The sequence below is a fragment of the Phyllobates terribilis genome, unplaced genomic scaffold, assembly GCF_046119375.1.
Source record: "Phyllobates terribilis strain yellow unplaced genomic scaffold, ASM4611937v1 Scaffold_81__1_contigs__length_6697587, whole genome shotgun sequence".
NCBI lineage: Eukaryota > Metazoa > Chordata > Amphibia > Anura > Dendrobatidae > Phyllobates > Phyllobates terribilis.
Window position 1 is genome coordinate 4,773,110 of NW_027362841.1, and position 72,089 is coordinate 4,845,198.

Here is a 72,089-nt window from a genome sequence, read left to right on the forward strand (position 1 = left end):
TCTATGGTTCAGCAAGATGGCGGCTGCAGCCGGCTGTCGTTATGTTGAATATGCAATAAAACTTATATTCTGGAGAAAACGGAGTTTTGTACAATTCAAAATTCAATGAGAATTCCAGTCGAATAAATTTCATCATCTTTAATAGTTACATTACAGGAAAGCAATGATGGGGGGATAGTTATATTAGGAAACCCCGAGGTCCGTCACTGCTGTGAGTTATTATCTCTGAGGCCCCAGATAAGCGGAGAGTTCAGATAAACGATGGCCGTGATTTAGGGAAGTGCTGGGATCTGACGCTGGTTTCTCTCTTTTATAATCGGACATTATAGGGCAGAGTCGGACAGTCCACAGTGACGGCCTCCATTCCTCACCGGTCACAGACACTGCGGGAACTTACAGAAACTTTTAGGAAAACTCTGATTCCTGATATGGAGACTCCAACTGGAGCAAAAAGTGGTATAAATAGCGAGAGGGACGGGGATGGAAGGATCAGACAGGAGATCCACCGGAATATAGAGCGACCAGAAGAAGCAGGATGGTCCTTACAAGGACATCTCTCATCCTTGTGAGCAGGGGTGGATTAAGAGTAGCAAGGGCCCCGGGCAGTTTAGACGGCATGGCCCCCCCCACACACACACACCTGATGTATCACGTGACTTGTCACATGATCCCCCTTTGATAGATCATGTAATAGTTCATGTGAAATTAATTCTGCACAATATTAATATATTAACCCCTTAGCAAACCTTGGGTTTTGTCGTTTTTGCTTTTTCGTTTTTTGCTCCCCTTGTTCCCAGAGCCATAGCGTCTTTATTTTTTGGACAATATGGCCGTCTGAGGGCTTATTTTTTGCGGGACAAGTTGTACTTTTCAACGCCATTACTAGTTTTACCATAGCGTGTACGGGAAAACGGTAAAAAAATTCCAAGTGCGGTAAAATTGCAAAAAAAGTCCAATACCACAGTTGTTTTTTATTTATTTTTTTACCACTTTCACTGAATGCTAAAACTGACTTGCCATTCTTATTCTCCAGATCATTACAAATTCGTAGACACCAAACATGTATAGGTTATTTTATATTTAAGTGGTGAAAAAAAATTCAAAAATTTGGTAAATTTTTTTTTTAAAAAATAGCACCATTTTCCGAGACCTGTAGCGTCTCCATTTTTCGGGATCTGGGGCTGGGTGAGGGCTTATTTTTTGCGCGTCGGGCTTACGTTTTTATTGATAACATTTTGGGGTAGATCCGATGTTTTGATCGCCCGTTATTGCATTTTATTTCAATTTTGCGGCGACCAAAAAACGTAATTCTGGCGTTTAGAATTTTTTTCTCGTTACACCGTTTACCGATAGGATTAATTCTTTTTTTATATTGATAGATCGGGCGATTCTGAACGCGGCGATAACAAATATGTGTATGTGGTTTTTTTTTTTTTATATTTTATTTTGAATGGGGTGAAAGGGGGGTGATTTAAACTTTTATATTTTTAAAAACATTTTTTTTTCACTTACTGCATGCTTCAATAGTCTCCATAGGAGACTAGAAGCAGCAGTTGTCTGATCGTCTCTGCTAGATACAGGGGACCAGCAGATCCCCTGCATATAGCAGAAATGGTCCTGTGCTATGAGCGCCGACCACTAGGTGGCGCTCATAGCGACGAGATCATGACAACCACAGGCGTCTGCTGCAGACCCTGGGTTGTCATGCACGCCCATCGGTTACCCGCGATCACGTGACGGGGTCGCCGGTGGGCGGGGCTTATGACGCGCAACCCAGAAGAGCGCGTTTAATGTCGCTGTCGGAGATTGACAGCGGCATTTAACATGTTAACAGCCGCGGGTGGATCGCGATTCCACCCGCGGCTGTTGCGGGCACATGTCAGCTGTAAGAATCAGCTGACATGTGCTCGGTTCAGTGCGGGCTCAGCGCCGGAGACCTCACTGAACCGGGGGTACGCAAATGTGCGTACTAATGCGGCAAGGGTTGGAAAGGGGTTAATTATAATTTTTTTTTTATATTAATTGTATGACTTAATATTGAGCACAATTAAGTATGCTGACATCCCCCTATGTATGTAGGGTCTCATACTGTATAATATGAGCTTTCACATAATCCTCCTATACACAGCAGGAGGCCGCACGGCGCTCCCCCCCCAGATACAGCGGGAGGCCGCACGGCGCTCCCCCGATACAGCCGGAGGCTGCAAGGCGCCCATCGAGATACAGCCGGAGACCGCACGGCCCCCCCACCTCCCCAGATACAGCAGGAGGCCGCACGGCGCCCCCCCCAGATACAGCGGGAGGCCGCACGGCGCTCCCCCGATACAGCCGGAGGCTGCACGGCGCCCATCGAGATACAGCCGGAGACCGCACAGCCCCCCCCCCCTTCCCAGATACAGCAGGAGGCCGCCCGGCGCCCCCCCCAGATACAGCAGGAGGCCGCACGGCGCTCCCTCCCCCCAGATACAGCAGGAGGCCGCACGGCGCCCCCCCCCCAGATACAGCAGGAGGCCGCACGGCGCTCCCCCCCCAGATACAGCAGGAGGCCGCACGGCGCTCCCCCCCCAGATACAGCCGGAGGCCGCACGGCGCTCCTCCCCAGATACAGCCGGAGGCCGCACGGCGCTCCCCCCCCAGATACAGCCGGAGGCCGCACGGCGCTCCCCCCCCAGATACAGCCGGAGCCAGCACGGCGCTCCCCCCCCAGATACAGCAGGAGACCGCATGGCGCCCCCCCCAAATACAGCCGGAGTCAGCACGGCGCCCCCCCCAGATACAGCTGGAGGCCGCACGGCACCCCCCCCAGATACAGCCGGAGGCCGCACGGCGCCCCCCCCAGATACAGCCGGAGGCCGCACGGTGCCCCCCCCCCAGATACAGCAGGAGGCCGCACGGCACCCCCCCCAGATACAGCCGGAGGCTGCACGGCGCCCCCCCCAGATACAGCCGGAGTCCGCACGGCGCCCCCCCCTAGATACAGCAGGAGGCCGCACGGTGCCCCCCCCAGATACAGCAGGAGGCCGCACGGTGCCCCCCCCAGATACAGCTGGAGGCCGCACGGCACCCCCCCCAGATACAGCAGGAGGCCGCACGGTGCCCCCCCCCAGATACAGCAGGAGGCCGCACACACACAAACAAACATATACAGACATATACAAAGACAAATATATACACGCATAGGCTGCGTTCCCACTGTGCGTTTTTCAAGCGTTTTTGCCACGGAATTTCCGCAGCGAAAACGCTGAAAAAACTCTTGGTAATACGTGCCCCATGGTCCCTAATGATAATCCTAATCCTAATGATAATGCGGATTATCATTGCGGAAAATTCCGCAGCATGTCCATTCATTTTGCGGACATGCAGTGTAATTGCCGCCATTGACTTGCATTGAATCGCTTAATATCCGTATGACTACATGTGCACATGCGGATATTAAGCGACTCAATGTGCGGATGGTACCCGGGTTTTGAGAAGAGGAGACTCTCATCCAGACCCGGGTACCATAGAACCTGTAAAAAAAAGAATAAAATAAATAAAATAAAGATTATACTTACCTTCCGTTGGCCCCCGGTCTCCTCAGCGATACGTCCGGTCTGTTGTATGCGTCGCGGTGGTGTGAAAGGACCTGCCATGATGTCATTTAGTCATGTGACAGGTCACACGACAGCTGACATCGGCTGTCGCGTGACCTGTCACATGACTAAATGACATCATGAAAGGTCCTTTCACACCACCGTGATCCGCCGAAGACACCGGACGCATCGCTGAGGAGACCGGGGGCCATCGGAAGGTAACTATAATCTTTATTTTTTACCATTCTCATTCTTTTTTATAACTATTACTTGGTCACACTATATATGCCGGTTGCCGGTTGCATGGATTTATATAGTGTGACCAAGTTGTCAAGCACTTTTCCAAGTGATGCTGAAATCTCTAGGAAAGTGCTTGATAACCCGCATGCATGAATGCTGCAAAAACGCTTGACAAACGCTTCTACCTGGCGGGAAAAGCGCATGCACAATAAGCACGTACAATCCGCATGCGTTTTTCCTGCCAGGGAGAAGCGGAAAAAATCTGCAGCATTTCTGCATGGTGGGCACATAGCCATAAACACATTTGAAACAGAAAAATACATATAAAGAGACATATCACACAATGATATCGGCACACACTGACACATCACTCACCGTCCCCCTGCTCGGCTCCAGTCGTCCAGCTCCTCTCTGGTGGTAAGAAGCAGTGCAGGGCGCACTGCATGACGTCATGCTAGCAGACACTGCCGCGCACAGGGCCGTGTCTTCTAGCTGTGATGCGGCCGGGCCAGCACACGTGCGCACACACGATATGCAGATATGCGCACACATGCACATGGTACGCAGATATGCGCACAGACACATGCATACAGGCATACGTACATATCTTACAAACACATAAAACTGTCCTGTCCAGCAGCTCCTCAGGCATGTCTCAGTGCAGGGCCACCAGCGTGTCACAGACATGGCCCTGCTTTCAGAGGTGCCCACTCGCCGTTGGGGCCTGGGCTGCTTCTACAGCATCTGTGTAGGACCTCTAGCGCTGCTTGATTGTCAGCACTTCACCTGACATGGCCGTGCGCTGTGCGGTTGAGTCTGGTAGTAATGGCGCGGCAGGGGCAATACACAAGCACAATTATAGGCGCAGTGTCGCCCCAGCCGTGTCATTAATACCAGACACAGCCACACAGCTCACGGCCATGTCAGGTGACGTGCCAGCGGTCCTGCACGGGGGAAGCAGCCCGGGCCACAACAGAGAGTGAGCCCCCCTGATGGTCCACAAATACATACACATAGATACATACACACACACATATACATACATACACATATATATATATATATATATATATATATATATAACACACACACACTGCACATGGACTTACCCTTTCTGTACATTATGCAGGTTCTTTCATCTTCCCTGTGGGGCAGCCTCCCCTCCTCTTGGGGCCCGACTGCAGAGTTCTCGGTGTAATTGCTGGGCAGGAGGGGGAGAGCGGAGAGGTAACATTCAGACCCGGGTAGGGGGCAGGTAGAGCAGTGGCCATGCTGTAAGCTGTCTCTGTGCTCTGCTGGAGGCTGGAGCAGGTGGGCGGAGCCTCCTCTACTGCACTTACACAGTCAGCACCTGGTGAGTCATCCTCGCAGCGCCGCGGGACACAGCAGAGCAGATTCCATCTTCCGGCTCCCGGGCCCTCCTGTCACACATTATAATGAGGTCAATCCGGCCACAGGCCCCTGGGAGCCCCGGGCCCCATGGCAGCCCCGGGCGGTAGCCCGGATTGACCTCATTATAATCCGCCTATGCTTGTGAGTATTATAGGGACCATGTTATACTATTGTGTTCAGTAAGGGAGATGATATCCAGAATTCAAATGTTAATTCCAATAGTCTGGAAAAAGTTCCATGATTTATAGCACTTGCAAGTATTTGATAAAATAATAGTTAAAGGAATTTTTCTATGAAGAGGTAAGATTATATTGAATGCTTTTATGAAATCAGAAGAGGAGAAAGGCAGGACTCTGATCCTAAATAGTTATTTTAAAATGATTTTTCAGCTCGGGGTTAATAAAACAGTTTATAAATGAAAAGTTCTATATCTTTCTATTATACTTTGGAGCCGATTCTTTGCTGATTGTTTTTTTTGCCGAGTTTTTGGTGTTCGGCACCTTTTATTTTTGTTTGTGGCGTATTCATCTTAACATTTACACCTTTTGTTTCAGTCCCTTTTTTATGTTTTCGTCCTTTTTTTGTTTGTTCGCTTCTTTTTTTCGCTACATTGCGGAGTTTAGGGTTTCCAGATGTTTTCGTCTGATTTATCATTTGTGACTTTTCAAAAAATCTTGCCCATATTTTGCAACATTTTAGCAGAACATTCAACTTTTTAAGCTAAAAAGTTGCAAGACAGGTTAAAGTAAAAAGCATTTTTTGATTTTAGCGCAAAGTTGATGAAACGTTTGGGCCATTTTGATGACTTTGGCACATTGAAAACCAAAGGACAAAAAAAAGAAAAAAAATGCAAATGATAAACTGGACCCTTTATGTTTCAATTGCTCCCAATTTTAAGGCTATGTGCCCACGTTGCATTTATGAAGCAGAAAATTTCTGCTGCATAAATGCAAGTCCTCTCCCGGAAAAACGCATGCGGAATTCCGCACGCGTTTATCGCGCATTTTTCGCGCGTTTATCACGCGTTTTCCACATGCGGAATTGCCTTGCGTTTTTTATGCATTGGACAAAGGCAATTCCGCTTGCGGAAACGCAAAATTAAATGACATGCTGCGGATTTTTGAACGCGGCATAAACACTGCGGAAAAATCCGCAGCATGTGCATAGAACTTGCGGAATCCCATTGGGGACCATGGGGTGCGGATATACATGCGTTTTTCAAGCGTTTACGCTGCGGAAATTCCGCAGCATATACGCTTGAAAAATGCTACGTGGGCACACAGCCTAAAGATATTAGTTTGCTGTCAGTGAATGAGAACACTGCTGTTTCCATTCAGAGGCAGTAAACCTGTCTGTATCTAGTCGAGAAGCGGATACAATTGTATCCAGTGCAGACAATGCTCTGTGAGCAAAACCCCAGACTGATACATTGTAACAAGCTATTAGATTGTGGCTGATATATATTGTGCTCAGGAGCATTTTCTAGACTGGATACAATGTATCCGCTGAGAGCAGGAGCAGCAATGTGCAGGATTACGGCCTCCGAATGGAAACAGAACCGTCCTCATTCACTGACATCAAGCAGAGATCCTGAAGATGGTGAGAGATGAAACACAAAGGGTAATAACACAAAGATGGAGAAGATTTCATTTATTCACTGATTTACCGCTGCTCCCATCACTAGTGGTGACGTTACATTTCTTAAAGAGACAGGACACATAATATTTGTAATTCTCCCTCTAAAGGTAGATAATAGACTCAGCCTTGTTAAAGGGGTTATAAGAAACTGTTTTATATATATATAAAGAAAACAAACCAAGTATTGCTCACCCTCCCCAGGTCTAACTCCAGCTTTCCGACACTGCCTGGTCTGTGCTGATTGTCTGCAGTGCTGACATCAAGTTGACAGCATTGCAACCAATCAGTGAGCTGAACACAACCATGATTGGCTGCAGAGTTGTCGATGTGATGTCAGTGCTGCAGACAATCAGCAGAGATCCGGCAGCAGCGGAGAGCTGGAGTTAGACCCAGGGAGGGGGAGTAATACTCAGTTTGTTTTGTTACAGCCACTGTAGCCCATGATAGTCACTATTCTGAAAGGGGACAACCCCTTCAAGGCAAACGTCATCTGCACAAGACAAGTTTCCCCTCTTCTGTTTGCAATGATGTGAATCATTCTCCATGTTCTCCCCATCTTTCCCTATCTCTCAGGCGGCCGTCCTGGTCTCCTTCAGCTCGTCGGCCTTTCTACCAGAGGAGGATTTGCCCCATGATCAGGAAGGATCTAGGGGTGAAGAGCTCCCTCTAGAGGGCAGACAGAGATGTCCTGGAAGAAGGAACCGGCACCTGCCGACAAGTATGACAGTGGACACCAGTCTGATTGACAGCAGCTCTATGGACGGCTCGGTGCAGATGGAGGACGGTCCCACCCGCTCTCTGTCCCCCTGGGAATACAGGTAATATCACAACCTGTCACATTACAAGCAGCGCTGAATAGTGATACAGTCCGGTGGAGATTCCCGGAGTCTCCTATAGAAGGACGTCTAGTAAAGTATAGAAAGAAAATAATCTTTTCAGTAGAGTTACAATAGCAGGGAATAGCTTGTCGGGATGCTTTTATAACCCCTTTAGTGGAGAATAACGTCTTCCCACCTTCTAGCCGCCTCTCGTTCTTCTTTTCCTGCCTACAAGCTCCCAGTAACCGTTCAGAAATCTCCCCTGTCCCCAAATAGACTTCAGGGGAGGAGGGAGATGCAGCTGCAGTTATTAGGAATAAAACATGAAGGAGAGAAGCTGAGAGCGCGCGGCGCGGCTCTGACATCACCCAGAATAACCTTGTATGGAGGGAGAAACTGGAGATTTATAGAAGACTGAAGAAAAAGCCTCGAGAATCTGCAGGATGAGGACAAGGAGCGCGGACATGGACCAGGTGTTACACAGCTTCTCTCACTGTGTATTTTTATTCCCAGTCTCAGCACAGATCCCAACAGGTTCCCTGTCGTCATTGCCGAGGCCGATTGTCTGACTTTTGCTTGTGTAGACGCTGATGGCCATGAAAGTCCAGACCTGATCTCCTTCCCCATCCAGCAGGAGGTGATGGTCCTACGACGACGGGAGCAGAAAGGCTGCAGCTTCTCCTACAGACTGGAGGGCGAGGTGGTGACTCTGGGCTGCACATGTGTCACACCAACCATCAGCTATTACTGAATACGTGGAAATATGGATGGTGGACGCCTGATTGTCAACTTATAAGATTTCTTAAGAATTTTTTATTTAAATAATAAAATAAAAGCAACTTTAATTTTTTTATAGTGTTATCTCTGGTTACAATAGATTTTGGGGTTTGGTAGTAGCTACTTGTCCATTACACAGGTCCATGTTATGGTGGAAAATACTGCTATCATCAGAGGACACATGCCGTATATTCTCATTGTGTAGGGCCATGCTGCTCCTTCAGGTGTCCTCAAGTTCATATGGAGGCGTCTTTTCTTCTTTAGATTCCAATACAATGTTTCTAGGGAAAGTTCCTCCATAAAAAGAAATCTAATATGGCAGAACATCTGCTGCTCCGTAATATGAGGGAATCGGTGTGACGCTCTACAGGCGATGGGCAAATGGGCCTTCACCTTAAAGGTTTGGAACAAGATGGTGAGTTATCACTTATCCATAGGATAGGGGATAATTACTGATCGCTTGGGGCCCAATCACTAAAGACCCCACTAATCCCAAATGTGGGCTCCATAATGAATGGAGTGGAGGTCAAGTATGCGGACCCCTCATTATGTATGGGATTGTTGGATTGCCCAGACTAGCGCTCATTCTCAGGATTCCAAGACACGGACAAGATGGCGGATGAGACTATAAATTATCTTGAAAGTTTCTGACATGGCTGAAAATCAGTTTTTTGGCCATTATAAAATACTGTGAGGCCGATATATTAAGACTAAAGTTGTGCACGGACTGAAGTAGCATTACTGGCAGAAGAAACGCCAACGCTCTTGCAGAATTTGACAGGTGGACATAGCCATGTCCCATCCAGTCCCGGCTCCTCTCTAGCTCTGCCCAATTTGGCGGAGTTTCTTCAAACTGCCGAAAAAAAATTTAAAAGTCGGAATATTTCTGTACAACTCCTCTTTGCTCAATTTTTTTTAATACCTTTCAAAGCAGATTACGCCAGTTTTCTGACAAAAAAAGCTATGATGAAAGATTTTGGTAAGTCCATTACTACACACCACCAAAAACCCACCTCTCCCAGGGGCTTGCCTATAATAAGTGCAGGGTTTACTGTCTCCTTCATGCCCTAGAGACTAGGGGAGCCAAAAAGGTCCCTTTGTCCCATATATAAAGAGTCTAGATTATTACTACTAAAGACCTGTGTCAGTTGGAGGAACTGATGGAGATTTAGCATCTGGGCCCTCGAGCTTCTGGATACATCACTGATCACCCTTATACTAAAATAAGGATATGGCAGCATCATGTTCTGTCTCAGGCTCTGGAAGACGCGTGAAGGTAAGGAGTAAAATGGGTTCTGAGGAAAGCAGGGAAATCCTGGAGAAAACCTTCTGCAGGTGACGACTCGTGAGCAGATTTATCTTCCAGCAAAGCGAGAACTCAGACCGTAAAACCAAAACTACACAGAATGGACTGAAAAACAACAATGTGGTGGGGTCACTGACCAAATCAACCCATTAAAGGACGCGTGGATAAACCTGAAGCTTAAGTGAGGATTGGGGAACATGGCAGGGATTGTCCTGACCTATAGACTTATCCAGGACTCAAGACAATGACTGCCAAAAAGTCCACCAATGTCTTCACTTACGTGTGTCTATGTTATGACTCTTTTCAGGGTCATCTGTTTGGTCTCCGACATGTCTCCTGGTTCATGTATTGTCCGTATTGTGTTATTATATAAAACGCTGGGTCATTGAGAGGAAGAGGAGCCGGAGCTATAATGTGCACCAGGGCTAAGGGACATTTAGGCCACGTGAGCGCAACATGCAGCCCGGGCTCCACAGTATGTAGATGGCCGTGCCACACTCTCTGCCCTGAAGACCTTGTGAGATCCGGGTCAGCACCCGCTATCAACTGCTCCCATGTATCTTCTCTGGCTTGTGGCTTAAAGTGATGCCCAGAATGGACAAGACAGCGCTAATGGCACACAATGTGGCTAGCATGGCATAAACGGCAATGTTATGGAGGCACTGTGTGGCTGACACTGTTATGGGGGCATTGTGTATGAACTGGTCAGTCATCAACACTGGAGGTCCTATGTAAGTAGATCCCACCATTCACCAGGCACCTAAATCAGAGGAACGTACCGCCCCCTACTCCAGGTAGAAAAATGTAAAACCGTCCATGTTGTTAATATTGTGTAATATAAATGATTTTCCGGCATAAGTTGCTGAATATTCTTTATTATTTGCTGTTATAAATTTGTTATTAGTCATTATTACAGGTGGAGATTGTCTTACTGACCCCACAGCCCTAGTGAGAAGGGTGGTCTCAGAAGTGATCACTAGAATACAGAAGGTTATGTGACAGTGGGGATGTGACCCCTGGGCTCCCCAGGACGCCCAGCACCGAATCCAACTGGTCCCTGTGCATAACACTTTTGTAGAGCCATATTAGGTAAAAAGGTTCAAGTCTATGGATAAAATCTATAGATCAGAACATGTTTTTTCTACATTGACCGTCATTCTTAGGTGTAACAGAATCACTGGTCCTCGCCTACACTTTTGGTTGAGGTTTAGAGGATTAATGGGAGACATGTAACAGATATTCTCCTGTTTGGAGCCCACCCATCAAACATGTATAACGTATAGTACTGACGCCCCATAAATGTCTATTAAATCCAAAGGGACATTAATCAATTTGAAAGTTTTATTTTTAAATTAAGAATTGCATGGAAGGACGAGAAGATGTTCTTGGAGGAACCTCCTTCTTCAGCAGATGTTCTTTGCTGGTCAGGAGGCCACATGTAGATGGTGCCAGTCCTTCCATACAGGTACAGCATTGATGGTGGACGCGCTGTACTTTCCTCAGGGTGCTAAACGCAGCGGTTTTCTGCCCTCGCGATGTTTATGGAGCCGCGGTGACAGACACCAAATAAGCAGCTTTCTCGGATGGAGTGAGCAGCCCTGGATAGTCCACGCCGGCAGGATGAGATCACCCGGCGGAAGAGAGAACCTATGAGAAGAGACGTAACACTGATGTCAGTAACAGGACTCCATATCAGAGGACACGGCTGTGCGGTCACTGTGGCCGGACGGCAGAGGAATCATCCATACACAGGTGACCCTTATTAACATGACATTACTTGTAATGTGCCGCAGTGTTGCCTTATAATCAGTTATATAAACCTCAGCGTAACATTGAGGCCATAAAGGGGTCAGTATGGGCCATATGGGGCCGTGGGCGCAGGATTCGGGTCAGTTTGGCAGAAGACTAAAAGGCTCCTTATAACTTTTAATGAATAAAAGAATGAAGATTTTTACAGAATGAACTGCTCATTGTTTTATAGAGAGAAAAAAGTAGTAATTTTCTGATACTTTATGTGCACGTTCACATTACACGTTTTGATCATAGGCTGTAATAGGATGTCATATAGACCTGTACACACCTGACAATGGGGAGGACTCGCTGTCCTTAGCAGTAAAACACTGCTTGTCTCCATCAGGTTTGGAAGGGGAAGATTCTTGCTGCCTGTTTGGTAGAAGAAAAACATAAATTACAAGCGAAAACAATAAGAACACCCGTCTGCAAAACCGGTTAGGACATTTGGATAACATGGAGGAGGCACCCTGCTCAGAACCCACTTCTATCACTAAGAATGGAGAATCGCTAGTAATATTGGCCTGTAATGAGCTAGAAATGATTGACTGGTCGCAATGATCGGCTGTTATCGCCAGCGTTATCACAAGCCAGAACCACAGTGATCATCAATCATGGGGTGGTGGCGCTGGATATAGTGCTGAGTTACACTTATCTTACAGTTCATCTTCTGATATATCAGATCCAAACCCAATAATAATAATTTACTCACATTTCTGAGTGTTTTGCACTCTCTGGGGAATACACTGGAGGTGGCTTCAGTTCTTCATCGTTCATCACCCTGGTATTGGTGGAACAGAGCTAAAACATAGAGAAAAATAAAATAAATATATATTTAAACTTTATTTTAATTATAAGTTTTATAGATCTTACCGGTCACACTTACTTTAGAAAGCCTTTGAGACGATGATATAAAGTTCAGGCTTTCTGGCCAGTCATTGTCCTCGCTTGTGTCCCCCTCATCTGAATCAATAAGTTCGTAATTGCTACATTGAGCTGAAAAGCACAAGTGTTATTAGAGATTATTAGTATGAGACCGGATCACGGAAAGTTACCATTTGATCACTAATAATGATTAGGACTGATTGTCACAAAATATGAAAGACAAGACACACAAAAGCTTTCTGCAGATGACGTCTCCTTCTACTTACGGTCAAAGTAGCCGGTGTCCTCTTCTGACTCAAAGTTAGGAATGAAATGTGGCTCCTTACTTAGAAGACTGTCAAAGTGTATGCCACATAGGAATGGATGCATTTTGATCTCTTTAGCTCCTCCTGGGAAAGGAAGACAATAAAAAGTGATATAGACATTATCAGACAGACAGCTCCATATCTGAACAGTTTATGTTACTCTGAACTGAAGACGTAACAGAGCTGATGTGAAGAAAAGTTGCTGAAAGTCAGAGCATGAAGTAAGGGAATGGAAAAGCAGGTAAAGCAGAGAACCTCAGTGCTGATCCTCAGGGGCGTGATCATTTATCTGGTCACAGATGTGTAATAATTCATTATTAATACTATTATATACATTACCTGTCCCAAGTCTATGTGCTGGATCTTTTCTGAGCAGCTCAGTGATGATGTCCTGAGCATCAGGTGGAGGAGTGCGATTATCAAATGTCCAAGTTATGTCATCTGTTATATTAAAAGAAAATGTTACAGAAAATAAAACCTCCTCATTTACTTTATTAACACAAAAATCTTTTGTATTAACACAACAAGTAACTAAACCACAGAACCAATCTAAGCAAATAACAATGACACCACACCGCATTCAGATTATTTTACTTACCCCTTAATATACTGCAGTAAGTGTCATATTTGGAATCCCCATGAAATGGTGCACGGAATAGAAGGAATTCGTGTAGGATGATCCCTACCGACCACCAGTCCACAGGCCGCCCATAGCCTTCCTGTAAGATGACTTCAGGGGCGATGTATTCAGGGGAGCCAGCAATCTGGAAAGCAACAGAAGAAGGAGATGAGGAGCTGAGAAAATAATTGTGACGAATAACATCAGAGGAAAACGTTTTCTAGATGAGAAGATATCAGAGAAGAAGAAATAGATGAGAAGAGTAAAGAACAAGATCCTGTAAGTAAAGCCGACCTCATCATCACGGAACTCTCTGGTGACGTCCTCGGTTGGAGCCTTGTAGGTTTCTGATGTTGGTCTCATGAGGCCGAGTTTGGAAAGTCCGAAGTCCGTGACTTTAATATGACCAGATGCCGATACCAGGAGGCTGTGAAAAAACAGACGGTGTCAGCCCCAAGTAATAACCCATAGACTTTATGACAATCTCTAACTTTCTTCCTCCTAGAGGGGGCACTTACTTCTCAGGCTTCAGGTCTCGGTGCACCACACCAAAGCTGTGCAGGTATTCCACAGCCAGGACTGTTTCTGCAATGTACTTTCGGGCCAAGGGGACAGGTAAAGGTCCATAGATGTTCATAAGACTGCCACAGTCTCCTCCTACAGGAGAAAGCAAGTATGACAGGAGAGGGTTTGTTACAATGTAAATGACACATGATGCGTGTGAATGAGAAATAAGCGGAGACATTGGGGCAGGATGTCACACATAGAGATATACTGTGTAATAATGCAAAAGAAAAACAATGGAGCATACCGTAATAGTAACTAGGACTGAGCTGAATGTCTATGAAGCAAAACCACAAATGTGCAAAAGCTGCAGAAATAAGTGCAAGGAAACAACGTCCCATATAAAAATGTGAAGCTATACTATGTATATTACAATAAATAACCTAAATAAATCTATAATTGATAGAAGGTGTCAGCCGTCTCATAGTATGGTGTAATATAATCTGACGGAGTATGAAACGCTTGTTGCAGCGCGGTACTCATACTTTTTTTCTTAAATATAGCTATCCACTCTCCTTCATGGTGGGATATTACCATCAACAAGAATATATTATATATACTACCCCATCCTATGAGATTGCTGACATCTTCTATGATTTATAGATTTATCTCGCTTATTTATTGTAAGACACTATACTTTTTTGCCCGTATTAGTATCCCTTTTTTCTATGAGTTACCTTGTTAGTTTAAGTTATTTATTCCATGGGACTAATAAAGATTCATATTTTTATATAGGGGGTTGTTTTATTGCATTTATTTGTACAGCTTTTGCTCATTTGTGGCTTTGCTTTATGTACTGTACTATGTAGAGCGTATACTATATACTGCAGAGCGACCCTATACAAAAAGACAGAGCTGGGCTTCATCTACGAGCCTCTGGTTCATTTCTCTATGAAATGCTCATCTACCGTGGTTCCCCGAAAATAACACCTACCCCGAAAATAAGCTCTAGCAAGGTTTTACAGGATTTTTGGAGTATGCTTGAAATATAAGTCCTACTCCAAAAATAAGCCCTAGTTACAGTCAGGGCCAGCATTAGGAGGGGGGGGGGACACTTGGCAGTTGCCCAGGGCCCGCACTCTTTTAGGGGCTCCCAGCATTTTTATTCTGAGGTTAAGACTGCTTAAGGACTTTTGGTGACATCATGGTCATGTGACCATGATGTGACCATAGGTCCTTTAACTACAAGAGAGTCTAGATGAACTGAAGGGGAGGCAGGCTACTGTGTATCATTTATGCAGTGTGTGTATAGGCATGTGTATGTATGTGCTGTGTGCATGTACGTATCTATGTATGTGCTGTGTGTGTATAGGCATGTGTATGTATGTGCTGTGTGTGCATGTACATATCTATGTATGTGCTGTGTGTGTATATACATCTGTATGTGCAGTATATGTGTGTATAAACATGTGTATGTATGTGCTGTGTGTGCATGTACATATATATCTATGTATTTGCTGTGTGTGTATATACATGTGTATGTATGTGATGTGTGTATGTGCAGTGTTTCTGTGTATACAGTTGTGCTCAAAAGTTTACATACCCCGGCAGAATTTTTCTTTCTTGGTTTTGTTTCAGTGAGTATGAATGATAACAAAAAAAAATTTCTCCACTCATGGTTATTGGTTGGGCGAAGCCATTTATTGTTAAACTCAGCAAATACTGGAGGAAAATTTGCACTCATCAGCCCGGAAGCTGCGGATGGGACGTACTTGGACGTTCCAACATGAAAACGATCCAAAACACAAGGCCAAGTCGACCTGTCATTGGCTACAGCAGAACAAAGTGAAGGTTCTGGAGTGGCCATCTCAGTCTCCTGACCTCAATATCATTGAGCCACTCTGGGGAAATCTCAAGCGTGCAGTTCATGCAAGACAGCCCAGGAATTTACAGGAACTGGAGGCTTTTTGCCAAGAAGAATGGGCAGCTTTACCATCTGAGAAAATAGAGAACCTCATCCACAACTACCACAAAAGACTCCAAGCTGTCATTGATGTTAGAGGGGGCAATACACGGTATTAAGAACTGGGGTATGTGAACTTTTGATCAGGGTCATTTGGATGTTTTTGGTTGTCATTAAGATTTAAAAAGAGAAAACACAGGAGTTTGACAATAAATGGCTTCACCCAACCAATAACCGTGAGTGGAGAAAAAGTTATGATTCATATTCTCTGAAACAAGGCCAAGAAAGGAAAAATTCTGCCGGGGTATGTAAACTTTTGAGCACAACTGTACATGTGAATATGTAGTGTGTGTATGTGCAGTGTGTGTGTTTGATGACATAGTTATATTTGAAAAAATGTTTATTTTTTTCAAGAATAAATGTGGATTGTTGTGCATGAGGAAAACAATAAGACATCCCCTGAAAAACAACGAACCCATCTCTCACAGCAAAAAACTATAGACCCTGTGTTATTTTTGAGGAAACATGGTGCAAACTGTTAAAATTCAGTCAAATCCTCCTTTCTCCATAGTGGAGATTTCTGCCATGCTCAGTGAGGACATACCCTGAAGACCTTCACAGACAAATTCATTTTTCTGGCATGTTGCTAACAGATAACTTATAGTAAAAGCAGTGTGGACATGTAACCATCTATGTGGTCACATTCTGCTTATGGAGAAGGTCCTAGAGATGAGCAGACCAGCGCTGGATATAGATACGATGGAGATGTCCTACCTGGTACATACTCCATGACCATGCACAGATGACGTGTAGTTGGAAAGGAGCACAACATGGAGGCCACGAAGGGACAATCTGCGAATGTTAGGATGTCCCTCTCTAGAAAGGCCCGTTCAAGTCTTACTGGATCTTTCAGCTTCTGCTTGTCCAGTTTCTTCATGGCGTATAACTGTTTGGAGTCTTTTTGGCGCACTAAGTGGACGGTTCTGAAGAGGAAGAAAATCGGTGGTTTATAATGTATTCTTACTAACAGTCTGTCTATAGACCTCATCACATCTCCTGTACTAATGGTGAATACTAGATATGCTGCCATCGCTACATAGATGATCTCCACTGGGAGGTCCTCATCCATGCCCCATCGTAAATGAACTGAATAATGACAATTAGATGTGCACAGAAGAGATGAGAGAATTAATTACAGTGAAATAGAATTCTACTCATATTTTACAAAGATCTGTATTCACCAAAATGGCGATTTTATTTTGTAATTTGCTTCCTCATGGATTCAGCAAAATGATGAGCAAGTGAACACTATTTTCTAAACCTTAAAAGGCCTTCAAAATGTTAAAAAAACACATTCTTATCCTCACCTCTCCGGCCCCTCTGCCTCAACTGCCTGGTCCGCACTTTCAAATCTCTGCTGCCAGTGCAGAAGTCCAAACATGTCTAAGGCTGAGACAGGACTTCTGGCATTGAGGAGGTCTAGGAGGATTCTGCACAAACGCATGAAAGGTCACGGTGTCGTGGAGTTGGGAACCTTCATGAGCTTGCATAGAATCCTCCTGAAGCTCCTCAAAACTAGAAGTTCTGGCCCAGCGTGAGCAGCGGCAATCTGAAGATGTGGTGAGGACTGGACGGATGTTGTTAAAAAGCAGAGGGGTCGGAGAGGTGAACAGTGAGGTCAGTATAAGTCTATTGTCCACTTTTTACATCTTACATTTATTAGGCTCTGGGGTCTGGAGAGAACCCAGACCATAACAAAAGACATTCAATTCGTGAATCACATTTCCCAGGAAAGTCTGCATGAACAGGCGAATGTGAATTATGCCAGATCCGCTCTTCTCTAGAGAACAGGGATGTGGACCCCAATAATTCCTCTATGGTAACACTGTACGGGCACAGAGACAGAGGGATCGTCATAAGGAGCCCTAGAAAACATATATTATGCCGACATCAAGCTCACCCAAAAGCTCCACAGCTGAACTGTTTGATCTGTTCGTAGTCGCTCTTACAAGGATTTCTCCCTGGGTTCAATGATCCGATCAAGGCCTAGAAATAATAAGAAATGGCATTAAAGCATAAAATCTGCAGAAAGATAAAATCTGTGGATGCAGGAACTTCTCCTGTATATTATGTGGACGTGATACAAGCCAGACCCCCACAGACACCATTATATATAGGGGATATCCCCCATACACAGACATCACTGTACTGCAGGGGAGGAGACGGGAGATCACACAGCGGGGGCAGGAATAATAATGCCGCCATCACACACAATAGATCTGATCTACATGAAGAATAGGGATATCCCCTCGTCATATGGGGGATAATATTATATGTGTAATTCACCCCCGTTACCTGATGGTACACAGACATCTCCGCTGATACTTACACTGACAGATTCCTGGACCTCGGGGGTCTCACATATTCCACCGTCATTAATTGGTGGCACAGATATTCCTATAATAATGAGGAAACGTTTTGTATTAGACGATATCAGTACATAATATATAACATCCATATTAAGAAGGAGATGAGACGGGCTCTGTACACGGTGTAATACTGGTATATGGGATTCTGCACACAACGTATATATTTATGGCTCCTCCATAGATGGATATTCTGGACCATAAATGGCCATTGTTCAGGATCTGATTCATCCTAGAACAATTACATGATTGGGGACCTAGGAGCCTCCTTGTACATGATAAAGAAGAGCACAGAGGAGAGAAGCAGAATTACCTGCGCCCCCTCCATTATAGTCTATAAGGGGCTCCGGAGCCGTCACCGGCCTCATACAGAGGTTGGAGAGTAAATCTACATGTTCTCTGCCGTTCTCTATAATATCTCGATATGTGAATGTAAGAATATTAGATGATTGCTCACCTTCCATCAGATCAGTGTTCAGCCCCTGCTGACTGGTATTAGGGTCCGGGATAGTCAGGTTTTCCCCCTCTTCGGAGTCACCTTCTGATGTTTCCTGATGGGTTTAATATGTGCAATTAATATAACATTTCACAAATACTAAATTACCGTATACAGTCCATCCTCGACTTATGAACTTCTGACTTACAAATGACTCCAAGATACAAAGGGTTGATGTTGAAAAAAAAGCTAATATTCACCCTCCAGTCCTTTCCACTGTCATGTGCCATTTCTCTGGTCTCTTTACTATAGTCTAGGACTTCCGGCCGCATTCAGGACCCAGAGGTCACTGTTCATCATAAGGTCATAAGGATGAGGCTGGAAGTCCTGCCCCATAGTGAAGAGGCTGGAAATGTGGTGCACTATGATGGAAAAAGGAGGACTGGGTGGCGGGCAGCGAGCAAAAAATTATTGTTTTTTTTTACCCTGTTTTAACTTCTATACAAATTTGGGTTACAAACAAACCTATAGGATTTATCTAGTTTGTGACAAGGGGACGACCTGTACATAAGTCAGGAAGTACTAAACTAGGACCTAGGGAATAAGCTCAGTATTGGACGGACTATGCATAAGGGAGGAAGTACTAAACCTGGATCTACGGGACAATCTCAGTATTGGATGGACCATACACGGCCGCTCCCTCCAGAAAATCCACATGAATTTGTAAGGGACTTGTATCTACAGCTGTTTTCTAATAACTTCTATTATCAGAACTGCAGCATTTACAAGATGGAAGATTGTGATGATGGAGTGAGACAGAGACGGAAACACAACCTCTGCAGCCGTAGAGACAGGCGGCCATAGAATATCCTGCACCTCTGACATCATAAATCTGCCCCTCTGCTGTATGACGGCTAATCTGGAGAAGATCAGACCAGGACGTGTGATATAGAAGGTGATGGATCCTTACCAGACGCTCCAGTGAGCCGGCCGGACGCTCCAGCACATACAGGACATTTTGGGCCAGTTGTATAATAAAGGCCAATTCTCCACTTGAGGATTTTTCTTCAGACTATAAAGATGGAAATAAATAGAAAGGGAAAATCATGAGAGAACATGGAGGAGGCCGGTTATGCCACCACTTTACTCCTGCGATCTACTTTACAATTACTACATATCTGGTGACTTGGTGCCAGTTGTCTATAATATAATCAGGGATGTGTCCGTCTGTCCGAAGCCTCTATAGACTGCGCCTGCACAGTCTGGCCCCAGACAGAAGAATGCATCCAGCCATTACAGGTGACAGATAAGATGAGTATATGGCACTGGAGATCGCAGTATGCGTAGGCACTGAAGGCATACTGCGTTCAGAGCCTACGCATACCTAGGCCGGGGGAGGAATGCAACGTCGGAATCGGCGCTTGTGCATAGCGCGCTATCTGGCGCCATTTTAGTGAAAGCAGATTTGCAGTGTGTCTTCAATAAAATGACACTGGACAGCGCTGTATGCGCACGCGAGTACTCTGGCGCCTTTTTGTTGAATACATGCGGTAAATGTGTCTTCACTAAAATGGAGCCAGATTCCGATTGTCATTTCAGTAAAATAACACAGGTGACGCGCTTCCGGGGAGCGATGGAAAGGTGAGTAGGATGGGTAGCACATAACAGGATGGGGGAGCAAGATGGGGGAGCACAAAACAGGATGGGGGAGCACATAACAGGATTGTGGAGCACATAACAGGATGGGGTGCACATAATAGGATGGAAGAGCACATAACAGGATGGGGGCAGCACATAGTATAAGGGCAGCACATAACAGGATGGGGAGCACATAACAGGATGGGGGAGCACATAACAGGATGGGGAGCACTTAACAGGATGGGGGCAGCACATAGGATAGGGGCAGCACATAACAGGATGGGGAGCACATAACAGGATGGGGGAGCACATAACAGGATGGGGGCAGCACATAACAGGATGGGGGAGCACATAACAGGATGGGGAGCACATAACAGGATGGGGGGGCAGGATGGTGGAGCACATAACAGGATGGCAGAGCACATAACAGGATGGGGAGCACATAACAGGATGGGGGAGCACATAACAGGATGGGGGAGCATGGACCAGAATGGGGGCAGCACATAACAGGATGGAGGAGCACATAACAGGATGGGGGAGCACATAACAGGATAGGGAAGCATATACCAGGATGGGGGAGCATATACCAGGATGGGGAAGCAGGATGGGGGAGCATGGACCAGGATGGGGGAGCATGGACGAGGATGGGGGAGCATGGACCAGGATGGGGGATCATGAACCAGGATAGGGGACCATATACCAGTAACAAATGCTCCCCACCCGGGCGTAGAATGGGTTCAATAGCTAGTATACTATATTACTGTCGGCCTAAATAACAATTTTATGTGAATAAACTTATATTCCATCATTAATACTTTTATATGTTTTGTGCAGATTTCTGCTACTTACCTGTTGCACCAATGTCCTGATGTTCTTCTGTAAATGCTCAAGATATGCTGAGCTCATACGACCTTGCTGGTATTTGGTCAGGCAGTCTCTCACTAGCTCCATAACCAGCCGGTAAGTGAAGCTGAGGACGCCATCGGGTAGTGGTAGCACAATGTCAGGGGCATAGGTGGTAAGAATCCCCTGCAGCAGTGCTAACACCTGAAAATTGTCTGAAGGAATTTCAGACATTTCAAATAAATCCAAATCGCAGTCAGTAAATCACTAGCTATGTAGTTAATCACCAACAACAATGACACCGGAATGTCAAAGTGACACTGTAGCTGTAAACACTGGCACAAGTATTGTTCGTGCATTATGATGTCATAATAGCAGTGATATCATCATGGAATGTTGAGATGTTACCTTATATGGAGCTTCTCTCCATAAAAGTAAGTTGCCTAGCAACACAAGCAGCATCATCACAGGCTGAGCATCAGTACCAGGTGCAGGCATGGAGGAAAGACCTGTGGGGGCTTTACTCCTCTGACCAGCGGGGGTGATTTTTATGTTTTAAATTCAATCATATACATCTGTTCTACATAATAAAAAATATATAATTTCTATAAGAAATCCAGATTCAGATGCTAAAAGAAGTATATTTACTGGTGGATCAGAGACTGCAGCTCAGAGGCCCACACCTCCCCCCACATCCGCTTCCCAAGATAGGGGTCTGTGCACAGCTCTCCGCAGCAGCCAGCAGTCAGGCAGCATTATGTGGTGAGTATGGCAGCGCTGCAGTGCTGAAACCAGCAGGTCTGCGGCAGCACGGTATGGCATAGTGCGCCTGGGACCTATGGGATCTTCAAGGGTTTGTTCAGCGCCGCGTACTTCCATACTGGGAAGGATTTAGTAAAGCTGTCTCTCAGCTTCTAGGGGAGAAAATGGAAAAAGGAACGGCGCAGATCTAAGTGCAGTATATTTTAGGATTTGTAAATAAGGGTGAGGTAACTGAAAACTGCTCACCTTTAAGTAATCTTGAGGTTTAACGTTTAGTAGTGGTGGACTCTTGTGGCTTGCAGCACGCTTTACCGGAAGGATCAGGTCCTCATGTTGGAAGATCCTGTTTGCTCAGTAGATCGGTTCGATAAATTCCGGTTTGTATATCGCGGCGCTTCCAAATAGGGCCCAGTGGATATTTACATTCAGGGTTTATTAATTAGAATATAAAATAGCAATGTACAACGCGTTTCTACTCATTACAGAGTCTTCATCAGGTACAATTTCGTAGTCATGCTTATGGAAGGTCTCTTCATTATATAAAGCATTGATCAGGTTCATCAGGGTCATGGACCGCCCAGTTAATTATTCATGTTAATTGAGTTGGTTTATGCATGTGATTAGTTAATCATGCAATCTAAGGTTGTCTCTACTAGAGTAAAATCAAATAAAAATACAACAACTACAATAAAAATGCAACAACAATACTGGGAAGTGAACAGCGCTGATGACATCACATCTACAGATACATGATGGGACGGTGTAAGTGTGGCCGCCATCATGCCTGTGACTTGGTAGGTTCCTCAGACGGCAGCTCACTCACCTCCCAATGTGGAAGGAAGCGGCCGGAGAACACTTTTAATCTATAAAAGAAATAAAGATTCCACCAAATCCGTGTAGAATATTTTTTGTTCTTTTCACTACACAAAAAAAAAATGATGAAAACGTCTCATGTACCGCGCACTGTTACCCATAAATATTGTAGCTCGTTCCATTAAAAAAAGCTCTTGCCTAAATCTAAGCAGAAAAATGAAAGTTATGGGTCAATGATTAAAAAAGCAAAATAAACTGGATATCTGTGTAATTGTATCAACCTGCAGAATAAAGATAATTTGTCTACAGTGAGCGGCAAAAAAGAAGGAAAATAAAAAAGTGATGGAAGATTTATTTATTTATTCATCGTCACTCATATCATACCATTAAAAAAGAAAGAAACTGTAGTGGTGGTGAATTCTGATGTCATAATAGGGGTGATGTCATCATGGAATCTTGTGAGGGAATCATATATGGAGCTTCTCACCTTATAAGGAAGTTGCCTAGCAACAGTGAAGATGGTAAAACCATAGGGTGAGCATCAGTGCTTGTATGTAAGAGGGAGCTGTGGGCACCGGGCTCTTCTCATCAGTGAGGGGATTTATAAATATATTTATTAATATCTGTATACACAATAAAAATCATAATTACGTATTTATAAGAAATCCGGATTCAGGATCTAAAAGAAGTATCTTTATCTGGGGGGTCCAGGGAATGAAGATCAGAAGCCCACGCCTCACCACCCCCCAACTTCCCAAGATGGGGGTCTCTATTACAAATATAACCCTGCCTGACATTTGAGAAAATCTAAATTTTGTTAATTATTACTAATTTTTATTACGAAACAGAAAAAAGAGTCGGAATCAGGAGAATTCAGGGATGTTTAGATATTTAGCTCAAATTTTGAGTAGGTGACAGATCCTCTATAATCTTGGTGAATAAAACACTGGTCCTAATAAATCTCCTCCTACGTTCTCCGATCACCACCATATTTGTATTCCAAGAGCCTCAAAGCACCGGAAAGAGCAAGTAACTAAGGAATCAGGCGCATTCTAATCTGTAACCATGGAGACACATAGGCTGCATAAGAGCTGTATATGACGCGCCCCCTGGGCCATGTTCAAGGGATTACCCGGAGCCGGATCTGGATAGGGGTAGTAGTCCTTGTGGCGGTGACGCGGTCCGTGCCCAGGGTGTCAAACTAAGTGGCAGTCTATGGCAGTAGATGTTAATTTGATCGTCTACGCCACCCGTTGAGTACGCCGCCGCTGCAGAGCAGTCCGCTGAGGCCGGTGGTATATGTGCAGCAGTGATGGGGTTCTTAGGGTTCCTTCTGACTCTGCTTCTCTGGGCCTTTCTTCCTCCTCTCTCTCTTCAATGCAGGCTTGGCCCTGGAGCTGGGCCCAGCCGGAGCCACAGCTCCCTGTCAGCCCTCCTGGCTGAGCTCCCCTGCTAAAAAGACCCTGTCCTAAGATGGTGCCCACCTTATATACTCCCTCTATGTGTGAGCCCAGGTGACTAGCACCCAATGAGCTCCTAGCTTTACCCAGAGTACTCCCCCTATCTGCCCCTACACTACTGGGATGTTCCACCCCCCTCCCACTCCAGCCAGGGACAGACGCTGTAGTACCTGCACATATACTTGGTGGGAGTACCGTTGTTCTGTCCCCCGGAAATGGGATGTATGTAGTGCATGCAGCCTACTGAGCTCAGTTCCACACTCCATCCTTACCCGGGAGTGGAATACCACACCTCTGGCTTGAGGTGTAATACCCCTGTAGCAGCCGAGTCCTCAGGGTGCTACATATACACTACACAAGATTTACAAATTTGTTTCATTTTTTATTTTAAGGAACCAAGAAAAAAAATACTGTAAAAGATCTTCTAACAACGAGAAATGATTCCAGGATTGTCTTTCCACTATATATACAGTATATACTCACAACACAAAGGTTAACTAATAGTTTTAATGATTTTCTGTAATAAATATTTGTATAAATATGAGAAACATTTATATAAAAATACAACAAATAATAATAAAAATTTCAATTATAAAACAAGAAATACGTCTTATAATAATATTACTCAGCGATTTATAAAAATAACAAAGTTCTTGTCGCTGCTGCTCCTGACGACCAATCAGATTTCTGCCGTTTTGCCTCTTGCAGTGCGGAATCGATGGCTGGAATCTGACTGGTTGCTACGGGCAACACTTTCATTATTCTCTACACTGTTTGTATAAATAATCCTTAAACTCTCGTTGCCGATAGCAACCGATTAGAATTCAGCTTTTACATTTGTAATTTACACAAGAAAAATAAACGTGATTTCTGATTGGTCGCTAGGGGTAACAAAGACGCTACATGACAGCTGAGGCTCCGTGACAATGGCGTCTGTTACTCCAGGTACTGGATGATGGGCCGGACACAGGTGCAGCCCACCGTCACCAGCTGCTTCTCCAGCCTATAGGTGGGACACATCCTCTCATCTCACCACGCAGGACCAGGATCTCCTGTCTGATGGGGACTGAGTTCATGCTGAGGTACACATGACCCTCCGGGTCCAAACATCCGCGGTGGAGACATCGGGCCTCGCTGATGACCGCAGGGAATCTGTTATTGTCCACATTAGAGCTGGAGGAAGGAGATGAGAGAAATCAGGACACAGCAGTAACCATGTTTAGTCCCCCATACTCCGGCCTGCTGACCCCCATATATCATTATTATTATTTCTGCCATTACTCCATGTACATTCACCTGTATTCCCATGGAGAGATGGAGCGGCTCCTCACACTGTCCGCCATTACTTGTGCAGAACTCCGACTGCCGCCCATCATATCCACCTTCACACGTGGAGGAAATGTGGTGTCCGGTGTGAAGAGACATCCCCCGCCGGACACTAGAGGGGCCTCCCAGCCATCAGCGCCAGGGACCTTCTCTTCTCCTCCATGGACACAAGAGATGAAGATCAGAAGAAGCAAAGTGGAGAAAACCTGAGGACAGAAGATGTCACACATGTGATAGGGGACATTGTGGAAGTGTCAACATTATGTAGTGATATAAGTAAGGGTTAAATAATGGATCAATAATATACACTAATAATATTCATACTCGTATGGACCTATCCCAAAGATATGCAACAGCGCTCAAGCCAAGAGCAACCAGATATGACTATATAACACATATAAGAAAGTCCAACATTTTAAGTGGAATTCATTCAACAATCTATTATACTAGCTATTGAACCCGTTCTACGCCCGGGTGGCGAGCATTTTTATTGATATATGGTCTCCCATATATCGTATGAGTATGTGTTCCCCCCTCCTGGTATTTGTGCTGCCCCCATCCTGTCCCCACGATCCTATCCTGGTATGCATGGCACACCTCAACCCCAATCCTGGTATGCATGGCACCCCTCATCCCCAATCCTGGTATGCATGGCACTCCTCACCCCCAATCCTGGTATGCATGACACCGCTTACCCCAATCCTGGTATGCGTGGCTCTCCTCATCCCCCATTCTGGTATGCATGGCACCCCTCATCCCCAATCCTGGTATGCATGGCCCCCTCATCCCCAATCCTGGTATGCATGGCCCCCCTCATCCCCAATCCTGGTGTGCATGGCACCCCTCATCCCCAATCCTGCTATGCATGGCACCCCTCATCCCCCAATACTGGTATGCATGGCAACCCTCATCCCCCAATCCTGGTATGCATGGTACCCCTCATCCAGCTATCCTGGTATGCATGGCACCCCTCAACCCCAATCCTGGTATGCATAGTACCCCTCACCCCCCAATCCTGGTATGCATGGCACCCCTCATGCCCAATCCTGGTATGCATGGCCCCCCTCATCCCCAATCCTGGTATGCCTGGCCCCCCTCTTCCCCAATCCTGGTATGCATGGCACCCCTCATCCACAATCCTGGTATGCATGGCCCCCCTCATCCCCCAATCCTGGTATGCATGGCAACCCTCATCCCCCAATCCTGGTATGCATGGTACCCCTCATCCCCCTATCCTGGTATGCATGGCACCCCTCAACCCCAATCCTGGTATGCATAGTACCCCTCACCCCCCAATCCTGGTATGCATGGCACCCCTCAACCCCAATCCCGGTATGCATCGCACCCCTCATGCCCAATCTTGGTATGCATGGCACCCCTCATGCCCAATCCTGGTATGCATGGCACCCCTCATGCCCAATCCTGGTATGCATGGCACCCCTCATCCCCAATCCCGAGATGCATGGCACCCCTCATCCCCAATCCCGGTATGCATGGCACCCCTCATCCCCAATCCCGGTATGTATGGCACCCCTCATTCCCAATCCTGGTATGAATGCCACTCTTCATCCCAATCCTGGTATGCATGGGCCCCTCATCCCCAATAATGTTATACATGGTACACCTTATCCCTATCCTGGCATACATGGTACCCCTCATCCCTCTCCTGGTATGTATGGTACCCCTCATCCTGGTGTGCTTGGTACCCCTCATCCCAATTCAGGTATGTATGGCATCCTCATCCCAGAAACCTGGTATGCATGGCACCCAATCCCTCATCCTAGAATGCATGGTACCCCTCATCCTTATCCTGGTATGCAAGATACCCCTCATCCTGGTACGCATGGCACCCCATACCTCATCCTGGTATGCATGGTACCCCGCATTCCTATCCTAGCATGCTTGGTACCCCTCATCCCTATTCTGGTATGCATGGCACCCCTCACCCCCCCAATCCTGGTATGCATGGTCCCCTCACCCCCCAATCCTGGTTTGCATGGTCCCCTCACCCCCCAATCCTAGTATGCATGGTCCCCTCAACCCCCAATCCTGGCATGCATGGACCCCTCACCTCCCAATCCTGGTATGCATGGGCCACTCATCCCCCAATAATGGTATGTGTGGTAGCCCTCATCCTGGTATGCATAGTCCCCTCACCCCCCAATCCTGGTATGTGTGGTACCCCTCACCTCCCAATACTGGTATGTATGGTTTCCTCACCCATCAATCCTGGCATGCATGGTCCCCTCACCCCCCAATCCTGGTATGTGTGGTACCCATCACCCCCCAATCCTGGTATGCATGGTCCCCTCACCCCCCAATCCTGGTATGTGTGGTACCCCTCACCCCCCAATCATGGTATGCATGGTCCCCTCACCACCCAATTCTGGTATGTGTGGTACCCCTCATCCTGGTATGCATGATCCCCTCGCCCCACAATCCTGGAATGCATGGTCCCCTCACCCCCAATCCTGGTATGTGTGGCCCCGTCATCCCTTTCACACTGTACACACATACAAAAAAAATAAACAGTTATACTCACCTTTCTTCTCTGTGCTCCAGCGCTGCTGCGTCCTGTTTTGCCGGGGGCCTGTGGAGGAGTGCGGCGCTGGAGCACCGCGCTGTCCGGCGCCATTTTGCTGAAGACACACTGCAAATGTGTCTTCAGTAAAATGGCGCCGGATAGCGCTATGCGCATGAGCCGATCCGATGCCTCACTCCCGCCCCGGACTTCGGCGAAAAGAGGCGCCGTGGCAACGCTTCCCCCAGTCAGGTAAGTATGTATGTATGGAGATCGCGGGATGCGTTCAGTTTCTACGCATACCGCGATCTCCGGCGCCATATACTCCTCTTATCTGTAACGGCTGGATGTATGATTCTGTAGAAACATTACTGTGTCCAACAGTTATTACATATATCAAACTGAAATAGCTGTTGCAAAAACACGAATTTTTATAAAACATTAAGCTTAAGATTAATAGGGGTGCCCAAACTTTTTCATATAACTGTATACTACGTCAGCGGAGCAATCCAGCCACTTTCTACTGAATATATATAATACGTCAGCGGAGCAATCCGGCCACTTTCTACTGAATATAAATATATATAATACGTCAGCGGAGCAATCCGGCCACTTTCTACTGAATATATATATATATATATAATACGTCAGCGGAGCAATCCAGCCACTTTCTACTGAATATATATAATACGTCAGCGGAGCAATCCAGCCACTTTCTACTGAATATATATAATACGTCAGCGGAGCAATCCGGCCACTTTCTACTGAATATAAATATATATAATACGTCAGCGGAGCAATCCAGCCACTTTCCTCTGAATATATATAATACGTCAGTGGAGCGATCCAGCCACTTTCCTCTGAATATATATAATACGTCAGCGGAGCAATCCAGCCACTTTCTACTGAATATAAATATATATAATACGTCAGCGGAGCAATCCAGCCACTTTCTACTGAATATATATAATACGTCAGCAGAGCAATCTGGCCACTTTCTACTGAATATAAATATATATAATACGTCAGCAGAGCAATCCAGCCACTTTCTACTGAATATAAATATATATAATACGTCAGCGGAGCAATCCAGCCACTTTCTACTGAATATATATAATACGTCAGCGGAGCAATCCGGCCACTTTCTACTGAATATAAATATATATAATACGTCAGCGGAGCAATCCAGCCACTTTCTACTGAATTTAAATATATAATACGTCAGCGGAGCAATCCAGCCATTTTCTACTGAATATAAATATATATAATACGTCAGCGGAGCAATCCAGCCACTTTCTACTGAATATATATAATACGTCAGCAGAGCAATCTGGCCACTTTCTACTGAATATAAATATATATAATACGTCAGCAGAGCAATCCAGCCACTTTCTACTGAATATAAATATATATAATACGTCAGCAGAGCAATCCGACCACTTTCTACTGAATATAAATATATATAATACGTCAGCAGAGCAATCCAGCCACTTTCTACTGAATATAAATATATATAATACGTCAGCGGAGCAATCCAGCCACTTTCCTCTGAATATATATAATACGTCAGCGGAGCGATCCAGCCACTTTCCTCTGAATATATATAATACGTCAGCGGAGCAATCCAGCCACTTTCCTCTGAATATATATAATACGTCAGCGGAGCAATCCGGCCACTTTCTACTGAATATAAATATATATAATACGTCAGCGGAGCAATCCAGCCACTTTCTACTGAATATAAATATATTTAATACGTCAGCGGAGCAATCCAGCCACTTTCCTCTGAATATATATAATACGTCAGCGGAGCGATCCAGCCACTTTCTACTGAATATATATATATATAATACGTCAGCGGAGCAATCCGGCCACTTTCTACTGAATACATATATATATAATACGTCAGCAGAGCAATCCAGCCACTTTCCTCTGAATATATATAATACGTCAGCGGAGCAATCCGGCCACTTTCTACTGAATATATATATATATAATACGTCAGCGGAGCAATCCGGCCACTTTCTACTGAATATATATATATATAATACGTCAGCGGAGCAATCCGGCCACTTTCTACTGAATATAAATATATATAATACGTCAGCAGAGCAATCCAGCCACTTTCTACTGAATATAAATATATTTAATACGTCAGCGGAGCAATCCAGCCACTTTCCTCTGAATATATATAATACGTCAGCGGAGCGATCCAGCCACTTTCCTCTGAATATATATAATACGTCAGCGGAGCAATCCAGCCACTTTCTACTGAATATAAATATATATAATACGTCAGCGGAGCAATCCAGCCACTTTCTACTGAATATAAATATATATAATACGTCAGCGGAGCAATCCAGCCACTTTCTACTGAATATATATAATACGTCAGCGGAGCGATCCAGCCACTTTCCTCTGAATATATATAATACGTCAGCGGAGCGATCCAGCCACTTTCCTCTGAATATATATAATACGTCAGCGGAGCGATCCAGCCACTTTCCTCTGAATATATATAATACGTCAGCGGAGCAATCCAGCCACTTTCCTCTGAATATATATAATACGTCAGCAGAGCAATCCAGCCACTTTCCTCTGAATATATATAATACGTCACCGGAGCGATCCAGCCACTTTATCAAACGTCAGCAGAGCTAAATATTTTAATTAAAGTTTACAACCTTATTCGTTCCGTAATTCCATTATAATGGCCCCCAAACGCCAGCAAGTTCTTTCTGAGGCGGAAACTCAGGCAAAAAAATCAAAAAGGGCTGAAGCTCAAAAGGTTGGTAGAAGTAGGGGTAAAAAACAGCACCTTAAATTGCAGCGTGAAAAAAATACTGTCAGAAGAAAGGCTGCCCGTCATAATCTCACCCCAAAAAAGCGTCAACAGATGCGCAACGCTGACGCTGAGAGGCATAGGTCTGCCCCAGAGAGGCGTAGGTCTGCCCCAGAGAGGCATAGGTCTGCCCCAGAGAGGCGTAGGTCTGCCCCAGAGAGGCATAGGTCTGCCCCAGAGAGGCATAGGTCTGCCCCAGAGAGGCATAGGTCTGCCCCAGAGAGGCGTAGGTCTGCCCCAGAGAGGCATAGGTCTGCCCCAGAGAGTCATAGGTCTGCCCCAGAGAGGCGTAGGTCTGCCCCAGAGAGGCGTAGGTCTGCCCCAGAGAGGCATAGGTCTGCCCCAGAGAGGCATAGGTCTGCCCCAGAGAGGCATAGGTCTGCCCCAGAGAGGCGTAGGTCTGCCCCAGAGAGGCATAGGTCTGCCCCAGAGAGGCGTAGGTCTGCCCCAGAGAGGCGTAGGTCTGCCCCAGAGAGGCATAGGTCAGCCCCAGAGAGTATGACAGACGCTGAGCTTCAGCAGCATCGCAGCGCCAATGCTGAGAGACACAGAGGAGCCCGTACTAAACAACCTGCCCGCTGGGGTAAAAACGGAAGATCTCGCAACACTGCTTTGCTTACTGAAAACTTCAATGAAGACGACATTGGGGCATGCTATCTTGGCCCAATGAACAACAAATGCTCATTTTGTAATACCAACCATTTCCAAAATGAAATTGCAACAAACTGTTGTCATAGTGGAACCATCAAACTGGAAGAAGTGTGAATGCATCCCTATATTACTAATTGCATGAAGAGATCAGAACCAAACTCCAAGAATTTCATGGAAAACATAAGATCATACAATAGTGCAAACGCTTTTGCATCCATGGGCGCACAAATTGACCAATCAATTAACAGGCGATCAGGTCCTTTCTGTTACAGAATCCATGGGCAAATTTACCATGCAACATCTGCGTTGCACCCTAACCAAGGTGAATCACCAACATACGCCCAGTTATATATTCTGGATTCGGCACAATCCAGCCAACAGTGGATGCATTCGTAATCTTATGGAAAATCTACAAAGAATTCTGGAAGATATCAATCCTTTCTCCAGAGAATACAAAAATATGTTGCAATTTGAACAAGAAGAAATGCTAAAAGCAAATCTAGAAAACCGAATGCCAATTGAATATAGCATGACTTTCGTGAGAGAAAAAGTAAATACTATGCACCCCGGCAGAATCAATGCTCCAACTGCCAGAGGGGAAATTGCTGCCATTTTCCACAGCACAGATGGTGCAACCCCAAAAAACCGTGACATTACCATTCATCCAAAAAGTGGAATTTTACAAAATATATCTATTCTGAGTAGACTCTGTGACCCAATGAGCTACGCTTTGCTTTTCCCTTATGGGGACTCTGGGTGGACTACAGAACTAAAAAAAACAGTTGGTCGAGGAAATGTGACTCCACTTCAATGGTATTCATACCACTTTGCCATTCGTGATGGTACTTTAACCAGTTCCTTAATGCAGGAAAGCTGACACACCAATTTATGGTTGATGCCTATTGCAAAACTGAGGCAAACCGTTTGAATTGGGTGCGCACAAATCAAAGTACTGTAAGAGCTGAAGAATATGACGTCCTTCACCAATTCATGACCAACCACCGTTTCATGAACATAAATATCCTACCTGGAAAAAAAGTCATATTGCCATCGACTTTCCAAGGAAGTCCAAGAAATATGGCACAAAACTACCAAGATGCCATGGCAATGGTCAGGAAATATGGCAAACCAGACCTATTTGTAACAGTAACGTGCAGTCCAAAATGGAGGGAAATCAGGGAAAACTTACTTCCCTCTCAGCAACCATGCGACAGGCCCGATTTAGTAGCTCGAGTATTTAACATGAAACTAAAATTGCTACTTGGAGACCCAACCACATACCACAGATTTGGACGTGTTAATGGTATGGTGTATGTAATTGAGTTCCAAAAAAGAGGGCTCCCTCATGGACACATATTGGCATTTATGGCCCCGGAATACAAATCCTGGGAAAAAGAAAGAATTGACAAAATTGTTTGTGCAGAGCTCCCGCACAAAGACACGCATCCGAAGCTTTATGAAATCGTACAATCTTGCATGATACACGGTCCATGTGGTCCACTTAATCCAAATGCACCATGCATGGACAATGGAAACTGTACAAGGTTTTCCCAAGGATTTCTGTTCCGAAACTAATAGCAATGTAAATGGATCCCCTAAATATCAACGCCGGGATGAGAACAACTTTGTTGAACTTGGTGGAAACAGGGTTGATAATAGATGGGTTGTACCTTACAATCCTTATCTTTCCTTAAAATACAATGCCCACATAAACGTTGAGATTTGCAGTTCTACAAAGTGTAAAATATTTGTTCAAATATGTTTACAAAGGGCATGATTGTGCAAATCTACAGTGTGTTACTGCTGCCACAGAACAAGAAGCCACGGTTGAATGGGATGAAGTAAAAAATGACTTAGAAACTCGATATGTAAGTGCACCTGAAGCATGCTGGAGACTCAGGGAATATAAAATGCACCATCAACCTGACCATGTGGAAAGATGAAATGTCCACCTTGAGGACAAGCATACAATATGCTTTATAGCAGGTAAAGAAGCTGAAGCTGTGCAGCGGAAAAACACCAAGTCTAAACTTCTTGCTGGGTTTAAACTGAATCGGGAAGATCCTAATGCCCAACAATATTTCTACATTGAAATCCCTGAACATTTCACTTGGGATGAAAAAAACGTTAAATGGAAACCACGTTGCAAATGTCATAAAACCACAATTGGCAGAATGTTTAACGTTAGTCCATTAGACAGAGAAAAATACTTTCTCCGAATTCTCCTTCTCAATGTTAGAGGCGCAACATCTTTTGAGGATCTCAGAACAACTGAAGGAAACCGTTTTGCTACTTTCCAAGAAGCCTGTATTGCAAGAGGGTTAACTGATGATGACTCTGAATGGGATACTCGCCTAACAGAAGCTGCCACTTATCAAATGCCAATACAACTTACACAATTGTCTGCATTTATTTGCATCATGTGTGAGCCGTCTAATGCTGCAGCATTGTTTCAAAGGCACAATAAAAATCTTATGGAAGACTATACCAGACGTTTCCCTCATGTAGAAAAGGCCGTCTATATGACATTACATGAAATTGAGCCTGTGTTACGGACACATGGAAAGTCATTACAAGATTTTGGCCTACACCTTCCTGTTGGCAAGTACGATGATCCAATCAATTCTGGCAAATATTACGACCCTGTTGCGGAAAAGGCTTTGAGGAGAAATTCCAAATGTTAAACCCAGGACAACGAAAGGCTTTCGAAAAAATCAGAGAAGCTTTTGAGATTCCAACTTGCAAAAACGTCTATTTTTTATTGACGGACCTGGTGGAAGTGGTAAGACATTCCTGTATAATACAATCATGCATTACGTTCAGAGCAAAAATGAATTAGTCTTGCCATGTACATTTACAGGCATTGCTGCTACTTTGCTGGAAGGAGGCCGAACTTCCCATAATCTGTTCAAACTGCCTATACCAATTAATGAAACGTCGACGTGCAATATTCGTCATGGCAGCAATACTGCCAATGAGTTGAAAAACGCCAAACTCATAATCTGGGACGAAGCTTCTACGGCTCCAGCTCATGCTGTAAATGCAGTTGACACCTTCTACAAAGAACTCATGGCTGAAGATCCAAAAGTTCCCTCCAAAAAAACGTTCGGAGGTGCAGTGTCTGTTTTTGGTGGAGATTTTCGACAAATCCTTCCTGTTGTACCACATGGCACCAGAACCGAAATAATTTCAGCATGCATGAAGAACAGCAATTGTTGGAGGAATATTGAAGTCCTCAAATTGGACCTAAACATGCGTACCAATGAGGACAATGTCCCCCAAGAACATTAAGGCTTTTCCCAATGGCTTTTAAACCTTGGAGATGGAAAACTTCAAGAACCAGGACTAGAGGAAGGTATCTTTGAAATTCCTTCTGTCTGCATTGAAAATGGATGTATTGTTGATGCTGTCTTTCCTCAAGTCATACAACCAGAAGATAAAAGCATTGCAAACCGTGCAATCCTAACTCCAAAAAACCAACATTCACATGAACTGAATGAAAATGTTCTTAGACGAATTCAGTCTGAATTGAAATGCTACACCAGTATTGATTCCATTCAGCAAGATACTGCAAATGCTGAGGAAGCAGCAAACTATCCGATGGAGTTCTTAAACAGCTTAACGCCTGGTGGTATGCCTCCTCATAGATTACATTTGAAAGTTGGAGCAGTAGTCATGCTATTAAGAAACCTTAACTCAAGAAGAGGTCTTTGCAATGGCACCAGAATGGTTGTGAAGCAAATGATGTCAAAAGTCATTGACTGTGAAATCCTCAGCGGATCATTTAAAGGTACAAGGGTATCATTCCCAGAGTTATTCTGCCCCAAGCCATCCTCATCTTCCTTTTACTTTAAAACGAAAACAGTTTCCCTTAAGACTGGCTTATGCTATGACCATCAACAAAAGTCAAGGGCAAACACTGGATTCAGTTGGCATATATTTGCCATCTCCAGCCCTCAGCCATGGCCAACTTTATGTCGCCTCTTCAAAGACAAAATCCTTCCAACAAGTCAAAGTCAAAGTTTTTGCTACTGATCAACGAGGCAACTTAAAGAAAGACCACAGAGTTTACACCAAAAATGTTCTTTACACAGAAGTTTTTGCACAATAATTTTTTTTTCCAGCTAATAGTTTAATAAAATGTAAAATGTTATATATAACAGTGAATGTGTCTTTCTGTTCAAAGCCAAAATGGGTGGCGGCTGTGCAGTGTGGTGCCTGAGTCAGAGCGTGTGCACACTGCACTACGATGCCATTTTACTGAAGACACTGTGTGTGCAAATTCCCAGACACAGTGTCTTCAAGAAAATGGCGCCAGATATTGTGAGATGCGCACACGTTGACTCAGGCACTATTTTATGGGAACAGCACATACCAGGATGGGGGCACAGGATGGCAGCAGCACATACCAGGATGGGGGCACAGGATGGGGGCAGCACATACCAGGATAGGGGCACAGGATGGGAGCAGCACATACCAGGATGGGGGCACAGGATAGCAGCACATAGTAGGATGGGGGCACAGGATGGCAGCAGCACATACCAGGGTGGGGGCGCAGGATAGCAGCATATACCAGGATAGGGGCACAGGATAGCAGCACATACCAGGATAGGGGCACAGGATGGCAGCAGCACAAGACCGAATTGGAGCACAGGATTAGAGCAGCACATACCAGGATGGGGGCACAGGATGGGGGCAGCACATACCAGGATGGGGGCACAGGATGGGAGCAGCACATACCAGGATGGGGGCACAGGATAGCAGCACATACCAGGATAGGGGCACAGGATGGTAGCAGCACAAGACCGGATTGGAGCACAGGATTAGAGCAGCACATACCAGGATGGGGGCACAGGATGGGGGCAGCACATACCAGGATGGGGGCACAGGATGGGAGCAGCACATACCAGGATAGGGGCACAGGATGGGGGCAGCACATACCAGGATGGGGGCACAGGATAGCAGCAGCACATGACAGGATGGGGGCGCAGGATGGCAGCAGCACATACCAGGATGGGGGCGCAGGATAGCAGCAGCACATACCAGGATGGGGGCGCAGGATAGCAGCAGCACATGACAGGATGGGGGCACAGGATGGCAGCAGCACATTACAGAATGGGGGCACAGGATGGGAGCAGCACATGACAGGATGGGGGCGCAGGATGGGAGCAGCACATGACAGGATGGGGGCGCAGGATAGCAGCACATACCAGGATGGGGGCACAGGATGGCAACAGCACATTACAGAATGGGGGCGCAGGATGGGAGCAGCACATGACAGGATGGGGGCGCAGGATGGGAGCAGCACATGACAGGATGGGGGCGCAGGATGGGAGCAGCACATGACAGGATGGGGGCGCAGGATAGCAGCACATACCAGGATGGGGGCGCAGGATGGGGGCAGCACATACCAGGATGGGGGCACAGGATAGCAGCAGCACATGACAGGATGGGGGCGCAGGATGGGAGCAGCACATGACAGGATGGGGGCGCAGGATAGCAGCACATACCAGGATGGGGGCACAGGATGGCAGCAGCACATACCAGGATGGGGGCACAGGATGGGAGGAGCACATGACAGGATGGAGGCCATATACCAATATAAATGCTCGCCACCCGGGCGTAGAACGGGTGGTTCAATAGCTAGTACATTATAGGCGAAGTAAACTCAAAAGACCAAAGCAGATTCAACCTTAAAGAACGAGTCATTACTTCTTCTTTTACCCATGAGCCCCGCACGTCATGCCCTACTGCCCCAATGCACATTTCGAATCTTCCTCAGGGGGTGCCGGTGCGTGCGTTGGGGCAGTTGGGCATGACGTGCGGACTCACGGGTAAGTGCCTCATTCATTACCAGTATACTTATCTCTAACATTCAAGAAGTTGTCCACTACTTTATGTATCCCCCCCGGGGCCCCTAAGACTTATTGTGAATACCTTCTGTTGCTGATAATGCCTGTGAGCGGCGCTATCGGTTGCCTCTCACAGGCATCACGTGACCCCGCGCTGACGTCATGACAAGTGAGGCGTGACTCAGCACTGGGGTCCCCGCGGTGGCCGCTGGGTTGTGGGTGGGGTTACCCCCGCGTCACACCTTGCATCCACCGCGCGCTTTCCCAATGAATGGAGAGAGGCAGAGCGCGTGGTGGATGCTGGGTGTGACGAGGAGGGGTAACCCCGCCCACAGCCTGGAGTCCACCCTGGAACCTGGAAGACAAAGACCCCCGGCTGCTGCCAGCACTTGTCGTGACATCAGCGGATGTCAGAGCCGGCTGCAGCCGGGGGTCACATGATGCCTGTGAGCGGCCAGTGATAGCGCCACTCACAGGCCGTATCTGCAACAGAAGGTATTTACAAGAAGTCTTAGGGGCCCCGGGGGGATACATGGGGGTGATATAAAGTAGTGGACAACCCCTTTCAGCCATGGCGCTCTATTTTACCACCTGTGTGCCTGTTTTTATGTAATCTCCACCTATATGATGTGTGCTGCTCCTCTTTATTGATTTTGATTTAATTATACTGAGTTAGGACCTAAGCACTATAATACTGTTGTGGGGTCTATGTGATATTGCTATATCTATGTCAGATATGTAATTGGTCTGGCACCCCCACTAAAACCACGTCCCCTCCCCCACCCCCCACCCCCCCGTCCAACTAATCTCATATATGTGTGTCTCTCTTGTGATTAATAAAATTGATATTGATATTTACTTTATGATTGAAGTAGTAATGACTCGTTCTTTAAGGCTGAATTTGTCATGTCATTGTATCATAACACAGGATAACAAAAAAAATGGTGGTAGCCCATGCAAGTGCTGCACTCACTCTTCTGCTGGTGCAGTCACTGTGTACATACATTACATTACTGATCCTGAGTTACATCCTGTATTATACTCCAGAGCTGCACTCACTATTCTGCTGGTGCAGTCACTGTGTACATACATTACATTACTGATGCGGAGTTATATCCTGTATTATACTCCAGAGCTGCACTCACTATTCTGCTGGTGCAGTCACTGTGCACATACATTACATTACTGATCCTGAGTTACATCCTGTATTATACTCCAGAGCTGCACTCATTATTCTGCTGGTGCAGTCACTGTGTACATACATTACATTACTGATCCTGAGTTACATCCTGTATTATACTCCAGAGCTGCACTCACTATTCTGCTGGTGCAGTCACTGTGTACATACATTACATTACTGATCCGGAGTTATATCCTGTATTATACTCCAGAGCTGCACTCACTATTCTGCTGGTGCAGTCACTGTGTACATACATTACATTACTGATCCTGAGTTACATCCTGTATTATACTCCAGAGCTGCACTCACTATTCTGCTGGTGCAGTCACTGTGTACATACATTACATTACTGATCCTGAGTTACCTCCTGTATTATACTCCAGAGCTGCACTCACTATTCTGCTGGTGCAGTCACTGTGTACATACATTACATTACTGATCCTGCACTGATCCTGAGTTATATCCTGTATTATACTCCAGAGCTGCACTCACTATTCTGCTGGTCCAGCCGCTCCCTCTCTCCTCACACACATATTATACATATACACACAATAATAACTACCTACACCATGACATCTGGTCCGGTTACCAAACAAATAATAACAATATAATAAACAATAACCGACAAATTATATACAAACTAATATATACATTCTTTTTTTTTTTATTATTTTTTTTTATTATAAGTAAAATAAATACTAACTATACAAATATATACAAGACAAAACAAAACACCCCACACTCAAGCCCACCAGTCCCTCCCCGGCAGTGACCTGAGATCTGGTCCTGCGCCTCATGCCTCAGTCCAACGTCCATAGGCCAGATCAGGCAGTGCCAGTTTTTCACCCAAATAACCAGTGTCCCACAAGATGAACCCACCTCCCCCCTTTTCCCTCCACCCAACCTAACACCTACACCCAAACCCATATATACAATATATACAGAAACAAACAATACAATAGCAAACAATACAATAACCACAACTGACAAAGCCCAAGTTCGGTGCCTGCCGCCATACATCACTGTCTACTGATCAAAACAAAACAAAAATCTATGGTGTCAGCAGCAGCCCACCACCAGGAGAGGAGATGACCAGACTAGGGCACACTAAAAGAAAAGCCCCTCCAGAGGAGAGCGGCCCTCCGTGTACCCAGTCTCTCATACTCCAGAGAACGCACCTTCACCAGGTCACCGAGTATGGTCCTAAACACATCGTCCACTGGGAGGATTTTGCCCTGCGTCGATACTAAGCACCGTGCGTTCCACGTGTGATACCTAACCACTGCGCTAACTAGAAATAAGGTGCAGTGGTCCCGACCACCCAGGTCCCCGAATGCTCCATAGGCCAATTCCGCATAAGAGAGACCAACCAGCCAGGGCCAGTCAATGGAGGCGCCCATCCTGTTGTACACCTCTGTGTTAAAGGGACAACGAAGCAGGAAGTGGTCCATGCTTTCAAGCATGGTACCACAATGCTCCCGAGGACAGTTCCTGTCCTCAGAGCTCCTACACTTCAGATTGTCCCTCACACACAGTTTCCCATGAAAGCAGCGCCAAGCCAAGTCCCAAAACTTCGAGGGATCCTGATAGAATTCAAAAGATGCAGACCCACCCCAACATCCCGACTTGGGCAATCCCTGCACACCAGAGGCCTCTGAAAATGAGTCAACAGAATCCTTTTGTCAAGGAGCTTCCTTGGCAGAGTCCTGACCTCCCACATTCCCAGACCCCACCGACGAATTACCTTCAGAACCACAGTAGCGTAAGCCAGTAGATGTCAATGTGGTGTGCGTAGATCTTTCACTTGCCCTCCTGTCTCCCATTCCTGGAAGAAAGGCTGAAACCATCCCTTACAGCAGAATACCCACGGGGGAGCCCTCTCTTTCCAGAGGTTAGCAATATTGATCTTAATGAAGGTATTCACAAGGAATACCACAGGGTTCACCATACCCAACCCTCCTAGTCTCCTCGTATGGTAAGTAACCTCCCTCTTGACCAGGTTCAGTCTATTCCCCCATAACAGTTGGAAGAACAAACTGTAGACCCGAGTCCAGAGAGGCTCCGGCAAGATGCACACACTGCCCAGATAGATCAGCACAGGGAGCAGGTAAGTTTTGATCAGGTTTATCCTTTCCCTTAGGGTCAAAGACCAACCCTTCCATTGGTTCACCTTCTGAGTGGCGATCTCTAGCCTGCTGTTCCAATTTTGTTTGGGGCAATCCCCCTGGCCAAATTCGATGCCAAGAACTTTTGCAGAGACTTTGGGTCCTGGAAGGGTGTCCGGGAGATCAAAACAAGAATCTCCTCCTCCCAGCCAGAGACTCTCACACTTATCCCGGCTGATCTTGGACCCGGATGCCTCCGAGTAGCTATTTACTTCTGATATCAGCCACTCTGCCTCCCCATCAGAGGAAACAAAAACGGTGACATCATCGGCATACGCCACCACTCTCAGAGTGGCTTCCGGTGCTGCCCGGTCCATCACGATCCCAGCCAATGGTCCACACTCCACCCTCCTAAGAAGTGGGTCAATTGCAAACACGTACAGCAGCGGGCTCAAGGGACAACCCTGGCGAACACCACACCCAACCTCAAAAGAGCTGCCAATCCAACCGTTCACAAGCGGGAAACTCTCTGCCCCAGCGTACAAGGTCTTAAGCCAATCAACAAACCCCCCCGGCAGGCCATACCTCAGAAGGACAGACCAGAGGTACTCATGATTAACCAGATCAAACGCTTTTGCCTGGTCCAATGACAGCATGTACCCCTTCCAGTGACCAGCCCTACCCTGCTCCACCGCCTCTCGGACACAGAGTACAGCACTAATTGTACTGCGGCCCGGAACAGAGCAATGCTGGGCTCCTGAAAGGAGCCGGGGTGCAAATTTCACCAGCCGATTAAACAGCACCTTTGCCAAAACCTTCCTGTCTGCATTGAGAAGCGCTATGGGACGCCAATTCTCAATGCAAGATGAGTCCTTACCCTTTGACAAGATAATCAGGGCAGACCTCCTCATTGATTTTGGCAGAGTGCCCGATAAAAGACATTCATTGAATACCTCAGTCAACAGGGGAACCAAGGCGTCCTTAAAGGTCTTATAGAATTCAGATGTTAAGCCATCTGGACCGGGAGATTTCTTTAGTGCAAGCCCTTCAATCGCCAACTTAACTTCCTCTTCCCTGATAATCTCTGTCAAAATGCCAAGAGAGGGGTCTACCCCTGGTTCGGGGACGGCTTCAGCCAGAAAAGCCGACATCTCATCCCAATCCAGATCCCTCTTCCCCAAGAGGTGCGAGTAGAAGGATCTGACGACCTCCAGGATCCCTGATCTGGATCTTTTCAGGGACCCCGCAGTGTCAACCAGTCCTGTAACAACTTTACTATTCACTGACATCTTGCAGTTTCTGTAAGGGTCTGGCGAGCGGTACTTCCCATAATCCCTCTCAAAAACCAAAGATGCGTGTCTATCATACTGACACCTCATTAGCAAAGATTTCACTCTGGAGATCTCCTCGCGGCTACCTCCAGTTGAGACAAGATGCTCGAGTTTCCTCCTCAGGCCCTGATACAGGTGGTACCTGTCCAGGCTCCAGAGTCTCGAGAGCTGGCGGAAGAATCTCGCCACCCTTTTCTTGAACATCTCCCACCACTCTGACTTACTACTACAAAGATCCAGTAAGGGTACCTGGCTCTGAAGAAAATCCTCAAAGGACTGTCTTATCTCCGCTTCTACCAAGAGAGACGAATTGAGCCTCCAAAAGCCTCTTCCTATCCGGGGAGTCTCTGTAACATTCAGAAAAAACAAAATCAAACAGAGATCGGAGAATTCCACCTCAACAGCAGATACTGCTGAAGAGACGGCTTCCTCCTTTAAATAAAACTTGTCTATCCTGGACCTACAGTTACCTCTATGATAGGTGAACCCCTCGTGGACTGCGGTGAGCCGGATGTGGACATCTACCAGGCGAGCTTCACTAGCTACACTATTAAGGGCGACGCCATCATAAGTCAGCTTGTCTCTGGAACCTCCTCTATCTCGGGGCCTCATGACAGTGTTAAAGTCCCCTCCAAAGACGACCTGCCGACTCGTAAAAAGGTAGGGCTTGATCCTCATAAAGAGACACTTCCGGTCCCACTTAGATTGGGGACCATAGATGTTAATGAGCCAGAGCTCTTGTCCCTTCATGAGGACATCTAATATCAGGCACCTCCCCATTTCTAACTCAATAACCCATCGGCATTCTACCGGTGCGGTAAAAAGGACCGCCACTCCGCTATACGGCTCGGCCGCAAGAGACCAATAGGAGGGCCCAAGTCTCCACTCCCTCTGCCATATTTGGCAGCCTGGTCTCTTGCAAAAAGAAAACGTCAGCTTCAACCCGGCTGAGAAAATCAAAGGCCGCCAATCTAGCCATATTTGACTTAATGCTGGCGACATTAATGGACACCAGCGTCAACGGAGTGGGTACCGCCATCATTGGTGATTGAGTTAGATAGCTTTCTTCTTCCCACTCCCCTTATCCTCTGCCTCAGAGGAGGAATCCTTCCCCCTCTTTAATGATACAGAGGTGTCCATTCCCACATTTTTCCTTCTTTTTTCGTCCTTGTCTCCGGACTCTGGGCCAGTCCCTCCCCCCAAGGACCTTGCATCCCCAGGAGAAGGAGACTCGGCGCCCCCTGTAAGCTCCGCCGAAGCCAGAACCTCACCCTCAGCCTCCTCTTCTGAGGAAGAGATGTTATCAAGGGCTTGGAAGCGGTTAGAAAGACCAACTAGAGGGGAGTCAGTTTTACCTTCCTTAGGTACCTTGGTCAGAGCGGGAGAAGATATTTTATCTCCCTTCTTTCTCTTCTTTTTGGTGCCGAGCTTACGCTTGTTCTCTAGCCACCGCTTATTGTCCTCATCCATACTTTCATATTGGGAGGATTCTGAGGCAGAGGGGGTTTCCTCCCTGTGGATCCTCCTGACCTCCTCATCAAACTCATCATCCCTCGGGGCCTCAGCAGCAACACTGGCATCCAGGACAGGGGCCGCCCCCGTAGCCCGGGGCTCGCCCCGCTCCCTCTCCTGTCTGCACTTGTCTAGACGCCTCAGCTGGGCAGGCATCTTTTTATTGTTTTTCTTCCCTGGCCCCTCAGCTCCCCCACCCCTGCTAGTCCTCTCCCCAGCAAAATCGGCCTCATGGCTTTCTCCCACCGGGGTCTCGACTGCATTAGCGAAGGAGCGAGGACAACGGCTGACTGGGTGACCTAACTCACCACACAGGTGGCACCTAATCTCCACACAAGAGGCAGCAAGATGACCGACACCCCCACACAACGCACATTTCTGCACAGTGCAGTTTGCACTGAAGTGTGTAGGGTCGCCGTACCTGTGACAGAGCTTTGGTTGCCCCAGGTAGAAGACCAGGATACGATCCCTACCCAGGAAGGCAGATGATGGAATGTGGGCAACCGTACCACCTGAACACTTAAGTTTTACCATAAACGTCCAGGCCCCTGACCAGATATCAAACTCGTCGCGGTTTTTATTTGGCATCTCCACCACCTCTCCACACTGACCAAGCCATAATCATCAACATTAACAGAAATAAACACTTGAAATAGATCACTCTGTGTGTAATGACTCTACATAATATATGAGTTTCACTTTTTGTATTGAAGAACTGAAATAAACTAACTTTTTGATGATATTCTAATTTAGTGAGATGCACTTGTATATTACCTCTCTTATCTGAGATTCGTGTACAGGAGACCTATATCAGTTAGGATAGCGTTTTACAGGCATCTAGTCAGGGATTATTGCATTGTACTCCGTGCTTGAAAAAAACTATTCCCTATTGAGAACGCTGTTAGCTGCTTTTAAAATAGGGACAGGTGCTAGATGGTATTATCAGCTGGAAATGAGTGTTCATTCTGGATGTGTTTGATCATATCTCACACACCACATGGCCAGATAAGGTAGCAAAATGTTAAAATGACATTTGCGGGTGAATGCATTTTTCACCGTTGAAAAAAATGCAAAAGTGCAAAAACACATCAAAAACGATAAGTGTGAACTTAGCCCAAGGTCTGGAGGTGCATTTTTGCTTTTGGTTATTTATTTGGCTTTATATACAGTGGCAAATCCAACCAAAACAAAGCAACGAAAAAGGAGCCAATGGTTTTAAAGATATGCATCAAAATTTATTAGTACATAGATGATCAGACAAAAGCAGGAATCAGTGTGGAAAACACATGAGGAATAGAAACCCGCAACAACCCTCTCCACATGGCGGACACATGCAGGACCAAACAGTACAATTTAAGTCGGATATAGTCTATCTAAGTATTTGAGGAGTAACACCATACATAGATGATATGTCAATACATATTTTCAAGTACAGCACCTATACTGGACTAGAATACCCATGCTGTTCTATACTGCTGAGTGTACGTTCCCTATCATATGCCAGATATAACCATAAGTGACCTGCTAAGTCACTATATATACATACCAGAGATATCAAGCTTCAGCAGAAGACAGTCAGGGAATAGTCAAAGATTTAGAGGTCCGTCTAAGGTCGGCACATGCGGAGCAGAGAAGCCCCGACGCGCGTTTTGGTGGTTCCCTTCGTCAGGGGGCATGTTTGCTGCCTCGCTGTCACTTGCTTATATTGGCGCCAGGCACATTTAAAGACCGGAAGTGATATCAGCGTCACTGCGGAGACCAGGACGCCAGCCGACATCCGCATCATGTGACAGCGGAGGGGCGGGGCTTAAGCCCTAACGCCACACACCGCTGAAACGCACAGTGTCATTGCGGAGGTAGAACGCCGGCCGGCATCCGCGTCATGTGACAGCAGAGGGGCGGGGCATAAGCCCTGATGCCACACACCGCTAGAACACAAAGACCGCGGGACCGGAAGTGACGTGTGCGTCACCATTGGGATCCGGACGCCGGCCAGCATCCGCGTCATGTGACAGAAGCGGGGGCTACAGAATAGCCACAACACCTCATGTCACTGGGACACGGAAAGCCGGCCGGCGCACAGACCCACATAGTCAGCACATTTGCCTGACTGTCTCCTTCACTAGACCAGGTATCATCGCATCCCTCTCATTGAAATAACGAGAGTCAGTTCTATAAGGCCAAATGTAGAAATTTTTCCAAATTTATTAAAAAAGAAAAACTTAAATATCACATGGTCATAAGTATTCAGACCCTTTGCTCAGTATTGAGTAGAAGCCCCCTTTAGAGCTAGTACAGCCATGAATCTTCTTGGGAATGATGCAACAAGTTTTTCACACCTGGATTTGGGGATCCTCTGTCATTCTTCCTTTCAGATCCTCTCCAGTTCCGTCAAGTTGGATGGTGAACGTTGGTGGACAGCCATTTTCAGGTCTCTCCAGAGATGCTCAATTGGGTTTAGGTCAGGGCTCTGGCTGGGCCAGTCAAGAATGGTCACAGAGTTGTTCTGAAGCCACTCCTTTGTTATTTTAGCTGTGTGATTAGGGTCATTGTCTTGTTGAAAGGTGAACCTTCGGCCAAGTCTGAGGTCCAGAGCACTCTGGAAGAGGTTTTCATCCAGGATATCTCTGTACTTGGCCGCATTCATGTTTCCTTCAATTGCAACCAGTCATCCTATCCCTGCAACTGAAAAACACCCCCATAGCATGATGCTGCCACCACCATGTTTCACTGTTGGGATTGTATTGGGCAGGTGATGAGCAGTGCCTGGTTTTCTCCACCCATACCGCTTAGAATTATCACCAAAGTTATCAAAAAGTTCTATCTTCATCTCATCAGACCAGAGAATTTATTTCTCATAGTCTGGTAGTCCTTCATGTGTTTTTGAGCAACTTCTATGCGTGTTTTCATATGTCTTGCACTGAGGAGAGGCTTCCATCGGGCTACTCTGTCATAAAGGCCAAACTGGTGGAGGGCTGCAGTGATAGTTGACTTTGTAAAACTTTCTCCCATCTCCCTACTGCATCTCTGGAGCTCAGACACAGTGATCTTGGGTTTGTTCTTTACCTCTCTCACCAAGGCTCTTCTCCCACGATTGCTCAGTTTGGCTGGACGGCCAAGTCTATGAAGACTTCTGGTGGTCCCAAACTTCTTCCATTTAAGGATTAGGGAGGCCACTGTGCTCTTAGGAACCTTGAGTAATGCAGAAATTATTTTGTAACCTTGGCCAGATCTGTGCCTTGCCACAATTCTGTCTCTGAGCTCCTTGGGCAGTTCCTTTGAGCTCATGATTCTCATTTGGTCTGACATGCACTGTGAGCTGTGAGGTCTTATATAGACAGGTGTGTGCCTTTCCAAATCAAGTCCTATTGACGCGCCCCTGGGTCTGTGTCGCGCTGCGTTGTGCATGCGGGAGCTTACCCGGAGCCGGATCTCTTGAGGGTTGTAGTCTCGTGGCGGTGATCCGGTCCGTGCCCAGGGAGTCAGACTAAGTGGCGCTGTATTAGCGGTAGATGTTGGACGACTACGCCACCCGTTGAGTACAGCTAAGGAGCTGCTGCTGCAGGGCAGACCGCTGAGGCCGGTGGTAGGATTGTGCAGCGTGATAGTATAACCCCCAACGGGAGGGGTATGGCCTCAGGGCAGCCGACGTGGATGATGGGGGTAGCAGGAACCACTCAGAGACGGTACGGTGTAGTTCAGGGTCTTTACTGGTGACAACGATAGACCCTCCCGGAGTACTGGCTAGCGATTGGGGCCTGGTCAGTCCTTGAGCAGATGGGATCTCCCCTGGCCAGGCGGAGTTGTAGGCCTCCCAAACTAACGATACTCTTCTGGCTACCTTGCTAGAAGCGGGTATAAGTAGCCCACGTCCCTGAGTGTACCGTGTGGTGCTCACCCGTATGGCCGGTGACTCGGGGCCTTCTAGTAGCTTCCGCTCCACGACGGCGGTGCTGGTCCCACGCGTGTGACCGTGCCTTCGGGTTTCTTGGTCAGAGGACCTGCAATCCCCTGCCGGTCGGTTTCTGCTGCTGGATAGGAGTTAGTCCCCACAGCCTCGGACTCCGGGTCCGGTGATAACTTCTCAGTCAGGGCGAGCTCTGCAGCTGCCAGCCCCTGACTCCTTGTAGCACTGCTCCCACAGAGCTCCTGATGTTCTTTCCTATATCTGCTTCTCTTCTCTGTCTCTACTTCTTCTCTACTCCTGGCATGGACCAGGAGCTGGGCCCAGCCGGAGCCACAGCTCCCTGTCAGCCCTCCTGGCTGAACTCTCCCTCTGAACTCTCTAACCCTGCCTCAGCCCCAGGTTTATATAGGGGAAGTTCTTCCCCTCCCAGGACTGGGCAGGAGGTGTGGCATGCATAGGATTCCCGACCAAGAGACCTCCCACCTGCTCTCAGACATAACATTGCTGTTACTGTGGAAACCAGACCCCTGGGGTGCCACATTCCCCCCTAGTGAAATTTAGTACTCCGGGACTAAACATATTTTTAGAAAAACATAACAAGGTATAAACAATAATAATACAATAAGAAAAACACATAAAGATGGTTACGGCGTGTCCGCAACCGGGTGCAGTTTTGAAGAAAAGCAAGGTGTCCATTTCACCAAAACAGGGAGACGTAACCAGGTAGGGGTCTGTCCTGCCCCGAGTCCTTAACAGTCTTTAGTCCATTCCTGGGTTACGCTCCAACCATGTACAAAGGATTCCCGGCAAATCCACCAAAGACTCCCATAAATTACTAGAAACACATAATTATTTACAGGATATGGCCGCTCTCAGTCCTCGGCCAGTGGGGATAAGGAATGGCTGCTCACAGTCCTCAGCCTGGTTTAAGATAGGGGCACATGGGGAACAATTCACTAATCCCAACGGGGACCATATTTTAATTAGCAGCAGTCCTTGTACCCTTACGGGTAACTATTTACAGCTCTTTATTCACGCTACTTCCCTTCAGTAGCTATGTCCTCTTTGTGCTCCCTCCTGAGGGTAGTCCTCAGACCCGTCCGGGTCCTCTTGGCTTTCCTCGTATTGGTAGTACTGCAGCTCCTCCTCGGTTAGCTGGGTTAGTATCTCTGCGACAGTCCTCCTCTCAGGTGGCCAGGACTTTACCTCCCTTTGGGCTGCCCCGGTTAATTGGGCCACCAGGATGCTCACTTTTTGCTCCCCTGTGAGGGGATACACCTGGAAGAGGCTATCCAGCTTTTCTCTAAAGTCATGCAGGGTATGTGACTCCCCTGAGTACTGGGGTAGCCAGGCTGCCCCCGGGATATAGGGCATGGTGAAAGGCATGACCGCAACAGCGGTGGCGCTGGCGGGGGTTGAAGCGGTGAAGCTCTCCTCCGTATCCGGCATCCTTCTCCCCCCTAGTGGACCGTGGCCTACCTTGCGATGATCCTCTTCCGTAGGCCGCGGCTCCGCAGTGGATCGTCAGGGTTGAGGACCTTCCGTCGCGCTCCTGTGACGTCGGCGTCTGCTGGGCTCCTTCCAGGACCTTACGCAACGTCCGGACGTGAGGCGGGGCTTTAGTTCTCGCGCGCATTCGGAGTCCACGCCCCTCTTCTTCCCGCGCGGCGTCCTCAAGATGGCGTCCAATGGCGGGAAAACTCCACGTATGGCGGGAAGAAGGCCGAAGATGGCGCCGGATGGCGGGAAAACTCCACCGATGGCGGGAAGGAAGCGGAAGATGGCGCCGGATGGCGGGAATCTTCACCACAGGTAAGTTTGAACAGTCTTTTTCAGGCACGCAGTACCCGGTGGTTGCGGGCACGAAATCCTGCCGACTACGCCAAAAGTTGACGCGCCCCTGGGCCTGTGTCGCGCTGCGTTGCGCATGCGGGAGCTTACCCGGAGCCGGATCTCTTGAGGGTTGTAGTCTCGTGGCGGTGATCCGGTCCGTGCCCAGGGAGTCAGACTAAGTGGCGCTGTATTAGCGGTAGATGTTCGACGACTACGCCACCCGTTGAGTACAGCTAAGGAGCTGCTGCTGCAGGGCAGACCACTGAGGCCGGTGGTAGGATTGTGCAGCGTGATAGTATAACCCCCAACGGGAGGGGTATGGCCTCAGGGCAGTCGACGTGGATGATGGGGGTAGCAGGAACCACTCAGAGACGGTACGGTGTAGTTCAGGGTCTTTACTGGTGACAACGATAGACCCTCCCGGAGTACTGGCTAGCGATTGGGGCCTGGTCAGTCCTTGAGCAGATGGGATCTCCCCTGGCCAGGCGGAGTTGTAGGCCTCCCAAACTAACGATACTCTTCTGGCTACCTTGCTAGAAGCGGGTATAAGTAGCCCACGTCCCTGAGTGTACCGGGTGGGGCTCACCCGTATGGCCGGTGACTCGGGGCCTTCTAGTAGCTTCCGCTCCACGACGGCGGTGCTGGTCCCACGCGTGTGACCGTGCCTTCGGGTTTCTTGGCCAGAGGACCTGCAATCCCCTGCCGTTCGGTTTCTGCTGCTGGATAGGAGTTAGTCCCCACAGCCTCGGACTCCGGGTCCGGTGATAACTTCTCAGTCAGGGCGAGCTCTGCAGCTGCCAGCCCCTGACTCCTTGTAGCACTGCTCCCACAGAGCTCCTGATGTTCTTTCCTATATCTGCTTCTCTTCTCTGTCTCTACTTCTTCTCTACTCCTGGCATGGACCAGGAGCTGGGCCCAGCCGGAGCCACAGCTCCCTGTCAGCCCTCCTGGCTGAACTCTCCCTCTGAACTCTCTAACCCTGCCTCAGCCCCAGGTTTATATAGGGGAAGTTCTTCCCCTCCCAGGACTGGGCAGGAGGTGTGGCATGCATAGGATTCCTGACCAAGAGACCTCCCACCTGCTCTCAGACATAACATTGCTGTTACTGTGGAAACCAGACCCCTGGGGTGCCACACTATCAGTTTAATTAAACACAGCTGGACACAATGAAGGAGTAGAACCATCTCAAGGAGGATCACAAGGTAATGGACAGCGTGAGACTTAAATATGAGTGTCTGAGCAAAGGGTCTGAATTCTTATGATCTTGTGATATTTCAGTTTTTTTCTTTTTTAATAAATTTGCAAAAATTTCTATATTTCTGTTTTTTTCAGTCAAGATGGGGTGCAGAGTGTACTTTAATGAGAAAAAAGAATGAACTTTTTAGAATTTACAAAATGGCTGCAATGAAACAAAGAGTGAAACATTTAAAGGGGTCTGAATACTTTCCGTACCCACTGTATATATTTATTCAGGATGTGGGGGGGGGCGCGGTCCCGGGCCCATCAGACTATAGTTACCCCACTGTATGTACATATATATACAATATTCATTTTTTAGAGTTAGGCATATAACAATTTTTAACAACTGCATACCAATTCCGTCTTGTTTCAATGGCACTCTCATACATATACAGCGATGGGTGACATTGATGCCTGTTCCCCAGATAGCACATTTTAATCCCCCAACTGGGGTTATAAAATCCTTGGGGATTAATTTCATAGTGCTTTTATGAATTTTTTTTTATATAGTACTGTCCACACTGAGTATTTAATTCTCCCCTCTTTTCCTTCCTTTTTTTACTGTCCCATTTTACCATTCTTATTTGAATAAAAATTAATGAAAAACTAAAAATAAATACAATTGTTCACATCCCCCACTCACCAACAGCGCTTCCGGCTGGAACATCACTCCGGACGGGCACAGGAGAGGGGCAGATTCGGGATGTTGCTCCCGCAACATTTCCACCTTGCCAGAGGACCCTACCATAGTCACTACCATGGAGTGGGAGCTGGAGGACTGCTAACAAAATTGTATTCATCTGAATGCTGGAACCAACGGTGCTGTACATACCTAGTACAAATGAACTCAGCTGTCTCCCTGCGGTGGATCAGGGGATACCTTGTGTAATATTAAAGATTTTCCTGCACAAATTGCTGAATATTCACAATTATTTTCTATTAGTCATTATTATAGGTGGAGATTGTCTTACTGACCCCACAGCCCTGGTGACAAGGGTGGTCTCTAGAATACAGAAGGTCTTATTATGTCACAGTGGGGATTGACCCCTGGACTCCCCAGGACGCCCAGCACCGAATCCAATTGGTTCCTGTGCATAAAACTTAGGTCGAGCCACATTTAGGTAAAAGGGTCCGAGTCTATGGATAAAATCTATGGATCAGAACATGTTTTTCCTACATTGACCATCATTTTTAGGTGTAACAGAATCACTGGTCCTCTCCTCCACTTTTGGCCGAAGTCTGGAGGATTACTGGGACACATGGAACAGATGTTCTCCTGTTTGTAGCCCACCCATCAGACATGTATGTCGTAAACAACTGACACCCCATAAATGTCAGGAGGACTCTATTAAATACAAAGGGACATTAATCAATTTAAAAGTTTTATTTTTAAATTAAGAATTGCATGGAAGGACGAGTAGATGTTCTTGGAGGAGCCTCCTTCTTCAGCAGATGTTCCTTGCTGGTCAGGAGGCCACATGTAGATGGTGCCAGTCCTTCCATACAGGTACAGCATTGATGGTGGACGCGCTGTACTTTCCTCAGGGTGCTAGACGTGGCGGTTTTCTGCCCTCGCGATGTTTATGGAGCCGCGGTGACAGACACCAAATAAGCAGCTTTCTCGGATGGAGTGAGCAGCCCTGGATAGTCCACGCCGACAGGATGAGATCACCCGGCGGAAGAGAGAACCTATGAGAAGAGACGTAACACTGATGTCAGTAACAGGACTCCATATCAGAGGACACGGCTGTGCGGTCACTGTGGCCAGACGGCAGAGGAATCATCCATACACAGGTACGGGGGGATTGTCCGCCATCATACATGTGACAATCCCACCACTGACAGATCTGCTCCACGGCCGACACCACACAACATGGGGCTTATTGTCACACTCACCTCTTCTCCTTTCCCCTTCTTCTTCTCTCTCTGGTTTTTGTTGTTTTTTCGGTTTTCTTTTCCCCTGAACTGGAAATTCGAATAAAAAACAAGAAAAAGATGTTGATTATAATCTCCTAAGAGATGAGCTTTGTATGGTTCTATAGGATGGTGTTATTCTCGTGGCTTGTAGCCCTGGTAATCGATTATTGCCCCATAATGGGGGAAATATGTCACACATACATAACATCAGCAGAGGGGTGAGAATTAGATTACCCAGAGAACTGATTAATATGAAACCTGCCATGTGGGGTCTCGACAAGGAGCTATGTCCCTTCTTACCATGACATTACTTGTAATGTGCCGCAGTGTTGCCTTATAATCAGTTACATAAACCTCAGTGTAACATTGAGGCCATAAAGGGGTCAGTATGGGCCATATGGGGCCGTGGGCGCAGGATTTGAGTCAGTTTGGCAGAAGACTGAACGGCCCCTTAGAACTTTTAACGCATAAAAGAATGGAGATTTTTACAGAATGAACTGCTCATCGCTTTATAGGGAGAAAAAAGTAGTAATTTTCTGATCCTTTATGTGCACGTTCACATTACATGTTTTGACCACAAACTGTGATAGGATGTCATATAGACCTGTACACACCTGACAATGGGGAGGACTCGCTGTAATTAGCAGTGAAACACTGCTTGTCTCCATCAGGTTTAGAAGGGGAAGATTCTTGCTGCCTGTTTGGTAGAAGAAAAACATAAATTACAAGCGAAAACAATACAAAATGGACGAACACCCGTCTGCAAGGCCGGTTAGGACATTTGGATAACATGGAGGAGGCACCCTGCTCAGGACCCACTTCTATCACTAAGAATGGAGAATCGCTAGTAATATTGGCCTGTAATGAGCTGGAAATGATTGACTGGTTGCAATGATCGGCTGTTATCGCCGGCGTTATCACAAGCCAGAACCACAGTGATCATCAATCATGGGGTGGTGGCGCTGGATATAGTGCTGAGTTACACTTATCTTACAGTTGATCTTCTGATATATCAGATCCAAACCCGATAATAATAATTTACTCACATGTCTGAGTGTTTTGCACTCTCTGGGGAATACACTGGAGGTGGCTTCAGTTCTTCATCGTTCATCACCCTGGTATTGGTGGAACAGAGCTAAAACATAGAGAAAAATAAAATAAATATATATTTAAACTTTATTTTAATTATAAGTTTTATAGATCTTACCGGTCACACTTACTTTAGAAAGCCTTTGAGACGATGATATAAAGTTCAGGCTTTCTGGCCAGTTATTATCCTCGCTTGTGTCCCCCTCATCTGAATCAATAAGTTCGTAATTGCTACATTGAGCTGAAAAGCACAAGTGTTATTAGAGATTATTAGTATGAGACCCGATCACGGAAAGTCACCATTTTATCACTAAAAATGATTGGGACTGATTGTCACAAAATATGAAAGACAAGACACACAAAAGCTTTCTGCAGATGACGTCTCCTTCTACTTACGGTCAAAGTAGCCAGTGTCCTCTTCTGACTCAAAGTTAGGAATGAAATGTGGCTCTTTACTTAGAAGACTGTCAAAGTCTATGCCACATAGGAATGGATGCATTTTGATCTCTTTCGCTCCTCCTGGGAAAGGAAGACAATAAAAAGTGATCTAGACATTATCAGATAGACAGCTCCATATCTGAACAGTTTATGTTACTCTGAACTAAAGACGTAACAGAGCTGATGTGAAGAAAAGTTGCTGAAAGTAAAGCAGAAAACCTCAGTGCTGATCCTCAGGGGCGTGATCATTTGTCTGCTCACAGATGTGTAATAATTCATTATTAATACTATTATATACATTACCTGTCCCAAGTCTATGTGCCGGATCTTTTCTGAGCAGCTCAGTGATGATGTCCTGAGCATCAGGTGGAGGAGTGCGATTATCAAATGTCCAAGTTATCTCATCTGTTATATTAAAAGAAAATGTTACAGAAAATAAAACCTCTTCATTTACTTTATTAAAACAAAAATCTTTTGGATTAACACAACAAGTAGCTAAACCACAGAACCAATCTAAGCAAATAACAATGACACCACTCCGCATTCAGATTATTTTACTTACCCCTTAATATACTGCAGTAAGTCTCATATTTGGAATCCCCATGAAATGGTACACGGAATAGAAGGAATTCGTGTAGGATGATCCCTACCGACCACCAGTCCACAGGCCGCCCATAGCCTTCCTGTAAGATGACTTCAGGGGCGATGTATTCAGGGGAGCCAGCAATCTGGAAAGCAACAGAAGAAGGAGATGAGGAGCTGAGAAAATAATTGTGACGAATAACATCAGAGGAAAACGTTTTCTAGATGAGAAGATATCAGAGAAGAAGAAATAGATGAGAAGAGTAAAGAACAAGATCCTGTAAGTAAAGCCGACCTCATCATCACGGAACTCTCTGGTGACGTCCTCGGTTGGAGCCTCGTAGGTTTCTGATGTTGGTCTCATGAGGCCGAGTTTGGAAAGTCCGAAGTCCGTGACTTTAATATGACCAGATGCCGATACCAGGAGGCTGTGAAAAAACAGACGGTGTCAGCCCCAAGTAATAACCCATAGACTTTATGATAATCTCTAACTTTCTTCCTCCTAGAGGGGGCACTTACTTCTCAGGCTTCAGGTCTCGGTGCACCACACCAAAGCTGTGCAGGTATTCCACAGCCAGGACTGTTTCTGCAATGTACTTTCGGGCCAAGGGGACAGGTAAAGGTCCATAGATGTTCATAAGACTGCCACAGTCTCCTCCTACAGGAGAAAGCAAATATGACAGGAGAGGGTTTGTTACAATGTAAATTACACCTGATGCGTGTAAATGAGAAATAAGCGGAGACATTGGGGCAGGATGTCACACATAGAGATATACTGTGTAATAATGCAAAAGAAAAACAATGGAGCATACCCTACTAGTAACTAGGACTGCGCTGAATGTCTATGAAGCAAAACCACAAATGTGCAAAAGCTGCAGAAATAAGTGCAAGGAAACAACGTCCCATATAAAAATGTGAAGCTATACTATGTATATAGATGTGTATGTGCAGTGTGTGTGTATATAGCTCTGTATGTGCAGTATATGTGTATATAGCTGTGTATGTGCAGTATATGTGTATATAGCTGTGTATGTGCAGTGTGTGTGTATATAGCTGTGTATGTGCAGTATATGTGTATATAGCTGTGTATGTTCAGTATATGTGTATATAGCTGTGTATGTGCAGTATATGTGTATATAGATGTGTATGTGCAGTATATGTGTATATAGCTGTGTATGTGCAGTATATGTGTATATAGCTGTGTATATGCAGTGTGTGTGTATATAGCTGTGTATGTGCAGTGTGTGTGTATATAGCTGTGTATGTGCAGTATATGTGTATATAGCTGTGTATGTGCAGTGTGTGTGTATATAGCTGTGTATGTGCAGTATATGTGTATATAGCTGTGTATGTGCAGTATATGTGTATATAGCTGTGTATGTGCAGTATATGTGTATATAGCTGTGTATGTGCAGTGTGTGTGTATATAGCTGTGTATGTGCAGTATATGTGTATATAGCTGTGTATGTGCAGTGTGTGTGTATATAGCTGAGTATGTGCAGTATATGTGTATATAGCTGTGTATGTGCAGTATATGTGTATATAGCTGTGTATGTGCAGTATATGTGTATATAGCTGTGTATGTGCAGTGTGTGTGTATATAGCTGTGTATGTGCAGTATATGTGTATATAGATGTGTATGTGCAGTATATGTGTATATAGCTGTGTATGTGCAGTATATGTGTATATAGCTGTGTATGTGCAGTGTGTGTGTATATAGCTGTGTATGTGCAGTATATGTGTATATAGCTGTGTATGTGCAGTATATGTGTATATAGCTGTGTATGTGCAGTATATGTGTATATAGCTGTGTATGTGCAGTATATGTGTATATAGCTGTGTATGTGCAGTATATGTGTATATAGCTGTGTATGTGCAGTGTGTGTGTATATAGCTGTGTATGTGCAGTGTGTGTGTATATAGCTGTGTATGTGCAGTATATGTGTATATAGCTGTGTATGTGCAGTGTGTGTGTATATAGCTGTGTATGTGCAGTATATGTGTATATAGCTGTGTATGTGCAGTATATGTGTATATAGCTGTGTATATGCAGTGTGTGTGTATATAGCTGTGTATGTGCAGTATATGTGTATATAGCTGTGTATGTGCAGTATATGTGTATATAGATGTGTATGTGCAGTGTGTGTGTATATAGATGTGTATGTGCAGTATATGTGTATATAGCTGTGTATGTGCAGTATATGTGTATATAGCTGTCTATGTGCAGTGTGTGTGTATATAGCTGTGTATGTGCAGTATATGTGTATATAGCTGTGTATGTGCAGTATATGTGTATATAGATGTGTATGTGCAGTGTGTGTGTATATAGATGTGTATGTGCAGTATATGTGTATATAGCTGTGTATGTGCAGTATATGTGTATATAGATGTGTATGTGCAGTGTGTATATAGCTGTGTATGTGCAGTATATGTGTATATAGCTGTGTATGTGCAGTATATGTGTATATAGCTGTGTATGTGCAGTATATGTGTATATAGCTGTGTATGTGCAGTATATGTGTATATAGCTGTGTATGTGCAGTATATGTGTATATAGCTGTGTATGTGCAGTATATGTGTATATAGATGTGTATGTGCAGTATATGTGTATATAGCTGTGTATGTGCAGTATATGTGTATATAGCTGTGTATGTGCAGTGTGTGTGTATATAGCTGTGTATGTGCAGTGTGTGTGTATATAGCTGTGTATGTGCAGTATATGTGTATATAGCTGTGTATGTGCAGTGTGTGTGTATATAGCTGAGTATGTGCAGTATATGTGTATATAGCTGTGTATGTGCAGTATATGTGTATATAGCTGTGTATGTGCAGTATATGTGTATATAGCTGTGTATGTGCAGTGTGTGTGTATATAGCTGTGTATGTGCAGTATATGTGTATATAGATGTGTATGTGCAGTATATGTGTATATAGCTGTGTATGTGCAGTATATGTGTATATAGCTGTGTATGTGCAGTGTGTGTGTATATAGCTGTGTATGTGCAGTATATGTGTATATAGCTGTGTATGTGCAGTATATGTGTATATAGCTGTGTATGTGCAGTATATGTGTATATAGATGTGTATGTGCAGTATATGTGTATATAGCTGTGTATGTGCAGTGTGTGTGTATATAGCTGTGTATGTGCAGTATATGTGTATATAGATGTGTATGTGCAGTGTGTATATAGCTGTGTATGTGCAGTATACGTGTATATAGCTGTGTATGTGCAGTATATGTGTATATAGCTGTGTATGTGCAGTGTGTGTGTATATAGCTGTGTATGTGCAGTATATGTGTATATAGCTGTGTATGTGCAGTATATGTGTATATAGCTGTGTATGTGCAGTATATGTGTATATAGCTGTGTATGTGCAGTGTGTATATAGCTGTGTATGTGCAGTATATGTGTATATAGCTGTGTATGTGCAGTATATGTGTATATAGCTGTGTATGTGCAGTATATGTGTATATAGCTGTGTATGTGCAGTATATGTGTATATAGATGTGTATGTGCAGTGTGTGTGTATATAGCTGTGTATGTGCAGTATATGTGTATATAGATGTGTATGTGCAGTGTGTATATAGCTGTGTATGTGCAGTGTGTATATAGCTGTGTATGTGCAGTATATGTGTATATAGCTGTGTATGTGCAGTATATGTGTATATAGCTGTGTATGTGCAGTATACGTGTATATAGCTGTGTATGTGCAGTATATGTGTATATAGCTGTGTATGTGCAGTGTGTGTGTATATAGCTGTGTATGTGCAGTATATGTGTATATAGCTGTGTATGTGCAGTATATGTGTATATAGCTGTGTATGTGCAGTATATGTGTATATAGCTGTGTATGTGCAGTGTGTATATAGCTGTGTATGTGCAGTATATGTGTATATAGCTGTGTATGTGCAGTGTGTATATAGCTGTGTATGTGCAGTGTGTGTGTATATAGCTGTGTATGTGCAGTATATGTGTATATAGCTGTGTATGTGCAGTATATGTGTATATAGCTGTGTATGTGCAGTATATGTGTATATAGCTGTGTATGTGCAGTGTGTGTGTCATGACATGATTATATTTAAATATGTCCTTTTTTTTTTTTAAAATAAATGTGTATTGTTGTTTATGAGAAAACAATAAGGCATCCCCTAAAAATAAGCCCTAACCCATCTTTTGGAGCAAAAAATTGATATAAGACCCTGTCTTATTTTTTGGAAAAACCCTGTACAAACTGTAAAAATTCAGTCAAACCCTCCTTTATCTATAGTGAAAATTTCTGCCACATAATCATTTTTCTGGCATGTTGTTAACAGATAACTTATAGTAAAAGCAGTGTGGACATGTAACCATCTCTGTGGTCACATTCTGCTTATGGAGAAGGTCCTAGAGATGAGCAGACCAGCGCTGGATATAGATACGATGGAGATGTCCTACCTGGTACATACTCCATGACCATGCACAGATGACGTGTAGTTGGAAAGGAGCACAACATGGAGGCCACGAAGGGACAATCTGCGAATGTTAGGATGTCCCTCTCTAGAAAGGCCCGTTCAAGTCTTACTGGATCTTTCAGCTTCTGCTTGTCCAGTTTCTTCATGGCGTATAACTGTTTGGAGTCTTTTTGGCGCACTAAGTGGACGGTTCTGTAGAGGAAGAAAATCGGTGGTTTATAATGTATTCTTACTAACAGTCTGTCTATAGACCTCATCACATCTCCTGTACTAATGGTGAATACTAGATGAGCTGCCGTCGCTACATAGATGATCTCCACTGGGAGGTCCTCATCCATGCCCCATCGTAAATGAATTGAATAATGACAATTAGATGTGCACAGAAGAGATGAGAGAATAAAATACAATGGATTAGAATTCTACTCAAATATTACATATATCCGCATTGGCCAAAATGGCGAAATTTTTGTAATTCTCTTCCTCATGGATTCGGCAAAATGGTGACCGTTTGGCTACTATTTTCTAAACCTTAAAAGTCCGTCAAAATGTTAAAAAATAAACAAACTCTTACACTTACCTCTCTGGCTCCTCTATCTCAACCTTTTGGTCCTCACTGTACTTTCAAAGCTGCTGCCAGTGCTGAAGAACAAGAAAATGTCTAAGGCTGAGACAGGACTTCTGGCATTGATGACGTCTAGGAAGATTCTGCACAAACGCATAAAAGGTCATGGTGGCATGACATTGCAAATCTTCCTGCTCTTGCATAGAATCCTCCTGGACCTTCTCCAAGCTAGAAGTTCTGGCCCAGCGTGAGCGGCAGCAATCTGAAGACGCGGTGAGGATCGGACAGATGAGGCTGAGAAGCGGAGGGGTCGGAGAGCTGAGCAGTAAGGTCAGTATGAGTATTTTTTCCATTTTGTACATCTTACATTTATTAAGATCTGGGGTCTGGAGAGAACCCAGAGCGTAATAAGAGATATTACATTTGCCGAGTGATAACTTCTACGTCAATCACATTTCCCAGGAAAGTCTGCATGAACAGGCGAATGTGAATTATGCCAGATCCGCTCTTCTCTAGAGAACAGGGATGTGGACCCCAATAATTCCTCTATGGTAACACTGTACGGGCACAGAGACAGAGGGATCGTCATAAGGAGCCCTAGAAAACATATATTATGCCGACATCAAGCTCACCCAAAAGCTCCACAGCTGAACTGTTTGATCTGTTCGTAGTCGCTCTTACAAGGATTTCTCCCTGGGTTCAATGATCCGATCAAGGCCTAGAAATAATAAGAAATGGCATTAAAGCATAAAATCTGCAGAAAGATAACATCTGTGGATGCCGGACCCCCACAGACAACATTATGTATATGGGATATCCCCCATACACAGACATCACTGTACTGCAGGGGAGGAGACAGGAGATCACATAGCGGGGGCAGGAATAATAATGCCGCCATCACACACAATAGATCTGATCTACAAGAAGAATAGGGATATCCCCTTGTCATATGGGGGATAATATTATATGTGTAATTCACCCCCGTTACCTGATCATACACAGACGTCTCCGCTGATACTTACACTGACAGATTCCTGGACCTCGGGGGTCTCACATATTCCACCGTCAGTAATTGCCGGCACAGATATTCCTATAATAATGAGGAAACGTTTTGTATTAGACGATATCAGTACATAATATATAACATCCATATAAAGAAGGAGATGAGACGGGCTCTGTACACGGTGTAATACTGGTATATGGGATTCTGCACACAACGTATATATTTATGGCTCCTCCATAGATGGATATTCTGGACCATAAATGGCCATTGTTCAGGATCTGATTCATCCTAGAACAATTACATGATCGGGGACCTAGGAGCCTCCTTGTACATGATGGAGAAGAGCACAGAGGAGAGAAGCAGAATTACCTGCGCCCCCTCCATTATAGTCTATAAGGGGCTCCGGAGCCGTCACCGGCCTCATACAGAGGATGGAGAGTAAATCTACATGTTCTCTGCCGTTCTCTATAATATCTCAATATGTGAATGTAAGAATATTAGATGATTGCTCACCTTCCATCAGATCAGTGTTCAGCCCCTGCTGACTGGTATTAGGGTCCGGAATAGTCAGGTTTTCCCCCTCTTCAGAGTCACCTTCTGATGTTTCCTGTTCGTCACAATATGTACAATTAATGTATCATTTCACAAATACTAAATCACCGTATACAGTCCGTCCTCGACTTAGAAACATCTGACTTACAAACGACTCCAAGATACAAAGGGTTGATGATGAAAAAAAAAGCTAATATTCACCACTCTCCTCTCCGGCCGCCCCGCTGCTCACCACCTATCGTCCAGTCCTCTTCTTTCCAATGTCATGTGCTACTTCTCCGGTCTCTTCACTATAGTGCAGGACTTCTGGCCACATTCAGGACCCAGATTTCACTGCTCATCATAAGGTCATAAGGACGAGACGGGAAGTCCTGCCCCATAGTGAAGAGGCTGGAAATGTGGCACACTATGATGGAATAAGAGGACCGGGTGGCGGACAGCGAGCAAAATATTATTGTTTTTTTTTACTCTTTCCATTTTACATTCAAATTTGGGTTACAAACAAAACTATAGGATATATCTAGTTCATTTGGGAACATTGCAGACCTTCTACCAAGCGTTTTTTAAGCATTTCCGCGGCGGAATTGCAGCTGTGGAAACGCTTAAAAAACGCATCGTGGGCACACAGCCTTATAATCCAAGGAAGAATGGATGAAAATCCCTCAAATAAGAATTGAAAGACTTTTGTCTGGTTACAAAATGCGTTTACAAGCTGTGATACTTGCAAAAGGGGGCGCTACTAGGTACTAACCACACAAGGCGCCCAAATTGACGAAATTATGGCAAAATATCCAAATATAAGCCAGTTATATCACATCTGTCATCATCATTAATCTAACAAAACAAGACTGGGACCCCAAATCATTCAATGGCTTTCCAAAGTGAATATAATGAAAGGACAAGTATCCTTGAATGATACATTTCTCTATGCCCTTATAGACAATACTAAACACAAACTCCAATGACAAAATATGGAATATGGATGATCCAAATCTAACTCATTCAAACATATTGGATTCTTTAGTTCAAGCACAAAAATATCTTCAATCATCCAGGTATCTAGAAAAGAGGCTAAAAGTTTGTCCCAGGTCGTACCGGACCCCCTCAAGGGGATATAGAATGGGACTATACACAACAAATAACTCCAAAAGCAAATCTTTATCATTGCTTATGGGGATGTCCAAGTATCCAAACTTTCATTTGCAATGACACACTTCACTAATTTTGTACCACAAGGTCATCTATGGTTCTATCTTTTGTTACATGAACCCAGAAATGTATCAATATAAGAAAGGGGCGAATAAATTGTTACAGGAGTGAAATCTGTTATTCACACCTAGGTCCAGAAACAACCACAGCCCTTCAAACTGTTTCTGTAAAAAATGTCATCATATCTATTCAAAACGGTCTGGGTAGAAGCTTCATTATCATTACATAAGGAAAATAAGCTTAAATATTAGAACAAATTCATAGACTGCACAAATGTTATTCAGTTTGTTTCTGTTGAAAACTGTTTTTGCTCCCACTTACTGCATAGTGCATTGCATGTTTACAATTTATTGACGCTTTTTTTATTTTAATGTTGTATTCCAATAAAAATATTTCAGGTTCTATAAAAAGAGCTTGATTATTGTATCATAATGATGATTAAAAGCCTGATGTTACCATTTAACTGCAGTAAATTTATCACTTAAACATGAGCTATGTCTGAGGGAGTTGGACTCTGGGAAATTGAGGAGTCGGACATTTCTCTTATCGACTCCACAGCCCTGCTATAAACACTGGTATAAGTAATGATGGTAAATTCATGGAATCTTGTAGTAATGTCATCATGGAATCTTGAGATGTTGCCTTATATAGAGCACCTCACCTTATAAAGAGGTTGCCTAGCAAGAAATAAGGCAGCAGTACTACAGGCTGAGCATCAGTACCAGATGCAGACATGGAGGAAAGAGCTGTGGGGGCTTTACTCCTCTGACCAGTGGGGGGATTTTTATGTTCTAAGATAAATCATTTATATCTGTTATACACAGTAAAATGTATATTATTACTAGTGATGATCAAGCACTAAAGTGCATGGGAGCTCGTTGCTCGAGTCAAGAAAATCATAATGCTTGGGTGCTCAACCCAAGTAGCGAGCTCAATGTGAGCCAATGGGAAACTTCAGCATTTTTTCGGCACCCCCCCCCCTCCCCTGGGTCTGGAGGGGGCCTATAAATTGGCCATGATATGGGAACAGCATGGGGAAGACCCCTGGAAGCATCTCTGTCTCCCAGGCCACTGCTGTGAACAATATTGTCAGAGTATTATGCCACTTTTTTACGGACTCACAATAAATCATACAATTACGAAACCAAAATGGATTTTCCAACAAAAAATGTTAAGGAACATCCTTTCCAGGGTAATGACTTATATATAAGGCAAAATAAATAACCAAAAACAAAAATGGCTCCTCCACACCTTGGGCTATGTTCACAAGTAGCGTTTTTGATGCATTTTTGCACTTTTGCATTGCTTTCAATGGTGAAAAATACATTTACTAGTAAAAGAAATTTTAACATTTTACTACCTTATCTTGTCATGTGGTGTGTGAGACATGATCGGACAAATCCTGTTATATTTATGAAGGAGGGACTGTCAAAAGTCACAAAGCCTATATTTACAAGGTCATTAGGCGGCTCTTGCTATTGATAGAGGGCCAGCAGTCTATCCTCACTATTGTTAGAGAGCCATCAGCCGGCTATGCTTTGTTGTTCCCATTATAAAGGAGTGGGTCTCCTATACTGTTATTGCATATGCAGTGACTGCAATGGCTGCCAAAAATTAGGACACACTTCAATACCCCTTTGAAGAGACGTAGAGGAGGGCCTTATTAAAAAAATGTTCCCATTATAAAGTAGTGGGTCTCCTATACTGTTATTGCATGAGCAGTGACTGCAAGGGCTTACAAAAATTTGGACGCACTCCAATACCCCCTTTGAACAGACGTAGAAGAGGGCCACATTAAAAAAAATGTTCCCATTATTAAGGAGCGGGTCTCCAACACTGGTAATGCCTATGCACTAAGTGCAAAGGCTGTCAAAATTTAGGACGCAACCAAATACCCGTTTGAAGAGACGTAGAGGAAGTCCTCATTAAAAAAATTGTTCCCATTATTAAGGAGTGGGTCTCCTACACTGGTAATGCCCATGCACTAAGCGCATGGGCTGAAAAACATTTACCCATTGGGGGTATACATGACCATACTGTATAACATACAGAATGTTAGAGGTAGGCCTAAAAATATTTCCTACGGGCAACTTAAACACCTTTTAAAAAAATTATGTGGGTGTTGCATGATGGTCACCCTGTTGATATGGTGATGGTGGATGAGGAGAAGGAGAAGGAGGAGGGTGACATAAAACAGACAAAATCAGGAAGCGTATACCCATGTCTGGGTGTGAAGAGGTGCATGGGAATAGACCCCCCCAACAAAAAACACTGAATTTGACTTTATGTTCTGCTGCTATCATCCGGTGGTGTTGAGAAGTCTGGGTTAATCCAGCCCTTGTTCATTTTGATAATAGTCAGCCTGTCAGCATTTTCAGTTGACAGGCTGATGCACTTTTCAGTTATAATACCCCCAGTGGCACAATAAACCCGCTCTGACAAAATGCTGGCGGCAGGGTAGGCCAGGACCTCCAAGGCGTAGAGAGACAGTTCATGCCTCACGTCCAGCTTGGATACCCAATAGTTATAAGGCACAGAGGAATCACCGAAGACGTTGGTACACTTGGCAAGGTACTCCTTCAGCATCTTCCAAAACGTTCTCCTTCTTGTCAGAGTACCCCACGCATCAGGGCAGGGGCACTGGGAGGGTCTGAGAAAACTGTCCCAGACCTTTGACAGTGTTCCCCTACCTCTGCCACATCGTATTTGTGTCTCCCTCACCTGTACTCTTTGGTTGTCCAACAAACTGTGACCTTTGCTGCCAGCATTTTCAGATGGGAATTTTTTTAATAATTCTATAACAAGGGCCTTCTGGTACTGCAACATTTTATTAGACCGCTCTGCCCCGAGAAGGAGAGATAGAAAGATGTCCTTGTAGCATGGGTCTAGAAATGTGACAAACCAGTAATTATTGTTGGCCAAAATGCGTGGGTCACGGGAAAGGCAGTGGAACATAAAGTCAGCTATGTGTGCCAGACTGCCAACAGCCAAGACTTCCCTCTCCTGACCCAGAGGACCACTGTCCATGCTCTCCTCGTCCTCCTCCTTGTTCTCCCGCTCCTCAGGCCATCCACATTGAACAAACGGTATGACTGTTGTGTGCGTAGTACCGTCTGTAGTGCAGGAAAACAGCTCCTGTTCCTCCTCCTCTTCCTCATTATCACCCAATCCATGTTGAGATGAGATGAGGCTGGGCTTTGTGACATCACCTTGTATAGTTCCTTGCTCCATCTCATCGTGCTCCGCCTACAATGACTCCTCTTTAATTGTGAGCACAGAGCATTTCAGTAGACAGAGAGGCAGGATGGTGATGCTAATTATGGCGTCATCGCCGCTCATCATCTTGGTGGAGTCCTCAAAGTTTTAGAGGACGGCACAGATGTCAGACATCCATGCCCACTCATCAGCTCTAATTTGCGGAGGCTGACCTGAATACCGATGGGGATGTTGAAGCTAGAACTCAACAACTGCCACCTGCTGCTCACAAATCCTTCCCAACATATGAAAGATTGAGTTCCATCGTGTGGTGACATCGCACACGAGTCAGTGAGTTGGTATGGCTAGGGTGTGGGAAGCTGTAAGTGACTTCCTGAAATGGGCACACACGTGGCGTTCTTTCACAAGCAGGTCATGCAGATCCGTGTAGGTTTTGAGAAACCGCTGAACCACTAGATTTATCACATGGGCCAGGCATGGCATGTGTGCGAGTTTGCCAAGCCTCAGAGTCACAACCATGTTCCGGTCATTGTCAAACATGATCTTGCCTGGCTGTAAGTTCAACAGTGACAGCCACAGATCTGCCTGCTCTATTACAGATGTCAACAACTTTGCAGCGGTGTGCAGTTTGTCACCTAAGCATATCAGCTTCAGCAGTGCCTGTTGACACTTGGCCGAAGCAGTGCTATAGTGCTTCCAGTCTCCGACTGAAGTGGTCATTTCGGAGATGGAGGCTAATGAGGAGGAGTTTCAGAAGCTGTAGAATCTGAGGGCAACCCTGGTTGACCCTGGGCCCGCAATCCGTTCTGGCCACAAGCACTTGTCCACGTGCCCGTGGTTAGGTGGACCTTCCCAGTGACTGTGCTGGTAAGGGCACGTGAAATGTTCTGGGACACGTGCTTGTGTAAGGCAGGGACGGCACACCGGGAGAAATAGTGGTGGCTGAGGACCGAGTACCGAGGGGCACCCGCCGCCATGAATTTGCCGAAAGATTCTGTCTCCACGAGCCTAAAAGGCAACATTTCAAGTGCAAGCATTTGAAAAATGTGGCAGTTTAGTATTGTGGCCTGTGGGGCGTTAGCTGCATATTTGCCCTTGCATTCAAAGGACTGGGGTAGGGACAACTGAACACTGCGTTGTGACAAGGACGTGGACGTGGTTACTGATGGTGGTTGTTGCAAGTGTGCAAAAAGAGGCATCTTTGCCTGCGCCATGGACAGGGGATTGGTGTGCACGCACAACAGCAGAACAGGCAGTGGTGTCCCCCACAGAAACTGTTTCTGGACCCTAGCATTTGGTCCAATTAGTCAGGTGCTTTGCTGTCATGTGCCTGATCATGCTGGTGGTGGTCAGGCTGGTAGTTTTGCAGCCCCTGCTGATGCTGGCATGGCAGATGTTGCAAATGGCCTGTTTGGAATTAACTTGACAGTCTTTAAAAAAGTGCCAGACTATGGAAGACCTAACAGTTGGACTGGTAACTTCCCTCGTGTTGGTGTTCCGGAGAACTGTTGCCCGCCTTGTGTCTGTGGCCACCCCACTGCTTGTTCCTGCCTGTTGTGGTGCTTACACCTCCCTCCCCCTGTGTGCTGATGTCCTCGCTATGCATGTCACCTTGCCAGGTTGGTCAGTGACTTCATTGTCCACCACCTTGTCTTCCAAGTACGCACCCTGGGCCTCCTGATGACTTGCTGGCAATTGTGTCTCATCATCATCCACCTCTTGCGACAGTAATTGCATTTTCCCACCATCGCCTTCATGTGACTGTAGCTGCTCAAATACATGGGCATCGCTACATGTGATCTCCTCTTGCCCCGCTTGAAGCGCGCCGGCCGAGAGTCCTGAATCCCTAAATGGAAATGTGAACAGCTCTTCAGAGTGTCCAAGTGTGGGATCAGTTGTCTCCAGGCACTCGGCATGGGGGGAGAAAGGAGGATCAGAATGAGGAATATGCGGTCCAGGCTCACAGCTACTGAAACTGGACCATATGGAAGACAGGGTGGTGGTGGTGGCAAACTGACTGGAAACCTTATCTGCTATCCAACCAACAACCTTTTCACACTGCTTTGGCTTCAATAGTGGTGTTTCGCGGCCCCCTTCAAAGTAGGGCAGGAAGGTAGGTCGACATGATATGGGTGCTTTAGTGCTCCCTCAGCAGGCATAATTTCAGCTTGCCCACGACCTCGGCCTCTGCGTGCACCATCAGCATCATGTCCTCTTTCCAGTCCCTTGCCACGTGCCTTGCCCATTTTAAATGGAGTATAATATTTGTCACGTTCCCAAAAATGTCAGGATTATTACAGCAGTAATATCGGATCAAGTCTGATGACCACGGTTTTAAGCAGTGGCCTTATAGTATGGTATTGGTTAGCGTCCAAGTGTGAATAGGTTTGAACAGCACACAACTGACAGACTTTAAATGGAGTATAATATTTGTCACATTTCCAAAAATGTCAGGATTATTACCGCAGTAACATCGTATCACCTGAGATGGACAAGTTTCTCTGCTTCCACAATACAGCAATGCTATTAAAATCAAACAAATCTGGCTGTATGCTGCTAACAAGCAAATGGAGCAGTAAAAGTGGTGTATTATATCGCTTTTCAACCAAATAATTAGGATTAAGCGCAAAAAGAATATTAAACCTGTTATCTAAGGCTGTGGATATGAGTAACAGCAGCAGACAGAAAGTTCAATGGATTTATTGTGCTGTATACTCTCTCCACAAACTCTGCCTAACTCCTGCTATCACCAGTAATATATGCATCTGGATTAGTCCTTAGCAGGACTGTTAGTATAGATGTATATTGCTGTGGAATACCTGACTAAATCAACCGCCAATTCTCTCCCTCGCTCAGCAGCAGCTCTCCCTACTCTGCCTGTCTGAAGGGTAGACTGTGACGGGCATAGGGTCCCGGGTCTGATATAGACCTGATGACGCTGTGCGGCCAGCCAATCACTGTAATGCCACAACCAACATGGCTGCAGCATTACAGTGACGAGTGGCGAGTACCGAGCAGTTGCGAGCACGCTCGCTCATCGCTAATTATTACTCACCACCACACCCAGGTCTCTATTATAAATAACCCTGCCTGACATTAGAGAAATTCTACATTTTAAGTTAATTCTTTTTAATTCTTTCTACAAAACAGAAAAAAGAGTCGAAATCAGTGGAGCTCAGGGATGTTTAGATATTTAGCTAATTTTTTCTGAGCAAGTGACATATCCTCTATAATCTTGGGGAATGAAACACTTGTCCTAATAAATCTCCTCCTGCGTTCTCCGATCACCACCATATTTGTATTCCAAGAGCCTCAAAGCACCGGAAAGAGAAAATAACTGAAGAATCAGGCGCATTCTAATCTGTAACCATGGAGACACATAGGCTGCATAAGAGCTGTATACACTACACAAGATTTACAAATTTGTTTCATTTTTTATTTTAAGGAACCAAATAAAAAAAAATACTGTAAAAGATCTTCTACAACTAGAAATGATTCCAGGATTGTCTTTCCACTATATATACAGTATATACTCACAACACAAAGGTTAACTAATAGTTTTAATGATTTTCTGTAATAAATATTTGTATAAATATGAGAAACATTTATATAAAAATACAACAAATGATAATAAATATTTCAATTATAAAACAAGAAATACGTCTTATAATAATATTACTCAGCGATTTATAAAAGTAACAAAATTCTTGTCGCTGCTGCTGCTGACGACCAATCAGATTTCTGATGTTTTGCCTCTTGCAGTGCGGAATCGATGGCTGGAATCTGACTGGTTGCTACGGGCAACACTTCCATTATTCTCTACACTGTATAAATAATCCTTGAACTCTCGTTGCCGATAGCAACCGATTAGAATTCAGCTTTTACATTTGTAATTTACCCGAGATAAATAAACGTGATTTCTGATTGGTCGCTAGGGGTAACAAAGACGCTACATGACAGCTGAGGCTCCGTGACAATGGCGTCTGTTACTCCAGGTACTGGATGATGGGCCGGACACAGGTGCAGCCCACCGTCACCAGCTGCTTCTCCAGCCTATAGGTGGGACACATCCTCTCATCTCACCACGCAGGACCAGGATCTCCTGTCTGATGGGGACTGAGTTCATGCTGAGGTCCACATGACCCTCCGGGTCCAAACATCCGCGGTGGAGACATCGGGCCTCGCTGATGACCGCAGGGAATCTGTTATTGTCCACATTAGAGCTGGTGGAAGGAGATGAGAGAAATCAGGACACAGCAGTAACCATGTTTAGTCCCCCATACTCCGGCCTGCTGACCCCCATATATCATTATTATTATTTCTGCCATTACTCCATGTACATTCACCTGTATTCCCATGGAGAGATGGAGCGGCTCCGCACACTGTCCGCCATTACTTGTGCAGAACTCCGACTGCCGACCTTCATATCCACCTTCACACGTGGAGGAAATGTGGTGTCCGGTGTGAAGAGACATCCCCCGCCGGACACTAGAGGGGCCTCCCAGCCATCAGCGCCAGGGACCTGATCTTCTCTTCCATGGACACAAGAGATGAAGATCAGAAGAAGCAAAGTGGAGAAAACCTGAGGACAGAAGATGTCACACATGTGATAGGGGACATTGTGGAAGTGTCAACATTATGTAGTGGTATAAGTAAGGGTTAAATAATGGATCAATAATATACACTAATAATATTCATACTCGTATGTACCTATCCCAAAGATATGCAACAGCGCTCAAGCCAAGAGCAACCAGATATGACTATATAACACATATAAGAAAGTCCAACATTCTAAGTGGAATTCATTCAACAATATATTATATTGTCATTGTATCATAACAGAGGATAACAAATAAAATGGTGGTGGCCCCAAGCAAGTGCTGCACTCACTATTCTGCTGGTGCAGTCACTATGTACATACATTACATTACTGATCCTGAGTTACATCCTGTATTATACTCCAGAGCTGCGCTCACTATTCTGCTGGTGCAGTCACTGTGTACATACATTACATTACTGATCCTGAGTTACATCCTGTATTATACTCCAGAGCTGCACTCACTATTCTGCTGGTGCAGTCACTGTGTACATACATTACATTACTGATCTTGAGTTACATCCTGTATTATACTCCAGAGCTGCACTCACTATTCTGCTGGTGCAGTCACTGTGTACATACATTACATTACTGATCCTGAGTTACATCCTGTATTATACTCCAGAGCTGCACTCACTATTCTACTGGTGCAGTCACTGTGTACATACATTACATTACTGATCCTGAGTTACCTGCTGTATTATACTACAGAGCTGCACTCACTATTCTGCTGGTGCAGTCACTGTGTACATACATTAAATTATTGATCCTGTGTTGCATCCTGTATTATACTCCAGAGCTGCACTCACTATTCTGCTGGTGCAGTCACTGTGTACATACATTACATTACTGATCCTGTGTTACATCCTGTATTATACTCCAGAGCTGCAATCACTATTCTGCTGGTTCAGTCACTGTGTACATACATTACATTACGGATCCTGAGTTACCTCCTGTATTATACTACAGAGCTGCACTCACTATTCTGCTGGAGCAGTCACTGTGTACATACATTAAATTACTGACCCTGAGTTACCTCCTGTATTATACTACAGAGCTGCACTCACTATTCTGCTGGTGCAGTCACTGTGTACATACATTAAATTACTGATCCTGAGTTACATCCTGTATTATACTCCAGAGCTGCACTCACTATTCTGCTGGTGCAGTCACTGTGTACATACATTATATTACTGATCCTGAGTTACATCCTGTATTATACTCCAGAGCTGCACTCAATATTCTGCTGGTGCAGTCACTGTGTACATACATTACATTACTGATCCTGAGTTACCTCCTGTATTATACTACAGAGCTGCACTCACTATTCTGCTGGTGCAGTCACTGTGTACATACATTACATTCCTGATCCTGAGTTACATCCTGTATTATACTCCAGAGCTGCACTCACTATTCTGCTTGTGCAGTCACTGTGTACATACATTACATTACTGATCCTGTACTGATCCTGAGTTACATCTTGTATTATACTCCAGAGCTGCACTCACTATTCTGCTGGTGCAGTCACTGTGTACATACATTACATCACTGATCCTGTACTGATCCTGAGTTACATCTTGTATTATACTGCAGAGCTGCACTCACTATTCTGCTGGTGGAGTCACTGTGTACATACATTACATTAGTGATCCTTTACTGATCCTGAGTTACATCCTGTATTACACTGCAGAGCTGCACTCACTATTCTGCTGCTGCAGTCACTGTGTACATACATTACATTGCTGATCCTCAGTTCCATCCTGTATTATACTCCAGAGCTGCACTCACTTTTCTGCAGGTGCAGTCACTGTGTACATGTAGCACCCTGAGGATTCGGCTGCTACAGGGGTATTACACCTCAAGCCAGAGGTGTGGTATTCCACTCCCGGGTGAGGATGGAGTGTGGAACTGAGCTCAGTAGGCTGCATGCACTACATACATCCCATTTCCGGGGGACAGACCAATGGTACTCCCACTAGAGAAA